We start from the raw sequence: 72,089 nt of genomic DNA, 5'->3' as shown, positions 1-72,089 counted from the left end.
GTTTTGTAGATTAGTTAAAGTATAATAACGATACAAAACACATATAGGCCTATTTAAATATGTTACCAAGTCTTTGTAATTTATCGAAATTCTCTAAAAACTTACCCATCTGATCGGATTATACACAAATAGACAGATTTATTAGGACGAAAATCATCACAAAACGCTTGAAAAGCTTGGTTTAATAAAAGTTAAGACCGGAAATTGAAACGGCGGGCGACAGAGAATAAAACGATTAAGTCGTGCGCATTTCGCGAAAAAATTAACGTGCACATTTTACCAGTCTATGGCATTGTCGACGGTTTCTGTCACTAACGTAGGAGTACTGAAATCGTTTCATCTTTGCCGATTTCAAAGTATCTGACTTTTTAGAAACATTCGAGTACTTTGGTATTTTAGCTGATGTCCAACGCAGGGTAAGTAAAGGTAATGACGATATTTTTTCTAACGATTCTTATGAGATTACGATATTTAATTATAAGTTTGGATATTATTCTTGATACTTCTTGATATTGTTTGCTATGACGTTTTGAAATGTAAACAAAATTGTGCATTGGTTTTCTATTATTACTGTATTACTATTACTAAGTTTGGATATTCTTTTTGATACTTCTTGATATTGTTAGCTATGACGTGTTGAAATGTAAACAAAATTGTGCATTGGTTTTATACTATTACTACGTATATTAATAATATTGGTTATTCTAATAATATCAGTGCATTTTACTTCTAATATTGGCCAATATTGCATTTCTCCTATTGCTGGGGGAGAGATATAAGCATATAATCTTTTCCTTTCATTATTGCTGTTTGTTGTATATAATAACACCCACACCCAGTACATTACAGCTACCATTGCAGTTATCCTATTGCACTGCAGTGCCATTTGACTTCTAATATTGCATTTCTCAACCATCAGTACCCTTTCTTTTTTCCAATATCACTTTGGTCGTGGGCTGTATGACAGTAGAATTTTTAGTGTAAAAAATATATTTTTTCTGTTAGCTACATTACAAATAAATGAATTTTTAACTTTATGGCTTGCATTAATTTATTTTTCAATATTTCACATTTTCTAAATTCATGCTGCACACTTCATGAAAAACTTGAAATGCATGGCTTCTTTGATTCAATTAGCTCTACATTTAAAATTCCTGGATGTTCCTGTTGAGAAAAAGCATATGCTTGCAATAAAAATGATGTTTCAGCTTGGTTGGCTTCATAGATTCGACTGATGGAATTTCATTGCAAGAAGTTTGGATTTTACAACAGCCATTTTGCATTTTCATATTCATTTTGTAGCAACCAAACCAAATGCCATAAAATGGTAACTATTTTTTTCTCAGGGTTATTTTGTTTAAGATTATTTTTCTAGGTTTTTTCATATTGATAATATTTCTTTTCAAAAACTTGAACTATAAAATGATAGCATATAAAAAATTACAATGTTTTAATTTCATCAAGGTGTGCATAAATCTCTAAACCCTTGGCAAATATACTCATTTGACTGCTAATGAGGTCTCAACTCACATGTTGAAAACAGCTGCAGCCAAAGAACCAGAAAAAAACAACCTTGCAATTTCAGTGCACAAAAAATGTTGGGCATTTTAAAATTTATTTCTAAAAAGTTAGATTCCAGTAAGAATATTTTAGCGGCAATAGTTTAAACGTTGAAGATATTACAAAAAACATGAAACGTCGGTCGTTGACTCATTGTATCTGTAGGATATCTCCGGCGTTGGTATTTGATCAAGATCGAAAGCTTCGCAGAAATACTTTACTGCAAATGATAAAATCATAGCACTCTGGAATGATTCAAATTTTTCAGTAAACCGGGAAGATTGCCGAATTTCAACTGACGATGCAGACATCCTAAAATTTGCCAGCATACAGTTGCTTGCTAAATCTATTAAGTTATAGATTCTTGTATTCGCTAGAAGTGTCTCATCGATACGCATGACTGCTTGGCCATTTTGATAGGTGATGCCATCCGCGTAATAGCCTTCCAGTGTTTCATCTGTCCCGTAGACTGCCAAAACGTTGTTGCCAGGAGCATTGACAGCATAGAAAATTGTTACGCCTTTTGGATTTTTTGCTTCTAGCCGGGCTAAGCCTTCAAAATCCTTAAATGGTATGCATTCAAGAGTTATAACTGTTGCTCCATGACGGGGTGTATGCACATTATAGTACACCGTGTTTCTACGGCTGGAATGGCCGACTGCTGAGACAAGAAGTTTCCGAGCTTTACTTACTTTTTTAAAAGGATCGCTCATAAGTTGAATCGCTTCGTCTTTCTCACACACCAAACAGCCACAGTCTAAAGAAGTCAAGCATACAAAAGATGTGTTATCATTCAGTTTGAGAACTACCCGATTCATTACTATAAGATATGACACTATTAATTTCTTTTGAATTGTTGTCACGGCGTCTTTCCAAACTAGTTCCACAGTTATTGGGCTAGAACTTTTAATGGTTGCCAGCTCCTCTCCTTTTGTATTCAGTATTACTGCCTGAAAGTCTAGTTTCGAGAAATTTATAATTTTTGCAGACATGTAGACTTTTTGAGATTTTTCATTCGCTTCCAGAGTTGAGTTTAATTTATCGTTTTTCTGATGCCTATATTTACCAAGTTCTTCATTCCCAAGCTTAACTACACCTCCGAAGTCATCTCTTTCCGTTGAAAACTGCAGAGCACCATTAGCATCTTTAGCTTTGTTCGTGTATGTTCCACATAGTAAAATAACTAGAATATTATGTCGTTTTGTGTCATCCATGAGAAGCAAGTAGTTATTGTGAAAATCACTTGACTTTGACCAGCCACCGCTACGCAAAATGAGTTTTTTTTCCTCCACTGAAGACTCAAACGCGCCTGCGCCTTTAGAAACCTTTTTGTTTTGCTCAGGTTTGCACCGAAATGTTCGTCCATTCAGTTGTAAATCTTTTAAAGTTTCATCTTGAACCTCTACTGATCTGCTCAAGTAATCTGATTCAAAGGTTAGAGCTCGTTGTATTACATAAGCTATGGTTAAAACTTTCATTTCTGCTGATTCATCATGAGCCCAATTCAAAGTATATTTTGCAGTATCACGAGTGATTGTAGTTAGACCAACAATAAACGTATCAAGATATCTACTGATATTGAAACTTGCTCCACTGTTGGCTGGGCTGATAGTATCATCAGTAATAGTGCCAATTAAATTACCTTCAGATAAATATACCGTCACAGTATGGTACTTTTTGTCAGCTCCTCCAATACAAAACCGTATATTGCCCTGAACATCGACAACAACTAAATGGGAAGATTCAGCTACTCTGCAGCAAAGTGTTCGTGATCCACCACATACCATTTCTAAGAGGAGGTTATGATGTTTCACAAAAGCTCGAAGTTCCAATTGTGTCTGGTCGGCGAGGTATGCGAATGCTTGACTGGCCGCCATCTTAATCAGATTTTCAAGTTTTTTCTTTTTTGATCTTCTCAGCTTTCAAAGCAATATTAGTTTAGCACTTCATTAATTTGAAATATTTCAGGAATTTATCTAAATCTTTTAATTACAAGCTTACGTATATTTTCAATCTTAGCAACTTTTATAGCATCGCTCTGATGCTATGTTTTGCTTTCCATCCTATAGTAAAAAGATACACTATTGATAAAAAATATAAAGTTTTGAAGGTGAATGGTGCAACGACTCTGAACTTATGAATGAGCCCACAACCAGATGATGACATCATGTCAAAATAACTGTGGCTAAAAAAAAAAAAATACTATTCTAGATGAATACCCAGCGCTGTTTGTGTAACAAAAAAGTTGTTGCACAGAAAATTAATTTTATTTCAAGCACATACAACTTAAACTATTTTAACTTTTATAGGAAGCTGTATATTTATAGATTTGAATATTTGTAGACACAGTATGTTATTACCACACCATCCAAGAGGTAAATGGTTGCAGGTTCTTTTCTTTGGAGGCATTAGACTATGTGTGACTTTTTAAAATAAATGTATTTAACAAATCATTTTAAAATAAAAACTATAACTGAATATGGGAGTGTTTTGTAATTGAAATTTTATTAGAGCAATGTCTGAAAAAATGGTTAGATGATAAATTGATATTACTAATAAAGGAAGAGTGGAAACTAACTAAGTAGGAATAACAGGGATATGAGAATTAACAGTGTTAATTTAAACATAAAAAACTATAATTAAATTATTTTTAAAGAACGCAACACTGAAGCAATATTAATCAAAAAAAGTTTACGAACTTATATTATAAACTGGAAACTTATATTAGAAACAAAAACTGTAAGGTACACGTAATTCAAAATATAACCAGAGGCAAGTTATACTGGCTAATACGTCTATATAGGTGTATAATATTTAAATGAAAGAATATTTGAAGTGCCAAGTGTATACATAAAATAAAATAGTAAGCATGAAAAAAATGGCAATGCAGCGAACATCAGTGGTATTACAGGCACTATTAAATAGGTCTGAAAGAAACTAACTCAACTTGTCTCTTGCTTGGCTACATGTACAGACAATCTTAACACACAAACACAGCTAACATCAGTGGTATTACACGCACTATTAAATAGGTCTGGAAGAAACTAACACAACTTGTCTCTGGCCTAGTTATAGGCAATGGTAATATACAGTTTTGATGTTGCCTGGACCCTGAATAAAGGATATTAGCAGACAAATATCATATTCATATTATGAATAAATAAATAAAACACATGTTTGAGAAAAGTTGACGATTGCGCACACACTCATTTGACACACTCATTTGACACACAAGTACACACACTTCTGTCTTCACCATATGTTTTTAACATGGAATGCCGAACACTGGTAAAGTACAGCGTCCATTACAAACACATTTTCGAGAAAAGTTGACGATTGCACACACGCTAATTTGACACACAAGTGCACACACTTACGTACACACACTTCTGTCTTCAGCATATGTTTTTAACATGGAATGTGAAACACTGGTAAATTACAGCGACCATTATACATTTCCTGCTGACACTTCTGGAACATATACAGTAATTTTTATACACTGTACAAAGAAATTCAAATTTACCAATAAAACTGTTGTATCGTATTGTCACCAGAAGTATTGTATTACAGAAAACACAGCTAACAGGTAAGAAGCACATAAAGGATCTGACTTAGTGAGTAAGCCCATAGCTATGGGTCATTAGACAATTACGCAATTAAAGCACTACTAAAAGAAAGCATGACTGCACAGCTAATATGTAACACACCTCTCTCACTATTCCGAGTTTATGGTTAGTCATGTCCTTGCTAGAACTTAGAACTGTCAAAGTAATCAGGTCGTCTTCTATTACGAGTAGGATATCTGGGACTTTGTACTGGCCTCTCATCAGGTACAAATTGGGCAGGTTGGATGTTAAGATCGTTTGAAGCTGTGATATTATCGTCATTGGTCGATGTATTATTAACTTGAAGTCTAGCTTGTAGCTGATTGCATGTCGTCTCCATACACCACGGTCTGTTCGCACAGCATACAGTATGCTACCCAGCTTGTTAATTATCGTTCCAGGTATTCACTTTGGTCCAGAACTATAGTTCCTTGCATAAACCGAAGAGTCTACTTCATACCGTAGTGATGTAGAAGATGTTTGACCTGGTGAAGGAGTTTTCTTGTTCTGAATTGGTTTTAGCAAGGTCAGAGTATTTCTCGGCTGTGGTCCATGTAGAACTTCAGCAGGTGATTTCCAGTTCAAAGAGGGATGAGGCAAAAATCTGTATGGGTTAAAAACAGTTGTAGGGCAGTCTTCACTTTCTCCCCTCCTGCATAATTTTTTTTCTACAGATTGCTTAAGAGTCTAGACAAATCTCTCTGTTTTTCCATTCGATGCAGAATGGAATGCTGGTGATGTTATATGTTTAATGCCATGCATGGTGCAGAACTGGTCAAATTCATTTGACATGAATTGTGGGCCGTTATTCATAACAATAGTTCGAGGAAGACCTTCATGTACAGAGATCTGTCGTAGCACGTCAATTGTGTCTTTAGAAGCAGTTTTCCATACATCTAGCATAGTGACATATGGATATCGAGAATGTGCATCCACACAAACCAACCACATCTGACTTTTAAAAGGTCCTGCATAATCCAAATAAATTTATTCCTATGGTAGTTGGGTGGACAGCCAACTTTGGTAAGTCTTGGCTGGGTCATTAGCACAGATTAGGCAGGATTCACAAGCTTTGATTAGCTGTTCTATATCTGCATTGATGCTAGGCCACCATGCGTATCGACAAGCAAGCTGTTTTACTTTTTTTACAACCCAGTGTGATGTATGCAACAAGTCTAACACTTTACTCCTCAGAGCCTGCGGAATAACAACTCTGGTAATGTCATTACTTTGCAAAAGCACAGCCTCCCCATTAACAAAAAGAGACTCCCTCATATTCCAATATGGCCGCAAATGTTCATAGCTTGCTTTAAGCTTATTGGGAAAAAGGCCATTCAGTATCCACTCTTTCACTATCTGTAGTAAGGTGTCTTTCATGGTTTCTTGTTTCACAGCGTCATCATCAGGGGGACCATGATCGAGCTCTTGTTGTATAGTGTGTGAGACCTCAATGCTCAACCTCAATAGCCTGGACAAGCCATCTGCATTGCCGTGCTGTGCTGTAGATTTGTACCTGATGTCATACTGATAAGCCATTAGTGTGAAGGCCCATCTCTGCAGTTGCTGAGCTGTTAAAACGGGGATATTCATTTTTGGTGAAAACATGGCAACCAGGGGTTTATGATCAGTAATGAGCGTTAAACGTCTCCCATATAAATACTGTCTAAGCTTAGTCACTCCATAGATGATAAAAAAGGGCTTCTTTCTCTATTTGTGCGTAGTTCTTTTGGTGCATGCTTGTTTTTGATGCATGTGCCAGTGGTCTTTCAGCTCCGTTTTTCTTCTGTAGGAGGAAACTGCCCCAATTCCATAGTTAGATGCGTCTGTTGCTAGAACCAGCGGTTCACTCTGGTAAAAATGGATAAGTTTGGTAGCCTTGATGGCACTTTCTTTAAGAACATGGAAGGCCTTGTCACACTCATCAGTCTAGCCACACTTGACATTTTCACGAAGAAACTTGTAGAGGGGGTGGGGGCTGCTTTGCTAGACAGGTCAGCAATGTATGAGCCATAGTAGTTGATTTTGCCAAAAAATGCCTGTAGCTGTTGTAAGTTCTGCGGTCATAGAAGCGGTTCAATAGCTTCTATTGCAGGGGTCAAGGGAGTCTTGTCATTCTTGTCTACTATGTGACCTAGGTATTCAACAGCGTTCTTAAAGAACTCGCATTTCTCTCTCTGTATGCGAAGCCCGTACTCCTGTAGTCTAGCTAATAGTTTGTCGAGATTAGAACAGTGCTCACTCTTACTACCACCAGTGACAATCAGATCATCTAAGTATGCTGCGACTCCAGGTAAGTCAGCAATCATTGAGTCCATGCATCGCTGTAACTGTGCAGGGCTTGATGCCAATTCAAAACACATCCTGTTGTAGCGAAACAAACCACATTGAGTGTTGATGACACACAACTTCTTTGCATTATCATCTAACTCTAGTTGTAAGTAGGCATGTGCCAGGTCTATCTTGGAAAAGTGTACCCCACCTCTCAACTTCTCTAGCAACTTTTCAAGGCTTAGTAATGGGTGTTGATCAATTGATATTTTTGATTCAACATTTTGAAATCACCACATATACGCACTCTTCCATTTGGTTTGGAAACTGCTACTATTGGAGCAGCATAATCACTAAAGTCCACGTTTTTCAGAACACCAGCTTCAACTAATTGATCTAGCTCTTCTTTTACAGCTTGGCGTTTAGAGAATGGTGCTACACGAGGTTTAGAAAAGCTTGGTGAGCTTCCTGGTTTTAAGCGTACTGGTACCTTTGGCTTTTTACATCGACCAAGACCTGTCTTAAAGACATCAGAGTACTTAGAAGAGAGTGCAGCAATTTTGTCACTTAATCCAATAGGGTTACTTTCTGTGATGGTACAGGTAACATCACAACTACCCTGTGTCAATTTAGCTAGTCCCTGCTGTGAGAGACCGAATTTGTCACTCCAATCTAGACCAAAAAGGTTTGAACCTTGGGTTGTGTTTACAACAAAAAGTTTGAGATTTTGTTTTTCCACATCGCCTACCTTCACACTAACTGAACATAGTCCTTTAATCTGTAATTCACTCTCCCCATACGCTTTAAGATAGGTCGTGACAGGTAGGAGTGGGGGTTATCCAAGACTTTGGTACCTTTGAAAATGAACTATAGAGAAAGTAGCCCCTGTGTCCCATTGAAACAATGCATCATGACCATTGACAACAGTTTTGATCCAAATCTGTCTATTTATTTGTTGAAAAGATTTTCTGAAACTGCATGTACTGAATGATAAGGTTCACTTGCATCAGTGAGCACATTTAACTCAGAGTTTTCAACTGTCCTTGCAGACTGTTCTGCTTGACTGTGTGTTGCTGTCTTAGCCATACAGACAGCCTCAATGTTACCTTTGACCTCACATTTCCTGCAGACAAATGCTCTGCAGGTACACATTTTTCTGTCATGTTTAATGTAACAGCTGGGGCAAAACTTCAGCATACCTGTGTTCTGTGCATTAGCTTGTTGCTTTCCATCGGTCGTTGACGTCGGCGTGATCTTTGCTTGTACTGACCTGACATTTTGTTTACTGTGTCTTCAATAGCAGGAGAAGTTGTCTCTCCCTTGAAAATTTTATCGTCTCTGTTGTCTTGATGAATGCTACAGCCTTTTTAAAAACATCATTAAGAGAGGGATCAGCATCAAGTAGACATTGGCGGCATACATCAGCATGTGGAGTCTCTTTAATGATTATGTCACGAATTTGTTCATCAACATAACTAGAGCCACAGCCAGCCTGTGCTTTTGCACGTGAAAGCACAGTGCCGTGCAAGTCCACAAAGTTTTGTAGCTTAATCAACATAGGACTGACCAGTTTTTATCTTACATTGAGAAAATTCAGATCTTGCTGCCTGAAGATGTATGGTATCTGCAAAGTGTTCATTAAGTTTCTCCAACAACTCAGTAAATGACTTGCTTGTAATATTCTCTGCGCCAAACAAATTTGTCAGCAAGTCATATATCTTAGCCCTTACCCAAGATAGTAAGCATGCTTGTTTCTGACTGTCATCTATCACCCGATACACATTAAAGCGTTGATTAAAACGTTGAAGATACTGGGTCCATTTTTCTTTACCCCTGTCGTATGCTTCAAACTTGGGTATGGCGACAGCTACTGGTACTGATGCAGTACTATCACTCTTGGTAGCTTCAAACAAGGAGATAAACTGCTTCTGTAGATCAGCGTTTTGCTGCGGGAAATGTTGTTGCTGTTTCTGCATAGCATCGATCAAAGCTTTTATGTTAGGGTTCATTGCAAGACAATAGAAAAATGCTGGCTATGAGTCCACAATGTTCGTTCCTGACACCAGTTGTTGTATTGTCACAGAAGTATTGTATTACAGAAAACACAGCTAACAGGTAAAAAGCACATAAAAGAACTGACTTAGTGAGTAAGCCCATAGCTATGGGTCATTAGACAACTATGCAATTATAGCACAACTAAAAGAAAGCGTGACTGAACAGCTAATATGTAACAAAACGAAGAACAATTTATCTACACACCTGAAGATATGTCAAGTTAGGTGTAATTTGGGTTACATAGAATGTTTCATTTTTACTCATTATATATTATGTGCAAATAGGATACATATACATGCACATGCATATGTGCCATTTGTTCCATTACTAGACAGAATGCTTTTGTTGTTTACTATCTACATGTATTTGCTCTGCAAACTTCCTATGCAACTGTAGCTGAGTTTGGTGTTGTTCCTGTTGAAAGCCTAATGTAGTTTGTGGCCTCTGGGAAATGCGTGATCTAGCAGTTTCAATCGTGTCCAAGGTTATTGGACATGATTTTGCATGTATTTTGTATCGGACACACATATAATATATGTATGTGTGTGTCCGATGTTATTGGACACACACATATTTATATATAAATATTAATATTAAACTATATTTAATATATATTATTGTATATATTAAATCTATAATTATTGTACTAGTTTTATTTCAAATTACGGGTTTTTTAAACTCAGCTCATGTAAACGTGCAAAAGTACTATTGTCATTGTAAGAGATATGCTTTTTTGCAAAAGACACTGTCTGTCTTGCTTGTTTGTGATTCACGTTTTGAAATTTGCTTTTTAACTTTTTACTTTTTACTTGGAAACTTTGCCAGTTTTGTAGCCAGTGCCTGTGTTGATCCAAAATATTACATGCATTGTATATAAAAATTCTTCTCAACTATGAACTGCAAAATATACTTTCAGGCTAAGCATGATGAGATATATACAAAAGCGATTGCAGAACCATCTGCAACTAGCTAAGCTTCTAACCATACAAGCACAAGCTACTTAGTGAAGATTGAAGCTCATGCCAAATTTTGGTAAATCCAACAGAAAGCAGAAAGAGATTGATGAGCGCATTATTGACTGAATCAAGTGTGATTTGCCTCCTCTTGAAACAATTCAATCCACTAAGTTAAAAAAACTTATTCAAGCTTGTGAACCTCAATATAAGATGTAAGCCTCAAAAGATAGGTTTAGAAAGCAAATATTTCAAAGAACACAAGCACTAAAAGTTTATCTGAAAACCTCGTTTGAGAGTGTGGAGTCTGTCTGTGCGACTGCAGACCTATAGAGCAATCACCAGATGCGTGCATATCTGGGTGTCACAGTGCACTGGATTACCGCAGATTGGAAACTGAACTCTGCTATGGTGGCTTGCAGACGCTTCAGAGGCGGGCATACTAGAGAAAACATATTTCGTGTGTTTAATGAGATAATTCGAGAGCATGGTCTGCAGGAAAAAGTGCAATCCTAAAGGACAGATAATGCCAGCAATATGGTTCAAGAGTTCAGTTTACCGTCCATGAGTGAAGTCACTGCTTCGGTCAATTTTTCAGGAGTTTGAATTCAGCCCGAAGTGATAAATGATCAGACAGACGACGATAAACTTTGAGATTTAAATATATAGAATGAAGATATATGCTAAAAATTTTTCATCAACAAAATGATCAAATTATTTAACATCATGGCTTTAAATACTGTAGTACTAATTTCATTTTAATATCAACTGATATGGTCTAATTTTAATATCAACTGATATGGTCTCATTTTAGTATTAACTGGTATGGTCTCAACCTGAAGCTAAAAGGTATAAAGCAAATTAATGGCAGAGCTATAACCTTTTCTGAAAAGCTAAGGTCTAGAAAGTATTCTTAAGGTAATCAGAGAGTGAAAATTACTTTTTCAAAAGCTAACAACTTGAAACCAAAATCAAAGACTAATGAATAAACTTAATAAATAGTAAAAAACAAATAGCTACTTATGGAAAAATTAAAGATTACCAGTTAACTTTGGAAAAGCTAAAAACTAAAATACATCCATTTCAAATAATAAAACAGAAATAATAATAGTAATACAAAGGTAGTTAGTGACTATATGAGCTTAACCAACTAGAAATCCATATTTTCAAAATTGGCTTACCTTTCTGGTTTCTAATCTTATGGATTCTGATTGGTCAATTTGGTGTTCAGCTATGTCATGGGCAAAATTTAAGTTTTTTCACTTTTTTATGGGAGCACCTATGTGAGAATTTTCTAGTGTTTACAGGTTGGTTGATTCTCTTAAACAAAACTACTTTTGCTTTAATCTGATTGACATTTGATTATTTCATTTCGAAACCATTCCAGTTTCTTAATGTTTTGCAATATTCCTAATCTGAAATCCATAGTAAAAGAATTAACTCCAAATAATTGGAAACAATGGACATGAGGAGGCACAAAAAAGATGGCTTTGATCTTGTAAAATTTTATTATTTATTTTAATGAATAGAACATGAAAAACAAAAGCACTAAAAACAAAACGTGCAAAATTAAGAAAAATGATTGATCATTAATAAATATCATCGATGAGCATAACCCTTGGTGAATTGTTGTGAAGGAAACAAATGATCAAACGAACAGTTTATTATGAAATATAGAAGACGGAAGAGGAGAAGTAAGGAGACTTGAAAAATGAGAAAGAGAAGGAATATCTGGTAAAACAGAAAGAAAAAAAAATTAGTGATAACTGTTAACTTCTGAGAAGTAGATGATGACGTGCAAAGGTGATTGACACACAGATCGGTTATTGCAAAAGAGACGCTGACCGTGATAGAATTGGATACAAAACTTATACTACGAACGTAAAAAAGTCTTTAGCTGATAACAAAGAAAAGCTGAAAAGGTAACTAAAAAAAGGAAAACAGATTTTGACAGAAAAAAATAAGACCAAAGGTGGAGAGCATTTGCAAAGTAGCATAGTTCATGATACACCTTTGATGAGGTTGAAGTGCATGAATAAATGAACAATTTTTTGTTCCACAACACTGTAATGATGCCAATGCAGTGGCTATTGGAGCAATGAATAGAGAAGCATTTATGTGGGAATTGTTAAAAATGCTAAAGGCGACTTGCAATCAAGAAGGGGATCGATGAAAGGTTTTTTGGAAAGAGGTAATCAAGATATTGAGTACAAACATTGACAAACTTTTAGTGTAGAAAGTACTTGAGTTGAACAGAGATGCACTTGATGAACCAAAGATGCACCAGATGCACCAGATGCACCAGATTCACCAGAGATGCACCAGATGCACAATCAGTAGTGCATCATAAAGATGGCGAACAGAAATCGGGAGGCCTAGAAAAAAACAAAAGCTGACTGCTAGACATTTTTACATGGTACAGACTTATGGATGAAGACGAGTACAATTTTCTGATCACACCTCTGCTAACGTGGAAAAAACGGCAAAGTTAAATCTGTCAGACCATAACACTCTTTTAAGAACAGCATTACAAATTTGCAACAACACAAACAATTTATTCCCCGACTCCGGTCAAAATACTTTGCCTCATACACCACTCTTGCAAGTCTATGTGGTGGACTCAAAGAGATTTTCCCAAACAAGCAGCGGTGCATCAAATCGGGTAGTGGTGGCAATGCCAACAATTATAACATTTGAGACTGTTTAACGGCTTCCAGAACCCATAATTGCTGTGCAAGCAGTTGACCCAAGAAGAACTTCAACACAGGCACTATGCCAAACTGAGGAAGCCTCAATTTTCCACCCAAAGCCGCATCCCTTTAAAGGTTAAGAGATGCTACCCAAAAGCAGATAACGCGCTGACCTTAAGATTGAGAATTGTGCGCTTATCATTGCTACAGGAAGTGAAAGAAAAAAAGTTTGGAACGATTGACATTGTGACCGAAAGTCTTTCTCAAAGCTGAGCTCTCACAAAAACTCCTTCAAACAATGTGATAAGCAAATGACGGTCACAGCTAAATTCCAGCCATGATATTTGTCACACAGGTATGACATCTGCTGCCGTCAGCTATGACGTATTTGATAAAAAAGATGAGGGCATTTAATGAGACCCGGTTAGATTGCGCTTTGCTATGAAGCATACAAAAACTAGCTCGATGAATTAACGACCGTGCTGGAAGGCGGGATGCGCAAATGCCTGTTGGGTCAGATTCCCTACACTCTCTGCAGACAGTCTTGCACACACGTTTTTCTGAGTCGACCTACCAAACTACACGATCTGAGAGTACAGCTGCAGACTGATTTTATGGGCATGTGTTATTATGGGAGTGTTTGAAGTGTCTCTAGATCCGGAAAAAAATACTCAGCTTCACTGTGCCCACAACAAAGGTTCGGAGAAGGTGAATAATTGCCGAAAGCCAAGAACCTGCCAGAATGAAGGGTTCTTCCATGATGAGTCTGTTTACCTATTTAAACAGTATAGAGAGCAGACAGATGGGCAATTTGTTTAAACTGCTTCTGAAGACCTTTCCTCCCACTGGCTCAATGGTTGGCATAACTCTTTTGGCTCACTACAACATCGATGTCGCATTTCGAAATGTCTAATACCATTCAACGACGAGCTTTTTATTTAGAGACTTTGCGGTAGATGTATGTAGCAAAAAACCAGATTTTGCTGTTCGCTAGCAGCAAAATTGTCCTGGATTTAAAGATTGTGAAGTAGAAATGAAAATGTATGTTTAGGTGATGGCAGCTACACTCTCGACCGCTGCGCCAATATGGTAGACTACATACTACCACAAATTATCCTTTCTCATCAGTTTACCGTCCAACTCCGGCAAAAAACAATTTTTGGCGTAACACCAACAGTAAAAATGTAGTTTTTAATACCTATGTGAAAATACTATTCAATTCTATATACAAATAAGAAAATTATACTTAAAAAAACAATACAGTATTTATAGTCATGTTTACATTGTTAGAAGTGAAAGTAATTAGTTTTTATACTGCTTGCTTGGCTTTACCTCTATTTACCAAAAAAATAAAATACCACACGAATATCGCAAAAAAACATTAACTTACTGATTGGTGTAAGGCAAGCGCGTGGTAAAAAGAACATTATATAAAAACTTTATTTTAAATAAAAATTTGCTCCCAGTCTTGGTATTTGTTCACACCACTCATTAAACTGTGGTTATTCCCTAAAGAGTGGTGGTTGTGACGATAGTCGCTGTTCATACATGCCCTAATTGGTGTCAATATTTTTACGAAAGGTAGTAATTTATGTTATTGAAACCAAAAAGGATCATCCCGTATACAGTACCAAACTGAAACAATACCATAACATCTATCATTTACAAAAAGAGCATAGATCATCATAAAAAAAATTCTACTGTTGTATAATGTGATTCGTAGACTTCAGCTACAACGACGTCTGAAGTCGAAGCAGTTTCGGGTAGCAATGGCAGTTATGGTAAGTGAATAAAACCAAGATATTAGATAATATTAGGTGGTGTGCTACCTAATTGTTCGTGTCAGAAGGATAGAGAAGAAAGTGCATACTGGTGATGATGCTTGTATTAAGGAACAGAGTATTTTTGGCAAGGTCACAGAGTCAGAAATGTCAGAAGCGCAGCGTACAGAGATGAGCTAAGCAGAGTCAGCTAATGAGCAGCAGAAGTAAACTGAGTTACTTTGTGTGCCCATTGGTAGTTATGATGTGGCCAAAAAAAGAAAGGAATTGTGGGATGCGATTGTTGGCTCAGGCTGCACTGACACCTGAGGTGAAAACAGAAATTAGATGGGTTGCAGTTGATGCTTCATTTTGTATTATGAGATTTGTGGGACTCAGGCTACAGTGGCGCGTGAGGTCAAAGCAGTTGTGGATGGTTGCGGCAGATACGGTGAGTGGATAAAACCTGAAGATTAAGTGGTATTAGGTGGTGTATAAGTAAGTGGATGCCCGTGAAAAGTGGAGACGATAAAAAGAAGGCGGAGCCCTTCTCTTTGCTAACACTAGTGTAAGTAGTACCTACCTTAATACAACCCCTACTAGAAGAATTTAATAAAAAATAGTATTTACATGTAAATAGAGCCACGTTAAGGTTTGTATTTTTATCATTTTGCTACTTTGTCTAAATAGATTTGCGATTCAATTTTTAGTCGCTGTGATTAGATATATTTTATTGGACCAAACCAAACAAGTTAAATGCTAGCCAGAATAAAGTTCTCGTTAGGTTTCAATGATACCAAGTTGATGTTATAATACTTATTACAATACCACTTGTATTCAACAGTTTCAAGCTAGGGACATCTATGTGTGATAAGAAATAGCCGATTTGGCATGTCAGTATGCTGCTAACAATATATAGCTGAATATAAACATTTAGTCTCAAATCTATAAATATTTTGCAGTTATAAATTAGCTGCAACAAATAATGCAAAAACATATAATTTTCTTTTGTGGAAGATTGTTGGAAAGTTTCTGTTTTTTTTTCTTTTTTGGTACAAGCTAACATATTTGGCCGCAACCTTAACATGTTTAGAGAGTATCTAATTAGTTCAGACGTGCTAAATAATTCAGAGGTATGGTGAAGTGCTGGTCATAGTATTATACAATAGTTAGCTGTCACGGTAATTGTTGACTTGATGACATGTGTGTTTACTGATGAATTGAATAGTCAGAGCTATCAAAGCTTTGTATGATCTCTATAGCTGTCTTCTATGTACGAAAAAATGCATATAGAGGGTATAAAAGACATTCTAGCCACGGTACACAAATGTAGACTTTCAAATATTTTCTAGAGTAATTAGCTACATCAGTGTTTGAGGTATAGAACTATGGAAACTGAACACTAATTTTCAGAGCCACTTTTCACAATAGTTTCAGAGAATTTTTTGTTGATTCTAAAATCACAAAAACCTGGCATATAAAAATGCTGATTTGGTGCTAATAAAGATTACAGAAAAAAGAAGATGCATTATATATTATTATGAAACGTTACTTGGATATTCAGAATTTTATCTGTAGAACAACGTAATAGTGAAAGATTTTAGCAAAAACTTACACCTGTCCTATTATTCTGCAGATCATTGGTCAATAGGTCAGATAGGTCAATAGGTCAATCTTGTAATGACGATGGTACACATTCATGTTCAAAATATTTTTTCTTCGAGTTTCATATCAAAATTTTGTATTTATTGGTAAAGAAAACAGATTCTGAGCTTCAGTTTAACACTAAACACATTTAGCACTTAACTCATTTTGATGCAGCAGATGAGTCAGAAAATTGAAATTTGTGAAGCTCTAAAAATTTATAAATAATCATTTCTGAAAAACCGTTGCATCAAATGCAACGAATCTTTGTGGCATGAAAGTATCAACTTTCTAACCAGTGTGCAAAGTTTCCTCTCTTTTTATCCTTTTTGAGCTGAAATCTATAGATATCATAGAACATCGATAGAAAATGGTAGTCACACAGAAAAACAAAACTATTACCACACGGAAAGTAAGTTGTACTTTTCTATATAATATAGAAAAGTACAAATTACTTTCCGTGTGGTAAGAATAGTTATTTTTGACATAAAAAAACCTTTTGATAGACCATTTTAAAATACTTTCATTTATTCAAACATTTTCTGTATAACAGCTGTGTACCTACCTGAATGGTTACGATAAAATTTATACTGCTATTTTCAAACTAACATTTGTGTTTAGCACAGACGTGTGAACTTTACACGCGAATCAAAGTTTTTCTTTCTTGTGTTAAAATTATGTATTAAAAATGACTGAGGAAAGGTTTTTCTATGCGAAAAAATTGTTCAGACATGCTTTTGCGCAGGCAAAAGCCTGCGCAAAAGCTCATACCATACAATAGTGTGAGAATGGCAAAAATCCAACTGGTTTCTTTACAAACAGTCAAAAAGACAAACAGAGGCCCCAATACAATTGTCTTTTTACTGAAATGCACAAAAGCATTTAGATTAGATTCCAAATACTAAACCAAAACTGCAGCAGTTGGATTCCGCTGTTCTAATATTCTGCTGGTATACTTTCGCTGCTACTACTACTACTACTGTTACTACTACTACAACTACTACTACTACTACTACTACTACTACTACTGTTACTACTACTACTACTACTACTACTACTACTACTACTACTACTACTATCACCACTACTACTACTACTACTACCACTACCACTACTACTACTACTACTACTACTACTACTACTATTGCTACTAATTCTATTACTAATACTACTGCTACTACTGCTACTACAACTACTGCTACTACTACCACTACTACTACTACTATTATTACTACTACTACTACTACTACTACTACTACTACTACTACTGCTACTACTACTACTGTTACTAATACTACTGCTGCTACAGGCGTACGTTGGCACTGAAAACTTAGTATTGTTTTATCACTTCCAGGTGTCGGTGTTGGCATGATAGCAATAACTTTCTTCATCTGCATCTACTACAATTTGATAATTATGTGGGTTCTCTAGTACATGTTCTATTCATTTCAAGCATCTCTTCCCTGAGTTGGCTGCAACAATATTTGGAACACAGACAGTACGTTTATCTCTGGTTATCTCGTTCTATTACATTTCATGATGGGGGGTTTTTGGTAATTGCATTTGCATTTGTTTCTTTTGTATTAGCATTCAATCATCAGATTCTTTGATAGATAAAATGTAAAACCTTTTGGCTTAAAACTTTTGCAGCTGGATGATCTTTAACCTCACGTTACACTGAGCTTATCGTTTTTAGCCATAGAACAAAAGGAATACAGTGACAATCTTTAATTTTGGAACCTGTTAGCTCGTATCTATATTTTAGCAGAACTAAAGCAGTGTTTAATCAACTGATACACTTATTGTCACCTTCAGTATTTCCCAAATTTATAGCCCTGCTATGATAAAATACAGTAAATTCACAGAGAGCCGTTCTCACTGGTTTCTGCACAAAAGAAATTGCTGAAATACATTTAACTATATAGTTACATGTAAAAGCCATCATCTAATGGTGTGTTACAGAATGTTTCGCTAATTCTGAGAAAACAGCGTGCCAACAATTTGATAATGGAACTGCTACAGGAGCCATGTACCTCTATCGAAAGTGCTACAATGCTACCATGGTCACTGCTGGAGAAACCATAACGGAATTTAATATCACCATCATAGGAGAGAAGACAAACATGAGTGAAGAGAACAGGATTCCGGCAGCTGAAGAGTTTTTTAAGCAAGTTCAAACTAGGATTTCTTATATATGACTTTACGCATTTTTGGGAAAGCAAGATTTATTAAGTTGCAGATAATCAAAAGTTTAGTTTAATCAATATATTAGTATAATCAATTTTAGTATAACCATATAGGCCTACTCACCTACTAACATACCTATATACCAACCTACCAACATACCCACATACCAATCTACCCATATACCTACTTACCAACATACCCACATGCCCACCTACCAACCTACCAACCTACCCATATACCTACTTACCAACATACCCACATGCCCACCTACCAACATGCCCACATACCCACATACCCACCTGCCAACCAACATACCCACCAACCCACCTATCGATCTAACCACCTATCAAATTACCTCATTTCTTTCCTAGCCCCTTTTAATGTCAACTCTGGCCTGCACCTACACCACACTAACTCACTCACTGCCCAACATATTTTCTGACCTACTCATTCACTTAACACCCCCTACTACTCCACTATCTACCTATAGTTTGTCTAACCTTTTACTTGACTGCCTAATTAGTTCCTGCGCTACTTACTCTTTGATCTGTCAACAGTCTAGCCTAAATACTCACCACCTTAACAACCTGTTGCCCTTCTAACTGATAGCCACTTGTCTGGAAAGCCTCTTACTTACAAACCCATCTACCTACTGACCTAGTTGGAAACCTAATTACTCACTTCTCTATCCATCTACTTACTGGCTAACCTACTAACTATGTGCTTGGTTACCCGCAGTCCTCCCTAATCACCAATATTTTAAAGGGTTGTTTGGTTTCCTGATTAAGTTCCATCTCAAATTCATCAATAGGACTAAAGAATTGTAGCACATCGGTTAATCAGCCATTAATCAGTTATTCCTAACTATAGCCGATGAAGATCAAGTGTTATTTTATTGAGGAACCTTTTTTAGGCTGGGTGAGATCCCAAAGTGTGGTATTTCCCAATTACAGCAATGTGATTCATTGCAGCCAATCACGAAAAGCATAGCAAAAAGAGGAAGCAAGAATGCAGTGTGATATTTCAATTTATTAGCATTATGAAAGTAATTTAAGCAGACTATGCATAAAGTTATCTATCTCTTTTTGGATCTTGTTACAAAATATTGTTTGTATCTTTTAAAATAATTCCAGTGGCTGATCGGTATTTAGCTTGTCCTTCATATTTTGTGACACGGGAGTTCTTCTTCAGTACGACTGGCTACAACAATAGTGGTAGATGAAAGAGACTTCTCACTGAGAGAAATTTATCACTAACAGTAATTAAAAGAGACATTGATTTGCTATAAACGTGTACAGGCACAGCAGTTTGTTCAGCCACACAAAAGAAACTCAATTATTGCAGAGGGAGAGAGCTGTAACACTAACAATAGTTACTATTATTAATTATAAGTCACAAGAAAGATGGACTGTTTTGTTACTACATGCACGGTATGTCAGTATGCGAATATGTATATATATATATATATATATATTTCTTTGATTGTTTGTTGGTATTTGATTGGCCTTTCTTTGATTGTTGTTGGTATTTGGGCAAGCCACATTTTTGTGCAAAACTCATCACTTTTGTGATTTGAGCACTCTGGTGCCAGCACATTGACTTTCTTAAAGTTTGTGAGACAACCTAGTTGTTTCATGGCAAGAAGTCAACTCTCATTGGTAATGGGATTTGTGTCCCTTACCTAAGCTCTGAGCTGCACTGATGAGGCTTCAATAGCCGAAACAGTACTGTCTGTAGCATGGGTATATATATATATATATATATATATATATATATATATATATATATATATATATATACATATATATATATATATATATATATATATATATATATATATATATATATATATATATATAGGTCTCAAAGTTTGTGTGTGATGTGGTTTGTCTAGCTATTGCTATTAAAGTATTGGAATGAGGAATCTGTATTGCAGAAGATTTTATTTCGGAATCTTCCATTTTTCAAATGCCATGCTAAACCATTGAGCTTTATTGGGCAATGTATGTCACTATGTGGGTAAAAATAGGCTAGTCAATAAAGTAATGTATACATTTTTTATATTTTTATATATTTTATGCTTGCTATCACAGCTCTTATTATTAAGTTTAGCTTACTCAAATCAGCCATTGGCAATGATGTAAGGCTAATTCTAAATGGCTGTTAACTACATTAAATGTCACCGTTTATAAGCTGATTTTAGTACCAATGCAATTTCATAAATGTCACTAATAAAAGTCAATAATGTTGCTTTTACCTCATCTTGCTTCTGCTAGTTGCCCTTAAAATCAGTTCGAGGAAATTTTAGTTGTTTGCCTCATTAAGGAAAATAGCGTCAAATAAACAGTAAATTTGGCCTTGAACCTTGAATAGTTGGCATAAACCCAGACTGACTGTTTTAGTTTTAAATGAAGTTACCTAAAACTAGCTGTGTTATTTTTGCATGTAAAAAAAATGCTCAAATTTAAAAGCACTTCCTTAGAGAAGGAGCATAGAAATAGGTTGAATACTTTTAAAAAGTTCTTTTTATTGCATTTGACTAATTTTTGCAAAAATTTTTTAGCTGTTTTCATTTAAATTCAGGTGCATCCTTTTAAGCGTATTTGACAGACGTTCTTCTTATAAAAGACCTATGATTTGTTTTGCACTGAAGGTTTGGGTCATATTTTAACGCAATTTATTGCCCATGACAGTTTCCACCTGGTGGGCAATTGACATGACACGACCTGTCAATCAAACTAAACTATTGACCAATCAGCGTTTAGATACGACGAGGCTTAGCAACCGATGTCGCTATCCGCCATGACCTCCGACAAGCAACAATAGTGAATGTTGTTTTGAACGTTAATTTTGTTTCTATTTTTACCGTTTATTTGACGATTTAAAATGGTGAAACGATGTCAATGGGGTTTTTGTGACTCCGTTGACATCGTTTTCGACTTTGTGACTTTATTTGATGGGGAGTGGAAGAGAGAGCCTAGGACACATAGCAAAAAAAGGTAAAATAACTTCTGCAAAACGAGCGACATATGTTACATATGACACTAAGACTGATACTAATTGAAGTGTGTCACTAGATTCAGATCTCAAAATGTATTAGATGTGGAGCATTTAAAAGTCTATTGTCACGATCACGTGACTTGATCTAGTAAAAGTTCTTATGCTTTTGATAGGCTGGTTGGTTATGTAATACCCCAATTGATAACAAAACGATAAGAATCATAGGTTACTATTCCCTCGTGTTTTCACGTTTGCAGTTTCATTTCATTTCTCTGATAAAAAAATGGAGCGATTCAAAAATCATCTATCAAAGCTGGGCATAGGCACAATGAGACCAGAACAGTCTCAAGCTTTACAGAAAATTATCGCAGGTTTGATTAATTTATAGTTTTTCCTACTGGCTTCAGAAAGTATTTGCTATCAGATAGCACCGTTTTGCAGCGGTAAGCCTGAGTTGTTCAATCAATCATCATCATGCCAAGACTATGTTTTCTTCGAGCTCGGTACTGGGTTTAGCACAGCCTTAAATCTAAATTGATTATTTTCTGGTTCAGGGATCGACAGCTTAAATTCATGGCAGATGGTATCGTTCAGGAAAAGTTATTAAAATTATATTTTATAAAATGATAAAATCTCCAACCAATAATTTTAGAATTTAATCTAAATAATAAATCACCAACCTTTTATTAGGTTTTATTATTTACCAATACTAAATAAATGACTACAAAAAGCCTATAAGAAAATCGTGAGCTAGAATAATAAATCTTTATCTTGAGATTTTTGGTTGCAATAAGTTTAAATTTACCAATTTAATTAATCACCCAATTGATTTAATAAAACTTTAATCCATTCACTTTGAATTATTAGAAATAGAATATGATGGTACAGAACCAATTTGCAGTCTGAGTATTATGGTAGACAAAACAACATGATATTAATTCTTCCTTGCTTTAGTATTCATGTATAGAACTGTGTTGTTCTAGTAGGGCTATATCACCCCTTACAAATTTACAAACACACCTTACCCGAAGCCCAATCGAATATTTTATAGTTACTAAAATTTAATGTTTGTCCTTATATGGAATGCGTGGCCGGGCCAAGGCTAGCTACTGATACATCCTTCCCATCCATGGTGACATTGATGTTCTTATATGGAATGCGTGGCCGGGCCAAGGCTAGCTACTGATACATCCCTCCCATCCATGGTGATATTGATGTCCTTATATGGAATGCGTGGCCGGGCCAAGGCTAGCTACTGATACATCCTTCCCATCCATGGTGACATTGATGTCCTTATATGGAATGCGTGGCCGGGCCAAGGCTAGCTACTGATACATCCCTCCCATTCATGGTGACATTGATGTCCTTATATGGAATGCGTGGCCGGGCCAAGGCTAGCTACTGATACATCCCTCCCATCCATGGTGACATCGATGTTCTTATATGGAATGCGTGGCCGGGCCAAGGCTAGCTACTGATACATCCCTCCCATCCATGGTGACATCGATGTTCTTAAATTTTAGATCTACACAATGTTTCGTCCACACATGCATGCTGGTAGGCCCCATGCCTCCTAAGAAAGCCATGCGCATGCTGGTAGCTTCATCATCAAGTATTTGCTATCGATGATATGATGAAGCAGTCATTGAGCTGAACTTTGTTTGTATAGTATTCTTATTGTGTTTGTAGACCCACCTTTAAAGGTGATTATAATTATGTCATTGGAGGTGCTCATGAAACAACAGCACCACAGACTGCTTTCATCTGCATTTAATGCTGTGATAGTCAAGTATACAGAATATGCGCACTCCGTATTACAAAAGGGTGCTATGGTCACCCACATCTTCATGTCACCAGAAGTGTTTTGTGATTTCTTTGTTCCAGCTGCCATAGAATCTGCAGATACAACCCTTTTCAGCCATGTGTTAGTTGATGAGAGTCACTGTATTGTCAATTGGTGAGTAAATCAACAACGTAGTTATATGCATGTGCAGACAGATAGGCAAATTTAGATATTACTGCTAGTCTGTTATCAGTTTGGGCATTAACTCTGTATTTGTAGCAGTTTTTGCAGCAGCCTTTAGTTTATCTGATCTATTATTATTGTTTTATTAACCATAATCTGGCAAGCCTCAGCAATGTTTGACTTGTGTCGTAAACAGTGGCCTTTCTCGTGATTTATTCTATTCAACTGTATACATATACATGTATATGAATGTAAATATTATGTTGTTTATTACAGGGGCTTATCGAACAAACGTACCATTGCATTCCGGGGTAATGCAATGGTAATGGTAGAATTCGGAGTGTAATGCCTGAGGCTGTCATGGCAGCCATGACAGCTACAGTTGTAGTGGAGAGACACATTTGTGATCTACAGCAAATGGCTGACTATAAGGCTTTGAGGAGATCCCTTGACAAATCAAACCTACGGTTGGTTTTTAAATGTTAAACCACTATGTTATTTAGATAGGAAGTTTGACCTCTTAGCCTGGCCATGGCACTCTTTGAGGGGGGTTGATGGTAGAGGGCCATACCCAGACTACTGACCACCCATTTTCCTTCAACCGTATAACTACTACATTATTATGCAATAATTTGGAGTAAAAACTGTTTAGTCTAAAAAGTTTAATAGAGCAAGCAAACTGTTGGTATTCCATGTTAGTTATCAAATGATTAACTTTGCGCTGCATAATTCTTCTCTAGATATTCTGTGGTGAAGATAGAGGGTGGTGTTGACAAGTGTTTTGAATGGCTTTCAAAGGAACTTAGCTCTGACACATGTCCAAAAACTCTGGTGTTTGTTAGAATGTCAGTAGTTTGTAATTTGTAAAATCTGAAGACTAAATTGAATTAGGAACTTAGATGATTAATGAGCAATCAAACCACTGTCTCTTAGCCTGCTCCTCCCCCCCTCCAAGAGAGCTATGCCTATTTTGGCATCAAGTCTACCATCTTGGCATACGCTGACAGATGAAGGCAGCTCATATGGGTTATTTTACTAATCACAGATATTATTGATGTAGCTTTCTCTTAACTCAGCTTGCCTTTTTTTGTTAATGCTGTTGTCAGAATGAAATGGTGTGCTGGTGTTCTGAAGTGAAAATCAAAATAGCAATGACATTCGTATTTCAATTTATGTATGTCTTGCATCAGCAATACGTATATCAGGCCTTGCATTTTGTTGGTTGTAGGAAGCGATGGTTGACGCTGATTGACCTCTCTTTATGCTCACTTATACTTTTATACCTTTACAGCAAGCGACACATGACTCCCAAGCAACGAATGGACTGATATTGCATATAAAGTCTTACCTTAACTTATACTCATCTTCCATATCTGCTATACCTATAGTGTCTAGTTTGGTGTTTAGGGTACCAAGTATAGAGGGGTTCTTTGTACTGGTAAGCAACTGTAACTTTTCTTTGATTTGTCTATTACATTCAAACCTTCAACATAAATTCACATAGATACATATAAAAATGAATGTGATTTTCCTTTGGTTGACCTCAAAGTTTGCTTTAACACCATAATTACAGCAGCAGAATAAAGCCAAATCTTTTGAAGTACAATTGCAATAGCTTATATCAAAATGTAGGCCCACCTCAAATCATATTCCACAAATTATCAGAGCAGGTCTCTCAAATGTCCTTCTGTAATAAAAAGGCATCAGATAAGGAGACTTTGATTTGTGCAACAGAAACTTACTTAGCTGTGTTGGTCAGACAATCACAGCAACTGGTCTCATCTTTATTCTGCTTCTGATCAAGCACTAACTCTGGTTTTATCAACACAATCCCATCATCATCCTCAGAAGTTGTGACTAGGCAACAGAGCGATTCATTATCAGGATATTCAAGTCTTATTTTAGTAGTAAGCTCGGATTGTTTTAGCTGTATGCCCATAAAATATCTATAAAACAACCATATCAATAAACATTAAATGTGTAAATGAAGACCTTAATCAATAAAAATGAATTGAATGAATACAGTTGAACCAAAGATGTTCAACTAACTAGTGGACATTCTTGGTTGAACAAAAGAGTTAACTCCATGGTTAAACTATCAAACAATGGTTAATCGTTACATTGAAAAACTTAAGCAAAGACACTGGTTTGAATCATCAAAGCATTTATTTTATAAACATAACAATAGTATGGTCGTGTTCTTTCTCCAACATTGTATGTACAAAGTCACGCCTGAAACTGTACTTGCAGATAAATATTGGTTTGAATTATTCTGAATGGTTGGTGTGGCTTAAATTAACAAACTCTCTGTTGTATATAGTGTCTGGAAAAGCAGCCTTAGTGCCATAGATCAAATTGCAATCAGTAAAGTGGTTCATACGCGCCTCTTTAATTACGTGCAACCACAGCTTGTACTTCTGTTCTTAGCAACTTCGACATTCTCCAAAACCCATGCCTGCAATGAGGGTGACATATTAAAAAATAATTTCTGAGTAAAAACAACAAACTCTTCAGAGGAGTTTTTTCTACACTATACAAAACGCGAAGCTATCTGTCAGAATGTTATTGCACCGGATTAATCTGTGTCATAAAAGAGACACCACCATTTTAAAAACCTACAATTAAAAATGCTCAATTACACACCAACTATGAAAAGTCCCGGATTGCTGTGTTGTGTCATCAACTGAATAAGAAAGTAACGAGATAGGCAGAGTGGAACAAAATACAAAGCATGCAAGGATAGGAACATATGTAAACTGTTGATAAGTTATATAAACATGTACATAGTTTATGAGGAAGCGCGCATAGTCAATCGTAGGTAGATAGCAAGATGGGATAACAACTAGTCTGAGCATGGTGATGCCATTCCCAGGCTAACAAAACTACACATATGGCTAGGTAGCATCATCTTGATAGAAAAAAGGAGAATTGTTAATTGGAGATAGAAAACATGAAAAGAAATCCATATATGTCTTTACCTGTATATCATTCTGGACAACCTTGCTATGCACACCATTTGGTTTAACATATCTTACTGTTTTTTTACTGGGAGTGTAACCTGTGGGTGACTGACAGATATCTAGAAATCGCTTACTTATTTCATATACAGAGAAAGACAAGACCTAGAAAAAACTAAGAGGACAATTTTGTTGTATTACTACTTGATACAGTAACCGATCACATACAGGTGATTGCCGTTATACTGATTTTATTTGCCAAGAAATAAATAATGGAAACTACTGAAAAGTATTCATTGCTTCTCAAATTTGTGATAACATTTTTTTGTTTACACATCCGATTGTTCTGTTGATTAAAAAACTCATAATTATAATGTGACTTCCATTTCATTATTATTATTATAATTAGTTATTATAACTATATCAAATGTGTGTTTGATGCTTATATATTTGTCACTGAAACCTTCCATTAGATACTTTGATGGTATATTAATTAATACTGTAATCATATAAACATTAATATTTAATTATATTATGTAAAAACTCATGTTCATAATTTGAATGATTGATTATCATCATATTTAATTTAATTAACATCTTGATCAAGTGAAAACATGAAAAATTATATCAATAATTAATTTAATTCATGTGTTTGTATTGTTATTGTAAAAAGATTTTATTTAATTGATTTAACTTTTGATTATAATTTAATCAAAACATAATTATTTAAAATACTATCGCTCCCGAGATTGATATATTATTCAACCAACATTTTATAATTACCTACCAGCGTTGGTTTGCGGCCAATCCAAATTAAAAATAATAGAGTAGTAATAATTTTTTCACAATAAATATCAATCATAATACTCATGTGTATCATGAGTGAAATACAATTGAAATTAGTTTTTACTAGATAAACTTTTTTTTACTAGCAGCATGCGACCTATTTTTCTTGTTCTATTGCTATTCGTTTGCTATGTATTGTTATTGTGAAAAGATTTTATTAAATTGGTTTAATTTTTTATTATAATTAAATCAAAACATAATTATTTAAACATGAGGTAAAACAACTCCCGTAATTGATTTATTATGCAACCAACATTTCATACTTACTAAGAAATAATACTCTCGTAGATCATAAACAAAACAAAACTTTGTTTATTAGATAAACTTTTATTTACTAGCGTACTACATGTGCACTCCATATTGTTCTATTGCCACTTTCCGCCATTTCCCAGAATTCTTTTTCGAGATAGACCGTCACATGATACTCCTTCGGAAATAACGATTGTGATTTTAGCGACTGCAGAAATCGACATTTATAGTTGTCTTCCCTGGGTGTTGCTAGGTGTCTCAGGCACTCTCTCCCCTTCCCCCTCTACAGCTGCCAAGAGAGCCATTTCCAGGCAAAATTCAAGAGATTTCCTAATAGATTAATCAACCAATAATGAGCTAGCCAATTTCAGAAGCTCTGGATCATCGGTTAAAATTTATCAATCATGTGACTCCAGTGTAAGTTTTGATTTTCTCCAAACCGCTATGATCCTATTCTTCCCTGTAAAGTATTTCTGCTACCGATTCAATATAGATGAAATACCGACACCTGAGATATCCTACAGATATAATGAGGTAACGAATGACATTTCATGTTTTTTTAATATTTCAACTATTGAAGCATAAATAATTACCAATTCTCAAAAACCTTTAAGGCTAATTATTAGCCTTAGCGATGTAGCCTGGGTGTCAGGGTGGCTTATTTATAGCAATGTAGCCAGTTCCTATAATTTTTGGCTAAAAGAACTTAGCTTGTGTGTAGAATTTACCACTTTGCATATACAGTAGGTAAGGCTATAGCCTTACGTCATAAAGGTGATCAGGATAATTTACCGGTTGCATTAAACTGTTTGTATTGTTGAATGCTTTTGAACTTTACCTTCATTTCTAAAATTTTCAATCTGTATATCATTAGACACTAATATTCTGTTGGCAGTCATTTTTTGCTTTTTGGTCGATTTGAGATGCTTTGATATTTTTGCAATATTTCAAGAACTAACCGTTATATCAAGTTGAAACTTTGAGAAAAATTAAAAACATGAAGTCGAACTCTCCCATTAACCACTATTTTGTAGATTGATCACTAGCTGTCTGACTCTGATTTGTACTTACTTATCATATATAAGTGTGATGTGAAGATCTGTTGTGGTTACTCTAGGTGTTACTCCTGTGTTTCTGCTCTTGTATACTGCGACTACTTTATGGTTTATAAGCGAGTACCATTGCTGTTGGATGGGCAAAAGCTGTAAAAATGCAAATGCAAATAGCAGCTATGTAAGCAATTAATTAGTCAATTAATTAATCAATGCAGTTATTCGTACGGCGCAATCAAGTCTGTATTTTAAAATACCTGTCAAATGCTGTACTATTCAAGCTACCGTTTTTGGCAAATTTGTACAAGCTTTAACTAGCAATCCATACTATTACTACATACAGCTAAGGAAACAAAATAAAAAACATCAAAATTTGATCAATACAAATCATGATTATCAAGGGTCTGTCTATTAAGCAAAAATAACGTTGAGTGAAGCTGTATTGTCCTTGCTGCAAAGTGGTACGTTTATAACAAATATATAAGCTAAAGATTACAAGAGGAATCAACATGCTAAAAGGATAACAAGCCCACCTGGATAAAAGAAACCACAAGCATTCAACCTCCTGCCCAGTTAAGCCACACAGGTGGTCAATGCACAAAGCCATTACAAACATATACCACACAAGGTGACACAAAGCCATTACAAACATATACCACACAAGGTGACACAAAGCCATTACAAACATACACCACACAAGGTGACACAAAGCCATTACAAACATATACCACACAAGGTGACATCAATTTTGTAATCTTATGTACAAAAAGTACAGAAGTATGAACAGAGCTCATTTTCTAGTGGCAGCTATTTTTTCAATTCTTGGTTCATAAAAGTGGCTTGGGTTTTAGGCAATAATTCAAGAGCAACAGTCCAATCTGTTAAATAGCGTGCAGCTACCTACCTGGTTACAACACTGTAGAATACGAACATCTGTGAGGTCCTGTATAGCTTATATACCAATAGTTCCAAGAAGCCAATAAAGCCTCTAATCCTATAATGTCGTGATCTGATAGCTTTAACATCATTGCGATATCATCATTGACCTTGACTCCTAGTAGCATCTCACCAATGCCATAGACATCTTTACGCTACATAAGATCTTGAAACATAATTACACACCACAATCAACTTAAAACTTTGGTATTACGCTAAAAACATATATCACACAAAGCATATAAAAAGTTCGTAATTTTTATATAAACAAAAAAGTATGGAAATACATAAATAACTAATGTTCTGTCGGCAACTACCCTAGGTATTTGAATAATATCTCAAAAACCACTAGTTCAAATGACTTGAAACTTGAAGTTTATGTTGAAAATATGTACTGACCTTATCAGCAAAACTTTCATAATTTTAAGTATACTACAAGTAGAAAAGACCAAGCAAAATGTGAAGCCTGGATCACTACAGCTTAGTGAAGTGGATTTTGATTAGCAGGCTGTGGAAAGTTATCTGATCCCTTACCCTTTGTTCAAAGAGATCGCAACTACTAACACGCTGCTAGCTTGTGAAAAGTACCAATTTTTTAGTTCTGAAAAGTAGAAATTCTCAAAAAGACACAACTGTGCTGTTGATGCTAGGTGGCAACCCAGTTTACTTAGCGAACAAGCAAAATTTACATAATCTAAAAGCTTTCGAGCCTAGTCACTTATTGAAGATGAGGATTGTGATTATAATAATTTTAGGCATAGGTCGGAAAATCTTTATTTTTGTATTTTACATTCAAATGTTAAAAGTGTTCAGAAAACCTTTGGTCATTTAGCATTTAATATAGATTTTGCCAGCACCTCTTCATGTAATTTGTTGATCTGAAACTTTACTACCTATATGTAAACAGACACTCTTGCTTTTTGCCTCGTAACTATATTTGTTGCAGAAGTTAGTATTATAACGAAAGAAAAACCTTTGAAGATCTATGTGCACCGTTTTTGAAAAGTGATTGGTGCAGAAACTGTTTTGCTTCAACTGTTTAACCTATTTTTATAGGCTTGAGCCTTCGGGGCTTGGCTCCTTTCTCTCCTCATTGAAAGCCTTTGTTTGTGAATGCCAAAACTAATCTCAAAGTATCATTGTAAAAACCAATCTCAAGTTACCGCTGGAATTACCGCTGTAACATCGATATATTCAACTCCGAGTTCAACCATGATGCTGATATTATGAATCAGTAAAACCTTTGATCACAAACGCGGAGAAGTTTGGTAACAAAACTTTTCCAAAGGTGAAGTTTGCGTAAGAGGTCTGAAGAGGTAAAAGGTCGTAAGAGGTCTGCGTAAGAGAATCTGCCCATTATCAGAATCTGCCCAGGTATCAGAAATTTTAGGAAATTGTAGAGCAGCAACAAAGTCACCGAGTAAAGAATTAGTCATAATTTCAAAACTACTCCAAATGCGCTGCGAATCAAAGAATTAGGTCTAATTGTAGCAGTTAAATTTGAAAGAGCTCAAATGCTAAACAAGTATTTGGCCTCAATTAGGCCAAATACTCGTTTAGCATCTGAGCTTTTAACTTCTCTCATTAAAGTTAAATAGGCTTTCAATTCAGGTTCATCAAACAAAACCATCATAAAACATTTGCAACGTGAATTGATTAAACTTTGTTATGTTGTTTCAAATTTTAACTTGAACTTGGAGCCTCAGATAAACAATTTGAAAAATTATTTAAATGAATGTTCGAGTTTACTTTTATGCATCAAAGTTTATCAGGTCAAATCTGATTTAGATGTACAATGCTTTATAGTTTTTGCTCATTCTAAATAGCTATATTGACAACTATTTAGAATTGAGCTTTACACCTCAATCAGCCAAACTATTGGATACATGAAGCCTTAGTCAATAATATCTTATAGTGCATTATTTCACAAAATTGCCTCATTTGATGAAAAATTAAATCTAACTCAACTCAATATCAATCATTTTTCTCATAGATATATAAACCTAGATTGGCCAATAATAGCTATTCTCATCGGTTGCCTTGTCAGAATTAAATAACATGACGTAACGTCATTGTATTGTACCTCATGCTTGACTGCACTGTTAACAATGGAGCTAATGAAGAGAAGCTGAAAAAAATCACATTTATTTTTACATAAAAACCTTATTGGATACATAATCCAGTAAACTAAAGCAATTCTGTGATAATATCTAATAACCAGCATAGATTAAAACTATAAAAGCTATGAATTGTTGCACACAAATCATGAGCCATCAGGGCCATATTTGCCACCCTCTCCTATCCCCATTCTCTCTTTTCCTTGAGGTTTACAACCACAGTGAGAAAAAGACGAGAGTGTTGCTTAGTAGTGCTGGATTGGTAAAAAACTTCCCCAGGCTAGTACTAATTACCACCATGGAGAGGTTGCTGAGATTCCACATCATGCTATTGTTTAAGTGTAATCATCAAGCTAGTAGCCTAGCTCGTGAGATAGCAAAGAGATATATTTATTTATTATAAAGCTAAGAATAAAGCTGGCATGAGTAGTTCATCTGGTCTTGACCCACTGGGTCAGAGGTGCCCGGGTTGGGCCACCCGACCCTCAGGTTTTCCAAAGACAATGGAACACAAAGACATGGGTAGGTTTATGGCTAAACAACAGCGGTTGTGTATCGCTTTTTAAGTGCGATTGAAATGGAGTCGCATGTAGTCCTAGCACGGAAGGACCAGGCAAAATAAAACAAGGTGAGTCAAGACTATATTTTTACGTCTGCAACAATAGTCTTTGGACTATAGGTTTCACCACGTTTTTCATCAAGAAATAATCAACATGTCAGTGGTCTGGGAGTTCATGAAGAAGCCAGTCACGAAAGGAAAATACCAAGTTATTTGTACAATATGCCAAAGCAAGTTAAAGGTTGACTTGCAACAAAATTCACATTACAGTTATTTGGTATCATAAGATTCACCCGTCTTACTCTGTTGTGTTGTAGGTGTGAAATATATGGGAATGTGATTACAAGCTCTTAAAAGCTAAAAAACGAAAAGTTAATCGCAGCTACTGCCGTAGTTTGGAGACTGCCGTAGTTTGGATTCCCTTTCCAAAACGGCTCAAATGGGACGTATTTGTTACAGGATAGTTTTTATTTACACTTTCATGCAACCTCAATCATCAAAATATTTTCACAAATATACTTCCCGCATTCAATTAAACCATGTCTATTGTTCTTACGCGTCTGTTTTATCGTCATTGTAATGCTTTCACTTTTGGCGCTGATATCTTATAACTTACCAGAAAAAATTGTTAAACTTTTTAACCTTAGCTCAAAGGAGTACATTTCATTGTCTGATAATCATTACGAGCCTGTTGGTCACCTGTGATAATCGAAAAGTGCTGCAAAAACTATTTTCGAAGTATTGGGTCATGTGATCAGATTACGTCTTGATGATTGAATAATACCGAAACAAAACTGCAAAGTAGCGAGCATCTATATTTGATATGGGGTATTTGGTAAAACCAAAAGTGTTTGTCATAAACTAGTGCTACGATAAGTTATATATTGAGCTTTTTATTGGCTTTTCAATTCACTTGAGAACATCACGTGACAAGACGATAACCAAACTGTAATGATTACGCCAGAGAAATAAACAGATTCCAATCTATGGCGGCTTTTCGTTTTTGGGCTTTTAAGAGCTTGTAATCACATTTCCATGTATTTTGCACCTACAACACAACAGAGTAAGACATGGTGAATCTTTTGATGCCAAATAACTGTAATGTGAATTTTGTTGCAAATCAACCTTAATTTAAGCTACAAAGAAGGGTCCACCCCAATACTATTGAGGCATTTAAAATGACGGCATCCTGAGGAACTTAAAAGTGCGTCTAAGAACCTTCAATCCAGCAAATTTATTTTATTTTTAGTTTCTTTCACTAATACCAGAAGTTTTAGGGAAGTAATGGATTTTTGCTTTCCACTATGCTGAGTTATCTATTTCTATATTTGTAAAGTATTTCTTAACTAATATCTTGTTGATTATAATAACAGCTGAAAATAAAATCTGTAATAAAAACACTAGCCAAATCATGTCATTAATCTATCACCCATTGAATAGCATTGATCCACCAATTTATAGCCATAAATTGTAAATTGCATCTATAGACCAAGCCACAAAATATAATCATTGCTGTGATAATGGTTTCTTTTATCTTAGTTTATTGATGTTACAACATTTGGTTGTAATAGAACTATCTCTTAACCTTAAATGAATAATAAATCATGTGTGCTGACCTGGTCCGACCCGAACTTGGCCCTCATTGCTGAGCCTGAGTCTGATCCGACTCTGCATTCCTTGGTCTCATTCCAGCTGTCGCTAAGAAAGCCATTGATTCCATTTCCCTGATCAGATCAAAAAATCACAGGCTCATCATAGTTAGTCATGTTTAGCTCAACATGGTATTAGTCTTTTACTTAGCCAGGGTTTGGTTCTTTGGGTGGGTGGGCTATTTGACCCCCTCTCCTTTCCCCCTTCTTTCTTTTTCCTTTCTCACTTCTTCTTTGGAGAAGGAGAAAAGAGAGAATGGGTATAGGAAAGGGTGGCAAATATAGCCCTGCTGGCTCATGATTTGTGTGCAACACTTCATAGCTTTTATACTTTAAATCTATGGTGGTTATCAGATATTATCACAGAATTGCTTTAGTTTACCGGATTATGTATACAAGAAGGTTTTTATGTGAAAATAAATGAGATTTTGTCAGCTTTTCCTCATTAGCTCCATTGTTATCAACAGTGCAGTCAAGCATGAGGTACAATACAATGACGTTACGTCATGCTATTTAAGTCTGACAGGCTTTTCCCTATTGGCCAATCTAGGTTTATATATCTATGATTTTTCCTTTCTTAAGTTAATGATCATGTACAGCGTTTCACTTCTATTTCTTATTTAGTCATATTATAGTTTTCTTTTTGATCTCCACCCCACTTTTATCTTGCAGATTCTTGGTGCGCACATATAAAGTCAGTGAAACTTGTTTATAAAAAGAAATATTTAAATAGAAAAATCTGCAAAAGAGACAAAAAACATCAAAAAATGATTTCCGAAACGAAAATAACAAAATTTACAAAAGCATAAAAATAATCCAGAATTGTATCATGATCTATTAATTTCCCATAACTGCTTTATACTCTTTTATTTTTTGACAGTGCGTATTTTTATTTTAAGGTACTTCACTAAAACATAGACTTAAAACAACGGCTGCTTTATAATCTTACAGAGGATTAATACTAAAAACAAATATGACCTTGTAATTGAACATTTTTAATAGATTCCTGAAATAAGTCAAAGTAATGAAGCACTTAGCAAATATCACTTAAAGATTTCAAAATATAATAAAGGAAGAATTTGAGAAGCTTGTTAAGATAGCTGCCAATAAAGCTTTAGCATTCCTTGATGGAAAAAATAAATTGGAGCTTCGAGCCTTTGAGCAGCATCGCAGCTTCCTTTTCGAAATGGTATGTTGTGGATTACGAACAGTTTGCTGTAGAGTAGCTGAATCTTCACATTTAGTTGTTGTCGATGTTCAAGGCAATATACGGTTTTGTATTGGAGGAGCTGAGAAAAAGCACCACACTGTAACAGCATATTTTTCTGAACATTATGTCATTGGCTCCATTGAAGTTCATACCATCAAGCATCCTAGAAGTGGCACAGGGGTCTATATTGGTAGAAGTTTTGATACATTTACCATTGGCCCAACTACTATCATCTGTGAGACATCAAAGTATACTTTAAATTGGGCTGATGATGAAGCACCAGAAATGAAAGTTTTAACTATAGCATTTGCAATAAAAGAAGCTCTAACCTTTAAATCATTTCCGTTACACAGATCCGTAAAAATTCAAAATGAAGCTTTTGAAGATTTACGAATGAATGGACAAACATTTCGGTGCAAACCTGAGCAAACAAAAAAAGGTTTTTAAAGGTACAGGTGCATTTGAGGCATCTGTGAAAAAAGAAAAACTTATTTTGCGGAGTGGTGGCTGGTCAAATGGAGCTAACACTACCAAGAACTATTTGCTTCTCATGGATGACACAAAACGACATAATATTCTCACTATTTTAGCAACTGAACTTGGGACAGTTGATGACACAAAACGACATAATATTCTCACTATTTTAGCAACTGAACTTGGGACAGTTGAAGCTAGAGACATTAGCGGTGCTCTCCAGATTTTTATGGAAAGAAGTTCCAGAAATATACTTAAGCTTGGAAATGAAAAGCTAGGTAATTGTAGGCGTGATAAAAAGGATAATAAAAAGTTTAATCTCGAGGCAAACGAGACATCAGAGACATATTACATGGTGGCAAAAATTATAAATTTTTCGAAACTAGATTTTTACGCGGTCATATTTAATAAAGAAGAAGTAGAGCTGGCAACAATTAACAGTTCTAGTCCGATAACTTTGGATCTAGTTTGGAAAGTTGCTGTGACAACAATTCAAAAGAAAGTAATAGTATCATTCATTGTTGTAATAAATCAAATAGTTCTTAAACTAAACAAAAAAATTTCTTTTGCATATCTGACTTCTTTAGACTGCAGCTGTATAAAATGCGAGAAAGGCTCCGCAGTTGTCCTTTCGACTGATCGTTTTAACAAAGTGAGGAAAACTCAAAATCTACTTGCCTCAGCTGTTGGACACTCTAGCCGTAACAACTTAGTGTACTATAATGTGCGCCCACCCAACTTTTTAAAGTCGTTAATGACTTTAGAATGCACCCCATCTAAAGACTTTCAAGGCATAGCTCGGCTCGAAGGAAAAGATCCAAAAGGCGAAACAATTTTCTAAGCTATCAATGCTCCTGACAACAATGCTTTGGCAGTCTATGGATCAAATGAGACACTAAAAGGCTATCTCGAAGATGGTATCATTTATGAAAATGCCTCTACCTACCTAAATGGCCAAGCAATCATGCGTCTGGAAGAGAGAGATTCAGGAGGTTTCTTAATTGATTTATCAACCAATAATGATCTGGTTAGTTTCAGAAGCTCTAGATCATCGGTTGAAATTCAGCAATCTTCTGAAATCAGTATGGATTTTGATTTTCTTCAAACCGCTATGATCCTATTCTTTGCTGTCAAGTATTTCTGCTACCGATTTAATCTAGATGAAATACCCACACCTGAGATATCTTACAGATATAATGAAGCAACAAATGACCTTCTATCTTCTTTTTAGTATTTCAACTATTAAAGCTTAAAATCACTGTGATGTAACCTTGTAAAAATAAATTAGAAAAGGCTCTGCATGTTTGGTGCCTTATAGTTGTAAAGCATGTTTTTTTCTGTTTTCCTCAAGGCTTGTTTCACAATTGAAATGTTTTAAAATTTATGCTTGCTAGTACATATGTTTACTTCTATGGGTATGCAGAAAAGTGCACTCCAAATTTATTGGTCAGTAATAATATTAAAAAACCATTATCGTGTTTTCTTATAACAATCATTAAATTATGCTTTCCCACATAAATCACCCGTTTATAAAATGTACTGCGCTTTTAGTATTTAAACAAAGGCTAGGTGTTCAATTCACATCAATGACTTCCTGCTATGCTAAATTATGTCTCTATAGACATGCCTGAGCACAGGTTGTACATGTAGTTATCCACCATTTCTGCTTGATGACCGACTGTTAGAGATATTTTCTCAGTTAGGTATTTGTGTACTACTCTACTCTGTGTTTCCAAATGTATAATAGTTTATTAAAACAAATTTTTTTGTACTTGGCTAAAATTCAAAGTGACTACATGCAATAATGCTGTCACAGCTTTAGTAAACTTGGTAACATTGGTTTTAATATAAAGTCACAGTCTGTAAATGTTGTGACTGCCGAAGTAGTGTTTTCTGAGATCAATCAAAAAAACCACATAGATTGCGCTTTCTAGTAACTAGCTCTCTTGGCGAGCAATCAGAACTGAGAATCTTAAACAGTTACCTAACTCCCAGCTTCTTAAAGAGAATTCTCAGTTTTTCAGACTCTTGAAGTAATTTCTAGAGTCTGCCTTTTGTTCTTTAGCTCGCTTGAAGATATCATAATGTTTCTAGATTTTTTAATCTGTTTTTTTTCATAATAGCAATGCACAATTAGCTAAAAGCTTAATAATCACATAATGGTTATGACTTACATGTATGTTGTTCTAGAAATGTTTTCGTTTGGATACTACGCAATGGGAGGCAGTCGCCATTTAGTTTAATTCAGTTTGGAATTTGTTGAAATAACACACCACAGCCAATAAACGTGATAATAATCAAACTAAATAATTAAAGTTTGGTAGAAAATGTGTAGTAGAGCATAAGTCAAAAGGCTACTGGGTGTTACAACACTGGTTTCTGGATAATTTTGAGAGCTTGACTAGGAATTTTCACCTAATTTTTTCAGAAGGTTTCTGAGAACTAGGAGAGTCTGTAGGGTAGTTTCAAAGACTAATTTTTCCGTGGGAAATTGATAGATATTGTAAAAGGATGGCACTCCGGAAGGTTATCTAGTTTTGCCCCAGCTAATCTAAGGACTAAGAAAGTCAGGTAGATAACTGTAAAAAAAGAACAGCGGTGACTTGTCAGCGCTCCTAGAGCAATGAAATTTACCTTTTCAACTGAAACAATAGGTGACTTCTCAAACTACTTATGTTCACTAATAGAAAGGCTATGATTGGTAGTAGCCTGATATGGTTTGAAATATTTGCAACGAATCAGTTGTTGGAAAAAGGATTGAGCGATATATTTCATTGCTTCGCTTACTAAGCGCCATCAGAATCATATTTCGCATTAAATGAGGAAGACACTCAAGGTTAAGAGGTGCTAAAGAAATCTTTAATAAAGATACATGATTTCACAAAAAATAAATATAGGACAGGGTTTCAAACCATTTGACCAGAAAAAAACTCTCAGGTGACTGTTGTCATATATTATCATAAATGGTCTGAATTTGCTGAATCTGATTAAAATTGGTACAATGTTAAAGTCTTTGCAATTAAAAAACAGTTTATCAAAGCATGCCTACAAGAGCTAGTATTCTATCTTAGTGAACGAAGCAAGGAAATGTCATATAATTTCATTAAACTGGCCAAAGATGATTCACCCATGCACACAATATCTACTTTGATCATATTAAACTAAGAGCCAACTTATATGGAAGTCTTATTTTGTTGCAGCCTATTATGCACTTGGATGCAAATTGTAGTACTCAAAAAACAAACAAACAAATGTTGTGCAACTCCTGTAAGTGGGCAGCCATTTGTTAGTTGAGAATAGAAAGAAGATGCTATATTGCAAAACCAAGCAACATGCAGCAGTTGCCATCTGAAGATAAAATGAAAAATGTATTAAAGCAAATGAGAAAAAGTATGTTTTTATCTTAAGCTGTTTAGACTAGAGTGTCAATCATAAAGGTGAAAGTCATGTAGCAGAGCCCTGGCCCGGCTACCTTCGTGAGTACAGCACAGCTCTCTGACAACTAGTTGAAGAGCTCTGACCAGTTTGTTCCTCTGGCCAATCTGTTATTTACAGTGAGGCTTAAAATGAGACACGCCTGGTTGACACTTTATAGCTATGATACAACAAAAGGTTTCGCTGTACATTGAGCTATCTAAAAAGATGCCGGGGAGTTCAACTACCGAGTGTCATTGGAAGTCCACTAACGATTTGACTGGGTAGAAGAAGTAGAGAGGACCAAGTTTGTCACTAAGCCGGTTCGGGCCATGTGCGAGCCCGTTCAGTTGCCAACCCTTACACAGCTACTCGATTGAATAATGCCGAAACAAAACTGTAAAGTAGCGAGCATCTATATTTGATACGGGGTCTTCGGTGAAACCGGAAGTGTTTGTCATAATTTAGTGCTACGATAAGTTTTATATTGAGCTTTTTATTGGCCTTTCAATTCACGTGAGAACATCACGTGACAAGACGATAACCAAACTGTAGTGACTACGCCAGAAAAATAAAGAGATCTCAATCTACGGCGGCTTTTTGTTTTTTAGCTTTCCAGAGCTTGTAATCACATTCCCACATATTTTGCACCTACAACACAACAGAGTAAGACATAATGAGTCTTTTGGTATCAAATAGCTGTAATGTGAATTTTGTTGTAAGCCAACCTTCAATAGCTATTATAACAGCCGGACAGATGGATAGTTTTTTAAGGTTATGGATGGTTTTTAAGGTTTTTTATCACAAGCTATTAATATATTCATCTATATATAGCTATCTATATACATGAATATATTTATGTATATACATGAGTCTATATGTATATACATTTACATATACATATATATATAAAATTTTTGAAAAATTGTTTCCTCACCCCGGATACCCCGTATGGGTGGTAGTTTCTGCTCTAACTCGAATCTCCTATCAGAGACTTGGGAGTTTGAGCACTCACCTCAAGATCTTAGCTGTTCCCAATAGCGCACTTTTCTGCAACTCATCTGAGTTGATTGTTGTTGGTATTTGGGCAAGCCACATTTTATGCGCCGGTGTTATTGCGCCCAGTGCCTCAATGACTACTGAAATTCCAGTTGTTCTTACATTCCAGCATTTTTCAATCTCTTCTCCAAGAGGGAGATATTTCTCTACCTTCTCTTTTTCTTTGCTGGCTATATTGTAATGATTGGGTACTGCTATATCTATTATAGTAGCTCTCTTGTTCCCCTTGTCCACCACCACTTTATCCAGTTGGTTTGCTAGGACATGCTTGTCAGTCTGGATGTAGAAATCCCAGAGGATCTTAGCACGATCATTTTCATTGACCTTACCAGGAGCTTCCCACCAGTGGTGTGGTTTATTAAGGCCGTGCTCTTCACATAGACTTCTATGCACAACACCTGCGACATGATTATGCCACTCAGTGTATGCGTTTCCTGCTAGCTGCTTGCATCCACTGATGATGTGTTGGATGGTTTCAGATGCATATTTGCAGTCTGCATCTAGGATCGTCTCTAGTGTGATAGATTTTTGTTTGGAGTTGCCTTGTTGGGAGCACTTGCTCCTTGACTGCCATGATTAGCGACTCATATAAATATATATATATATATATATATATATATATATAAATATATATATTTATTTGTATCAAATATGTATAAGTGGAACTTCACTCTATAAGTTAAACATTTTATTACTAATAGTTTCATGTGGTACAATAAGTATCACAATCTTCAGATAAAATGTCTAAAATGAATTTTCTACACCAGTAATAAATACGCTGTTATGCAGAGTTAGATAAGGTGATAATTGGATGAGTGTACAGAAGCGAAAAGCCAAATAATTAAGTGATACAATTACGTAGCAAGAACTTAGATGAATGTCTGCATGATGATAATAGCTCGTTACGTTTATTAAGAGTGCCTCGTGATGGTCTGTAAATAATAAAGAATTTCTCCCATAAGCATAAGTTACACTTGTTGGAGATAGTGTTGTATGCTTTAGCACGTCTTAGAGTCTTCCATGATATTGTGTAGTTGGTATTATTGTCCTTTAGTGACCATATATATTTACTTAATTCAGTAGAGTTTCTCTTAGATGGGTGGTTGAAAGAAGCTTTATGGTTAGTGAATCGCTTCTTGAAAGTGTTCTCTGTTAGTCCAATGTATGTTTGGTCTGGTGAATTGGTGTCGGTTTTTACAGTAGCCTGGTAAATGATGTTTTCAGGCATTCTACATTCATCGGGCACTCTTCTCTTTTTCTACAGTTGCATGTTCGGTCTTGATTTGCGGTATTGGCAGTCAGTATAATTTTGTTGTGAGCATTGATGAACTCTCTTATATTGTTCATACAACTGTAGCTAATTTTGATATTGTTGCTGGTAAATATTTTATGTAGCATCCACTTTGTCTATGCTAGCATATATATATATTTATATATATATATATATATATATATACATGTATATATATATATATATATAAGTTTATTAGTATATATATATATGTATATACTAATAAATTATTTAAAAGCAATACTTATCTTTTTTTTCAACTACTGTCAGTTTCATGACTTCTCATTCATCAGGCTGTGTTGAAATAAACAAGATGGTGACTAATCTCTTCTTGGTTATTTTTACCTCCCTTAGTTCTTATTGTTTAATTTCCTCTTCTTTTGATTGGCTGTTGGTTAGTAGCTACAAAATGAGAGAGAAGATAACTTCTGAAATGATGGCAGGTTGAAACTAATTCAGATTTTTTATTAAGTGTTGCTAAGTCAGGTCTATCAATGGTGTAGTATTTTTCTGTCAAACATAGGTTGCACCTTTTGCTGGAGTTGTTGTAGGATTTTGTTTGTTTTAGTACAGTTCAGTCTAGTTTGTAGTTAATGTCTTGGTCTTTCAGTTTCCAAATGTGTTTGCTTAGTTCAGTTGCGTTTCGCTTGGTGCTGTTTTTGATGCTAGTTTTGTGGTTACTATATCGTGTTTTAAAGTCAGTTTCACAAAGTCCTATGTATGATTCAGTAGTGTTGTTGTCTAGTCATGTCACTTTGGTTTGGTATATCACACTTTTTTGCAGGCAGTTTTTATTAAGTGGGCATTCACTTTTGACTCGGCAGTTTTTCCAAGAATTTTTTTGTTGTGTGCATCAATTTTACTCTTCATGTTGGGCATTGTGATATAGCTGATTTTTACTGTGTTCTTGTTGAGTATTTTGCCTAGTGGGTTCTTTTTGTCAAAGCATTTGTTTACAATTTTCAAGAATTATTTGCCAATGTTAGTCTGTACATTGCTGTTATATGGTGGGTTGTACCATATTACTTTTCGTTGCCTGTTACGTTTTTAGTTGTGATTTCTGGTTTGTATTTTAGCCTGTACTTGTAGTTACTGTCATTTAGTGCTTGTTGGTATGGTGTTTTTGATTGCTCAAATATGTTTGTTAGCAGAGAGTCGAGAGAGTCTTTTGTTGACGTCTTCTGGTAAGTTTTTAATGATGTTAGGGGGTTGGTTACTTTGGTCATGAACATATTGTATGTTGTTGTTGGGTTTAGTCTATGGGCTGTGTGTACCACTGTTTAGGTCTAGGGTTACATCTAAGAAATTGATGATTTTTTGGTTAGCCTCATTAGTGATTTTTAGTTTGTTCTGTTTGAATGTTTTGCATATTTGTTTCTTCATGTTTTCAATGCTGCGAGGTGTGCCATCGCAGATTGCAAGTCCGTCATCACGATAGAGTCCAGTGTTGTGTTTGAGTTTGTCTGGAAGTAAAGAAAGTAAGTAAGTCTCTACAAGTTCACAAGTCTCAGCTCCGTCATAGCTTCCCATAGTCACGTCGAACATGCTAGCATTGTCTTTTTTTTTCCAAGGTTCTTGTCCATATGTCAAGTATGCGTTTTTTGTGTGAATGATTATGTGTTCTTCATTGTCAGTAATGGTAGTATATTGTCGAGCAAAACGTATTGCATTAGTTAGTAGTTCCTGTGTTATTGAAGGGTAAAATTCACAGACGTCAAAGGAGATGAATGAGTAATTTTGCTTGTTAGTAATGTTGTTGAACCATTTTATCACTTCTGTAGTGTTTCTCCATAAAGTCGCATGGGTTCTAGTTCGCAGTGTTTTGTTTATTTTCTCAAGTATGTGCTTACTAACTTTTCCAGTTTCTGGTTTAGTAAAGTTGATTAGTCTGTGAGTAGGGTTATTGGGAAAATTGGGTTTGTGGTCTTTTATAGTGATGAAGGCATCTCTTCGAGCGGTTTGTTCAATGCAGTCGTCAAGTTCTAGTTGTTGGGCAATTCGTTTGTCATTAGCAGTTATTTTATTTATGATGTCAATGTCAGTCTTTTTGTAATTTTTTGTACTGTTGTTATGCAGTGCCTTGTTATAATTGTCCGGGTTATTTTGTTTCTTTCTTACCTTACTTACTTACTGACATTCTTTACTTCAACATTCTTTACTTTATATATATATAGATATATATATATATATATATCTATATATATATAGATATATATATATATATATATATATATATATATATATATATATATATATATATATATATATATATATATATATATATATATTGATAAAAGATTGACAGCTCTTACAAATTGCAAAGCAGGCTATGAAACTATTGGAGGTTAAATGCATGCTATCTGGTAATTATATATCAACTTGTAAAGATATTTCTCTGCTTCTCATAACATTTTGATTTAAAAATCTACAAAAGTTGGAGATAAATCATAAAATAATTTTTGCAGCCCAAAAGTTAATTGCGCTCAGCATGTAGGAAGTTGGAAAATATAGGCATTGCTTACTTCCTCTTTAAAGGGTTTAAATATATCTTCTCAAAAGTTCTGACAAGCTATTCTGACAAAATAAACTGTATTTACTTTCTAATGAGTTCACTTTATGACTTAACTTTTAAACACCTTTACATGTTTATTTTTCTGTTCAACTTATTTCAACAAAACACTTCTTTCAAAGAAATGTTTCGTAGAAATTGCAGGTATAAAATTTTTAACTTACATTTGTTTGAACACCCTTACAGTTGTCTTATTTATTTTTAATTTAGTTGTCCTGCACAAAACCTTTTCCTTATGATGTAAAGTTTAAAAGTTGCATTTGTTTGACAAAGTTTGAAAACCTTCACAGTTGTTTTTATTTTTTCTTTTAATTTATTTCAACTACCCAAAACATTTTTCTTGTGATATGTAGTTTGAAAGTTAGAATGGCAAATGTTATATGTTAAATACAAATCAATTCTCTGATCAAAGACTTTTTTATTACCCGGGCAACGCCTGGTAGCACAGCTAGTAGTATAAGAAGGGTGGTTGCTACTACCCTGTTCAGTTTGGTTTGTCTTGGTTTGAATAATGCACATCAAGCAATGAAGGTGATATAAGTTAATGTAAACAATTGCAGTTTTCTGGAGCCTATACAGGAGGCCAAAATATCAAGGAACTTGAAGTGTTACAATGTTAGTTTGTGACATATTTGGATGTTGGTTCAAGAGTTCTATGTTTGCCAGAGTTGTTGTAAGGACTAAAAAAGTCCTGTGGATGGTATAAGATCTCAAGAAAAAATTAGAAGACGTTACAAAAAGAGAAAACTTCAGAAGATTATCTGCTGAAGATCAAAGCTAATTTGAGGACTACGAGAATCAGGTAAATAACTTTAGAAACAGCAACTCCAAAAGATGTCGATGCTCTACAATTTAATGAAGTTAGGGCGGAAGATGAGGTAAAGAAATTCTGCACTTTCGTTAAGGAACTGTAACAACAACAATGAAAAATATGAGAAGAGAAAGAGTAAGAAGTGGAAGAAAAATGGAGAGATAAAAATAGAGAGAAGCTGAAGAGAGAAAAAACCAAAAATTTCCACTGAAAAAAAATATCGGTGACTTGCAAGATTGAGATAAAAAGACTGGAAATCAAAAAATAACAGTGGACCAGCACTTCGGAAGCATTGAATTTACCCCTGTCAGTTGACAACAGTAACTGACTTCTAAACTATCAATATTCAATAATTAAAAAGACCTGATCAATAGTTATCTTAAACGATTTGAAAAATTCACGACTAATTAGTCAAGGAAAAAAGATTGGCCACGAATTTCCGTGCTTGCTTACGGCTGCTGCAGCACTAGAGAAGTCAAGTATACTCTTGACTAAATGAGAAAACACTCAATATTATGAGGCATTGAAGAGGCAGGTAATGAAGAAATTTAATCTTATGCAGGAGAGATATGGGATTAAATTTCCCATTGGTTGACCTAACAAGGAGGAAGTTCTCAACCAGCCGTTGGCAAGGCTTTCCAACTAATACAGTAAATTGTTTGAAATATCCGAATTCGGCAAAGACTAAGATAATACAAGGCTTTGCAATCAAAGAACAACTAAACAAAGTTTGTCCGAATAAGCTAAAATACCATCTCAACAAACAAGAAAAGGAAACAGTATATACAGTAAAACCTTTATTTGAACGCCATGCCGTAATATTTTTCAACCCTTATTTCATGATGGCGTTTAATTAGAGGTTGTGCTCAGTAAAAGGGTGACTTTCAATTTTTCAACTAGCCGCTAACGATTTTGGGAAACTAAATTTTATTTAATGAGTAATAAATGATAACATAATATCAAACATAAAGTTATAATATAAGATAACTTAACGAACAACGAACGATGACATCCAATATGAAATTCGAACACAAAATGATTTAATAGGTAATGAGCAATAAAATAAGACCAGTATAAAATTATAATACAAAAAGATGTAACAAATTATGAACAATAAAATAGCAACCAACATAAACAGGTGACGTTCAATAAAAGGGTGACGTTCAATAAAAGGGTGGAGCTTAATTGTTCAACTAGCTGCTCAGGATTTTGGAAAGTTACATTTTATTTAACGATTAATGAGCGATAAAATAACAACCAACATAGAATTATAATACAAGAAATATGATACAAGACATATAATACAGAATAACAGGGTGATTAGTAGTAAGTAATAAAATGTTTAATGATGAAAATTAAATGATACATCGCTATTGCAACAGTTCTCATCATTCTCTAGAGGTTGCTCATCAGCAATGAATAGTTGAATGTCATTTTTATTAATGAGCACGGGTAATGCCAGCATTAGCCCGTGCTTGTTGGAGACATTCTGGTCCAGTTTTAATCGGCCTGGCTGACCTAAGACAATGAATCTTGTTATTCTCAGAGTCATCTAGAGCAGGTATGGGCAACGTGTGGCCTTCAGGCCTTTGCGGCTTTTCTGCTGCTTAAATGCAGCCTTTTTGTTCCTGGCTGAAGAGAAAAAAAATTGAATGTAGTTTTTAATCTGAATACTGCTCCAATCGATTTTCAGTCTGGCACCATAAATAATTGCTTCCCTTATTGATGGAATAATGCAACAATAATTGGTTATCACTGTGCTTGTCTTGCAGAAAAATAAAATATTTTTTTTGCTAGGTGAATTCCCTTCAACAGTTTTTCCATAAAAAAATATTCAGCAACTTAGTGGCAGTGAGTTTTCAGGTGCAGCAATGGCAAGTGCAGCAAAGAAATCAAAGGGTTCAGTAGGTGAAGAGAATCGTAAATTCAACAAAGAGTGGACTGATGAAGTTCTTATGGTAAAGCTGTCAAACAGGAATGGAATGTCATCTTTGAAATGTTAGGACATCATAAAACCCATGAAAAAAGCAATGCCAAGACACATTTCAACGCTAAGCATGAAACAGCATATGAACAGATGTCTAATGATGCTAAAAAGGCAAGAATTGCTACACTGCTCAGCAACAAAAAAAAACACAGCAGAATATGATGAGGACTCTTGCTGAGAACAGCCAAAAGGCCACTTTAGCAAGCTTTAAGATAGTTTACTGAATCAGCAGTTGTGGAAAGCCATTTATGAATGGGGAGTTAATCAAAGAGTGTATTGTAGATGCAGCTGATTTAATATGCCCTGATGAAAAAACCAAAATAATTTTAAAGGCATACCCCTCTCCTGTCATACAGTAGCTCGTCGAACTGAAGTTTTGAGTCGGGATGTGCAGCTACAGCTACATAATAAATTGCAAGGTTTTACAGCATATTCCATTGCACTCGATGAAACGACAGATGCAACAGATATCCCCCAGTTAGCTGTGTTTATTTATGGAGTAGACAAAGAGCTCATTATTACTGAAGATTTGCTTGCTCTGTGCAACATGCATGGTCAAACAAGAGGAAAAGATGTGTTGGCCAAAATGTTCACATATATATTGACTATAGTTGACTAATATATTCACATCATAGCACAACATATCATACTTTATCATAGAAGAGCATATGATATCATAGCATATCGTACTATAAAAATATCATATCATATTATATTGTATTGTATTACATTGTATCATATCACATCATATCGTATCATGTCATATCATATCATATCATATCATTTTATATCGTATCATAGCATATCATCTCTTATCATTTCATATCATATGGTATCATACTGCATCATATCATATAGGAATATTTTGTATTGTATCATAGCGTATCATATTGTATCATATCGTATATATCATATTGTATCGTATCATATTGTATAGATATATGTCATATTGTATCAAATTACATCATATCGTATAATATTGTAATATATCACATCAAATTATATCAATTGTATCATACCATATTGTATTGTATTATATCACATTGTACCATATCATATCATATCGAATCATATCATATACCAGAATATATCATAATAAACCATATCATATCATGTAATATCATGCCATGTCAGATCATATCATACCACATCTTATCACATTCCATCATATCATATCGCATTGCATTTCATCATACCTCATTGTATCATACCATATCATGTCGTATCATATCATATCACATCGTATCTTATCACGATACATAATATAGCATTATATCATATTGTGGCAGATGATCCCCGAGGCCAAAGTTGGATGTCAGAGCGAAGCTGATTCTGAGATGACAACCGCCCCAACCAGGTCAAACCCTGACTTGGCAGACAACATGCTTTGCGATATTTGCGATAAAAGGACGGTATTCCGGTCGGCTGAAAGTCAGCTGCCGAGTCGACCATGCTACTGAGAGGCGGAGCCAAGCGAAAACAAAGGATCTAATGCTCTGCTCATTACCGCAAAAGCGACAAGGAGCAGAGCATCTTGAAGTCTCAACCTATGCAGTTACCTACATGTATATGTTTGTTGCATATTTAATTGTATCAATATACGTATATTTAACTGTATCAATATACGTATATTTGCTGAGAAATATGTACATTCATTGTCTAGCATTTGAGTGATTTGTTTCTTTGTGGAGCAAGTAGAGGAACTTGGTTGTTCCTTGACAATGTCATATAATATTATGTCATATCATACCATATTCTCTCATATCATATCACAACATATCATATAATACTATAACCTATATCATATCTTAACATAATATTATTATATCATATCAGTTTGCAATCAGAAGAAATCATTGAAATTAGTTATACTAATGTTGGCCTTGAGATTACTCTGTACCGGTAGACCCCCTTTCTCACCTGATTGAACTACCTCTGGAACTGCTTTATTAAGTTCCTTCGCCATAAAACCAAGGATGCAGAAGATTGGAAAGCCAGCAATCACCCTTGTAACACAGTTTCCTACTGAAATGATGAGAGAGTCGCTAAAAAAATAAAATTCTATGTTTAGTGGCAAACATCAGTTGACTGTTGTTTCAAATCAAGCACTTATGAGATGCTTAGTTGCGCAACTTGAAAAGATTGTTAGAGTGTGTTTGATTTAAAGTGCCAGTTTAAGCGCAAGTACAATATCAATAATAAGTCAATGCTGGTTGGCACAGAGGTAATATTAGGGACTAAAGCTACACTTGTAAGTGCAAAAGAACAGTGCAGCCTCAAGATACGATTACCCAGATATACAACTTTTTCACCTTACGAAGTGAAACAGGATGATTTTTTCACCTCACCATACGAATCTTATTTCATCATACGAATTTAACAAAATTGTCACTTGGGTTCAAATTTGGCTGTCGGTGTGCTTATTATGTACTTATAATTAACAAAGACACCAAAATGCTGTTTGCCAAAAATATTTTTTTAGTGCCTGAAAAAGACATGATGACCGATTTCTCTCAGTTGAGCAATTCACTTGTGTAAAACGGTAATATTTTCCCTTTAAAATCAGTAGCAAAATTGGAGTTATGATTTCTTCAAACAGAAGATTAGTAGTCAGACAACTTCTCTTTAATCTGCTAACAAAAATCCATTTCATTAAAAAACAGCATCATTCGGGCTTTCTTGCCGAATTAGGTTGAAAAAAGATTTGAAACAGATACGCTAAAAGTTATAGTGAAAGAGAAAACAAAAACCGAGAAGTAATAAAATTTTAGTGATAAAAAGTTTAAATTTAATAAAATAGTTAAAAATGCATACTAACACTTAGCTTTAAGTGTATGTTCGGTAAGCTGAACTTATTTGAGGTAAATTCAAAGTTAAAAATGCATACTAACACTTAGCTTTAAGTGTATGTTCGGTAAGCTGAACTTATTTGAGGTGAATTCAAAGTTAAAAATGCATACTAACACTTAGCTTTAAGTGTATGTTCGGTAAGCTAAACTTATTTGAGGTGAATTCAAAGTTTGTGTTATATGTATGTCTGTATTGAAAGTAAGAACTCCCTGCGGTAGGTACTTCATTACATTTTATTGCAGATCATAACCACTAAATACACTAAACACAATAAAGTTACTATAGGTAACTATAGTTACTAAGGTTATCATACTATTTTGTTACTAATTTTTATTCTGTACAGCACTTAAATGAAACTTTGATGATTTTTACCAGGAGATGTTTGCATTATATAATTACAATGGTTTTTATACTCCAACATACAATTTTTTCACCACACAATGCCATCCCTAGAAAGGATCAAAACTGTATCTTGAGGGAGCACTGTACACAAATTTTAACAATAAGTACGGAAACGTTCATAAATTCTGCATTTGAGTAGAAATGAGGCTGATTTCCAAAAGAACTATACTATAAAAAAAGTTTTTTGTGTAGGATTGGACTGTGTAAAGACTCTTTGACTGTGTAAAGAGCCTTCAGACACAAAGATAGCTGTAAAGTAATGGTAATAAAAGGGTTCAATCCATATTATAAAGCTGCCATGACAGTTCTGATTATGATTCAAGAAAAGTTCACCATTCTTTATTAAGATAAACTTTCATTAATAAGTGACTTATTCCAACTATTTGGTAGTGAGTGGAAAACTCCACTACAATGCACCCAGGCCATAAGACATTAATTCGTTCCGGTGTTGACATTGTGAAACAAAAATGTTTCATAGAAGGTTATAGAACCCTGTGGTAATTATTTAATGCAAACACCTCGTGGTAAAAACCATCCAAGTTTTATATACATAGTGTACTTATTAAAAGTTAGTAACAAAATAGTATATTAACCTTAGTAACTATAGTTAATTTATAGTTATCTTATAGTTAACACTAGTAACTCTAGCTTCATTGCAATGACAATCATTTTCTCACCTCTTTCTTTAAAGTCATTGTCAAACTTAGTACCCATGGCTAACGAAATAAAGCTACACATCCAGTTATTAAATAAAGTTACACATGTAGTTATATAATCATAAACATAGTATAATAAATTAAAGTTTATAGTGAATATATTATATTACACGCTAAGATGCACAATAAACTTTCCCTTTCGTTTATTTTCCACTAATTTTCGTTTTACACGCAATATCGAGCATTTACTAAACACGGAGAAGGCTGAGTTGAGAGAGCGAGTAAGCATGGTATCTCTTTTATGTGTTGTGGGAAATATTTTAGCCAATAGCATATCTTAATTATTTTGACGTATTCAGCGCATCGACTGTCAAACTCGAGATCCGTTGTTGTTGATATTGCATGGCGAAAAATATGTTGCAAAAAACATTGTGTTCCACATCGTAAAGTAAAAAAGATTGTACAAGAGGAACATCATAACCCGAGGGTGCACTGTATTAATATTTGAATTAAAACCCTAACTTTAATGTTTGAGTTATGATATGAATAGAAGTGACATAATCTTTAAATGATAACTGAATTACCTGAGAATGTTGTTGTGAACTCATTGTAGCTTGCATAGGTCATCAATCCTCCTAACCCAACTGACAGCAAAATGAATATTTGGCCGGCAGCATCCATCCAGATCTAAAATGCATATGCTATTGTGGTTGAGTGTTGAAAAAAAGAACGATGCTGGTTTGACACGTTAAACACAGCAAGAAGAGGTTTACTTGTTTCCGTTTGATAGGCACTTCGTTGGGGATATTTAGTAGAGGAGAGTTTGAAAAAGAAGTCAGTCATGAAGGCTGGGCCTTCAACCACTAAGCTACTTGTAGAAGTATTTTTTGCATTTTATGCTTTCAGTGTGCAGAAGAGAAAATTAACACTTCTCAGTCTCCAAGGCTATTGCAATTCAAGTAAAGTTCATTTGAAAAAGGAGTAAATTTGATAGTCCTATAAATAGGTTTGTAAACAGTTGTCGTGTCTGGAATTAGTGTGATCCATCAACCAGGCTGTTTTTGTGGAAGACTTGTTGCTTTCTCAAAAATATCAGCAATATTTAGGTTACTCAGCATGTTAGCAGTTTTATCTTATCACTCTTTTCTGATTGGCTGGTATGGCCTACCGTTTGGTGCCAATTACATGCAGGAATCTGACCTTACGTGACCTCGCAAAGAACTTAGATGAAATACAAAGAAGTTAGAGCTGGAATTTGCTTTGCAAGTGTTAATGATCAGCTCAGAGTTCAAATGGAATGAGTCTTGCAGGCACCTGCATGACCTACATGTAGATGCAGCCAAATTATATAGGTCAAACTCCTAATTACAGTATCTCGGTCAATCACCCAAGAAGCATTGCCCTAAGAGGTATTGCACCCTTGTATTCTTCATTAATGGAGAAGACATGTTACACAACATTTACCAAAACTCCTAGCAATAAAAATATTTGTATATATTATTAACTACATTGTTAAATTTTAAAACATGAAAATATATAAGAATGTAGGTGAGATATGAGCTCTAACATATACAGAAATGTCTGCAGTTAACAGACATATCATGGATATTGATCATTTTACAGGGAGAGAAAACAGTGGCTATTTGTGGCAAATGGAGTGTAGAAATTAAGTAAAAAGCTTAGATTTTTAGGTCTGCTCTATCATAGACCAAAATATGTGTTTGATAGTTTGGTGGGAGTTTTCACCAAGGAAGTTATATTTGTCTTGTTTCCTAATTGTGTCACTGGAGAGCCTCTATTAAAATCAACTATATTTGAGAATGCCACTCTAAACTGTTTTAACGTGAGTGTACCAGATTTGAGGCTAAAACCTTTCAAACGGTTTGTCTTACTTTTTCTAAGATATCAAACATTTTGAGCAAGCTAAGGGAAAGCTATCATTATTAATGAGGGCCTTTCGTAACACTTTTTAATTTCATATTCAAAGCAACAGCAATAATTTTTATATAAATAAAACATTTATCTTCTTGGAATGTTCAGCTGAACAGGATAACCTAAAAAGTAGTAATCTAGTATATTTCACATAAAAGTACATAAATACTTCACTGTTGGAAACTGCAAAAGTTCCTTCAAAGTTTTTCAATATCAGCAAAATTTACCGTCTCAAGGATTTTCATCATTATTCATATTACTAGTTTAAGAATATCAACAGTCACGCTGTGTCTGTTTTACGTCTTATGAAGTATACAAACTAATATTTCTGTGCGGTTTAGGCTACTTCATAGATCAATAATAATTCAACTGCATAGTGGGGCATTTGATTAAAGCCCTTCAATGGGTCAGTATTATTACATATCGGTAAATCAGCTGACCAGATATCTTGTTTAAAAGGATTTAGCCATCATAAATGATTATTGTACATTATTTGTATATGAGTTTTGATAAATACTTCACATTTTTTAATACATTTGTTAGCTAAATTTTTTTGAGAATTTAAATATCGAAACAAAGCCACTACCACACTAAAAGGTGTGATCAATTCGCAGAAAGCTTGCAGTGTGCCAGCAAAATAAAAGCGAATTGACCGAAATAGCAACACCATTTAGACAGGCGCTGTACCCTTACAGTTTTTTCCTCATTCTCCAAAATTTTCATGTTTCAAAGCAATATTGATAGTAAGAAGTATACCAGGAGTTCAGAGGCCGCCTAAATACTTTGGCAGCAGTAGGCACTCATTCCACCCTCAAAAGGTCAATATACAATTGTAGCAATCATAGTTGAGCCTAAATTCTACTTACTGTCAGCGCTGTCAAAGCTTTACGCACAGAGACAGCCAAAGTATTTAGACAAGGCTGTATTCCTAATGTCTGCACATACAACTGGAAGTTTTTGTATTTCCATTAGGAACTATTTTTTACAAACGCTAGACCGTCAGTCAACATACAAGTTGAATAATACTAAAAGAACGAATACTGAACATGTAAACATTGAATTAGATTATTAAATATATGAAATATTGACAATACATGCACATAAATGTAGATTGTCATACAGTATTTAGTTACTAACAAGTTAAGCAATGTTTGCAACAAGCTTCATTAATTGTAATGCAGATCAAATATTACAGGCCCATAGATTAGGTTTTTCAGCATGTTTTTAGAAACAACCTTTAGTGTATGTAACTGAATCTGTTGTGAGTTATACCAATACTCAATAACTTTGACTCAGTTTCTTGAAATTTGCAGAAATTCATAACCTATTCGGCTGATGTCGGCATACTTGTAGCTCTGGTATGGCCTCTTCAGCTATAACTATCAATTTATCAATGTTTGTCAGTATATTTATTAATACTGGCAATAAGTATTTATGAGTTTGATTAAAGGCGGTCTGGCAGAATTTTAAAATTAAATTTACTAATATTAATATGACCATGATATTTTGTTTTTTTAGCAACGATTTTTCTGTTAAAACAAAATCAATTTTTAAAACAAAACAATCGAGAAGCAAGCTTCAAGCTGTGATATGAGTAGCAAAACGCAGACTTATGACTCACGATGTCAATGTCGGCAACTAGCAAATGCTTAAAACCTAAACAAAAGCGCTTTTGCTGGCTGAAATTCATTAAAAATGTTATTTGCTATTTTAAGTGCAGTGAGGTTTGTGCTGTCGGTTAATTTTTCATACAGTTGATCTAGTAACATGGCATAAAATCCTGGTAACTCAGTAATTGTAATGCAGATCAAATGTTACAGGCCCATAGATTAGGTTTTTCAGCATTTTTTAAGAACAGTTTTAAGTGTATGTAACTGAATTTGCTGTGAGTTATACAAACACTCAAATAGTTTGGCTCTGTTACTTACAATTTCAATTCATTATGAATCATTTATGACAAATGTATTATTATGAGCTACTTATAGCTTTACAAAGGCACTGACCCGCCATATCAGGCGCCTTTATTGAACAAATTAAATTTATAGATTATTAGCAAAACTCAAAGATTTAAAAAAAGACTTTAAACTCTAATTAAATGCTAATATAACTTAACAATTCTGACCTAAGCAGCTCATAGTTTACTAAAATCAGGTCAGATGTAGTAGAGAACTCCGTCTTTGGCTCCATCTAGAGTTGCTCCAAACACCAGCAGGATCAAAATAACAGCATACAGAAAGGCGACAGTAAAGTAGACAACTTTTCCTGATGTCTTCATTCCTAGAAACATATTGTGACCAATTTATTTAGAATTCATTTCGTAAATTTCATCACTAATATTGATTGATTGTCTAGTTTTTAGCATTTCTACCGCATGTCTACATTCTTGGTTCTGAAATTTTGGAATTCATTGACAATTGATGATCACAGAAGTAATGTTAATATACAAAATATAGTGAAGGCAGTTTTAAGGTTCAACTCATAAACCTGAGTAAATAAATAACAATTCTATTTCACATTTTACGCAATTTTGAAGTAGTTACTATTTATAAGTTAAAATTTGTGAACAAAGATTTTCTAATCTGTATGAGTTTGTCGACTTTTTCCATGTGGCAGAGTAGTATTGTGGCTAAAGAGAAGTATTTTAGAGCCAGTATATTCATTGCAGATTTTTAACATACGGCAAAGCATAATGCATCATTAAAAATACTTATTGTCTTTGAGATATAAAATAGCTTTTGGTATCGATAAGTTGGGTCAAAGAGGGACTGACGTTATAAATGTAAATACGGAGCCAGCCTGAATTTCGCAAGACAAGATTTATCAGACTTACAATAGAGTAAACTATGAGAATACAAAATATTTCTATAACAAGGGTTAAACTGTTCTATAGCAGTAAAAAACACTTATTTGTACCAACAAACATCAGCCGGAGAAACAAATAACACTGAAACTGTTTTCATGAACTAGTTATATTTAGTGAAAATGCAAAGCAATCTATACCTTTCAGAATGCAAAAGTAGGCAATAACCCAAGCCAACATCTGAGTGAGGGTGATATTCCACTTGGGTGGTCCAACATTTTTCATCGGCCTCATGATGCCAGTGTTTGTTCCATTCTAATCCTTGAAGTTGACAGCATACATCTTCTGACTAAACAGAAAAGTGGAATAAATTATACATCAAAGAAAATTTAATTATATCCAATAACAAGCTAGTCATTTTGAAGAAGCCACAGCAGCCTATTTATTTTATTAGTTTGAAAGGCAAACAATTATTTTTGGAGTTTCCAACAGTTTATTTTTACAACACAAGAGTATAGTAATCTACAGGTAATTAAAAGATTCATGAACTCGTAGAAGTAGGGAGAGCACCCAAAACTAACGCTTACCAGCAATAGAAGCTTGTAATATTATACAAAACAAAACAACAAAGTAAAAGTTTAGTGTTGATAGCAGAGACAATTATTTACTAAAAAAATAGTATCCAATTCTAGGCTTGCATGCTTGAAGAAAGAATTCAAATACATTCCAAAAAGCTGAACTGATTCAATTTAAAGTAGTTATTTTACAGTTTCTGAGAAATAGGCCATAAATTAACATTTACATTCAAATGCTTTAAGGTTAGAAGGCACCTTCAAAGAGACCCCCCCTCTATATAAAGTGTTACAAACTTGAAAATGTCATATTCTGGTGTAGTTCTTTGAGACATATCCAATGGTATACTTGGTTTGTTTACCAGACCAATGGTTCTCATTTTATTAATCAGATTGTAGTTTCAAAGTCATGTTTCTCATGCAAATTATCTGGATGAAAGTCTAAGTGTCCCTAATTTAAATGTGGTTATTACAGTGCCAAACAGTGTATATCATGACAATATGGGAGCAGAATTTTCAATTGCAATTTTTGTTCAGGTAAAAAGAGACAAAAAGTCATATATGCGAAATAATGTTGGAGTTTGGATCGTGGGTTGGACCCCCTACACAAAGAAGAAAGATTCTGAGACCATAAACACATTAGTTAGGTTTCAAGGATTAGCCATACAAAATCTTAAGTCGATATCTGTAAAATTGACAAAATTACAGCGTTTTAAAGATTGAAAACACTGACAAAAAGCAAATAATGACAAAACGTTGCCTAAAGTTTGGGAATAGAAAACGGATGATTTGTTTACAGTTATGGGCAGATGGATTGTCTCATACACTTTTAAAACCCTCCACTTGAATATGTATTATTAAAACCCTCCACTTGAATATGTATTATTAAAACCCTCCACTTGAATATGTATTATTAAAACCCTCCACTTGAATATGTATTATTAAAACCCTCCACTTGAATATGTATTATTAAAACCCTCCACTTGAATATGTATTATTAAAACCCTCCACTTGAATATGTATTATCATCTGGTGCAGCTGACCTTCTGTTTGCCTTCCTAGCAGAAATTACCACAGGTTCAGCTGCCTTGTTTCTACGTACCGCCCGGCAGCCATCAATATCTCGGGCATATTGTCTCTGGAAGTGGCCAACATTCAGTCCAAGTTATGAGTGTTTTAAAGGGGTTTGGCATACTTTTAAGTAACAGCAATGAAAAGAGCACACTTGAACTATATAGGAAACATGTTTTTCTTGAAAATAATTTTTTTGAAAAAAAATACTATGTTGAGGGTGCCTTCTAACCTTAATAAGCTTTCAAATTCGGGTAATGGTAGAACCCATTTAACTCTTTGGTGTTTTTGAGTATAGATAAAATTATAATTATTGCTAATTTTGAGCAGCAACTGCGGGGACTAACTGCCCGCGTGCCTTTAGGACCTATGGGTAAGAAAGTATGGTCTATAGGCTATGGTCTAAAGAGTTGTACAGTATTTGCTTTCACACCGATCATGAACTTCATGGCAATTCAGCTACCGCATACCTTGAGTTGCCTTTTTCATAGGAAAAGGCATGCAGACTGACCTATGTGTTGATAAACTGTAACATCATTGCATCTATTTAGTTGATTTAGACAAATCTATAATTGATTACAAGACTACGAAGTTCTGGGCAGCTTCAGCAAACTATAACATGAACAAGTGAGTTGTAACTTATTTGCATGGATTTGCTTTTAATCTATATGTATATATTTCTCAAAGTTGGTCGTGTGTAGGTGTGCTCAGCTATAGCTAATAAAATCTTGCAATTAAAATTCCGCGAATCTGATGGATTTGAACTCGTGATGAATGCAACCACAAGTTTTTTATCCAGGCGTTCTACCACTGAGCTATATTAGGCATATTGATAAAATAAAATAAAATTTCCGCCCTATTTCAGTACTCCCTATTTTATCTAAAGTTTTTGAAAAGCACTTAAATATTCACATCTACTCTCATTTGTCCAAAAATAATATTTTACATCCTTATCAGTGTGGTTTCAGAAAAAGTCATTCATGCACTGATGCTGTTTATAAACTAATCTCAGATTGTTTGGATTTGAAAACCAGAGGTGAAAAGATTTGCTTGATGTTTTTGGATTTCAGCAAAGCTTTTGACTGTGTCAATCACCAAATATTATATCATAAACTAGAATTTGCTGGTTTTAAAAATAAATCGTTGCAAATACTTCAATCCTATTTTCACAAAAGGCGCCAAAAGGTCGTCATGAATGACCAGGAATCATTGACACTAGATATAAATGTTGGCGTTCCACAGAGGTCACTTACTGCACCAGTATTATTTTTAATAAATATAAATGATCTTCTTAGACTTATTCCAAAAGGCTTTGCCTACGCTGATGATACTGTTTTTGTTAGTTATCACAAAAATGTGCAACTTCTTGAGACGAACTGCAATCTCATCATGAAAATTATCAGCAACTGCTGTACAGCAAACCATATGACAATCAATTTACAAAAATCACACTTTCTTCTTTATAATACTGATGAATACCTTCGAAACAGCTTTACTCTTAAGTTTAACAGTCAATCCATCACTTGTGGACATGAAACAAAATTGTTAGGATTTGTTTTGACAGATCGACTCGCTTGGAATAATCATGTCGACACTGTTTGTAGTAAGGTCATGAAGTCATTGACTCTGCTCCAGTTTTGCAGGCCATACATGAACTCAAAGTCTGCTATTGCATTTTATTATCAGTTTATATTTTGCCATATTATTTATGGTATCCACATTTATTATAATCTAGCTCCAAGATATGTCACTAAGAATTTATTTTTGTTGCAAAAAAGAGCATTTCGACTCATTGCAAATTTACATCATATGCCTGCATATATTATTCCAACAAATGATCTTTCCAAATCTCTGCGTCTGCTTACTCTGCCTATGCTAAATATTTATTTTACTTCAACTCAATGTTTCAAGATTTTTCATGGTTTGTGTCCTCGTTTTTTACATGACAATTACAGGTTCTTAACTCATTTCAACTTACGTGATATGAACAAATTGCATACAATCACTAACAATCATTTTGAAAATGTCATTGCCAGCTGCTTTAACAATCTTCCACCAAATATCCGTTCTCTTAGCAGAGAAAGGCATTTTAAACACTATTTGTCAGACTATTTATTCAATTTCAATGGCTAACTGTTGCTATTTTCCCTTTTTTTTGTTTTTTTTGTTTTACTATTGTTGTATGGCCTAATTTAAAAAACATTTCTATTTGTGAAATGAAATTATTGCCAATAAAGTACTATATATGTTATCATACACTGTATACCCTACCCTATGCACACGCTAAGTGACGTACTATTTGAAACTATGAATTATATTAACAGTATGAAACTAGTTCTTGACATAAACATAAAGCTTCTAATTTCGGTTTTTGTAAAGCTTTGTATTATCTTCGTAGGAAGAGCCTCGACATTCTCTTTTCGTTCGGTCAAACAAAAACAGTCTGATATCACATTTCTACATTTGTACCAGTATCAAGAGGTACCAGTATCATCGTATTCTAAGTTTTGTTGGATAGCTTCTGGTGGAACAGTAACCTTAGTAATTGACTAAGTAATTGCTGTTATTAATTCAACATATTCAGGATTTTGATTTTGTTTTCTCAGTTCGTAATAATTGTATCATAACCAAATCATCTTTCACTGTAATCATAGCAAAACAGACTTAATTTAGCTATTATTTGATATAATTATTTCACATTTATATTTAAACCCTTTTATAGTTGTTTGAATTTTTTAATTTATTTGACTTGCACAAAACATTTCTCTCATGATATGTAATTTGAAAGCTACAACTGTTGGACAAAGTTTGTAAACCTATACAGTTATTTTTATTTTTCCTCTTAATTTATTTCAACTACACAAAAGGATTTTCCCATGATATGTAGTTTGAAAGTTAGAATGGCAAATACTGTTATATGTTAAATACAAATAAATGTTGTGATCTATTAAATTAAATAAAAAGATTTTCTAAAGACTCTCATTACCTGGGCAATGCCGGGTAGAACAGTTAGTACTCTGATAAAGTTCTGTAGATTACACATGAGGTGCTAGCATTAAAGCTGTCCAACTTTACTTTTTGCATTTAAAGTCAAACTTTTATGTAGTGAAGCTTTTAGATGTTACTGGCCATATTAGGCATTATAAGATGAAAAAGTCATAAAACAGATGACAGACTCTAGGATGAATTCAACTGTTTCATGAATAAAATAACACTTGATCTTCATTCGCTATAGCTAGGAATAACTGATTAATGGCTGATTAACCGATGTGCTACAATTCTTTAGTCCTATTGATGAATTTGAGATGGAACTTAATCAGGAAACCAAACAACCCTTTAAAATATTGGCGATTAGGGAGGACTGCGGGTAACCAAGCACGTAGTTAGTAGGTTAGCCAGTAAGTAGATGGATAGAGAAGTGAGTAATTAGGTTTCCAACTAGGTCAGTAGGTAGATGGGTTTGTAAGTAAGAGGCTTTCCAGACAAGTGGCTATCAGTTAGAAGGGCAACAGGTTGTTAAGGCGGTGAGTATTTAGGCTAGACTGTTGACAGATCAAAGAGTAAGTAGCGCAGGAACTAATTAGGCAGTCAAGTAAAAGGTTAGACAAACTATAGGTAGATAGTGGAGTAGTAGGGGGTGTTAAGTGAATGAGTAGGTCAGAAAATATGTTGGGCAGTGAGTGAGTTAGTGTGGTGTAGGTGCAGGCCAGAGTTGACATTAAAAGGGGCTAGGAAAGAAATGAGGTAATTTGATAGGTGGTTAGATCGATAGGTGGGTTGGTGGGTATGTTGGTTGGCAGGTGGGTATGTGGGTATGTGGGCATGTTGGTAGGTGGGCATGTGGGTATGTTGGTAAGTAGGTATATGGGTAGGTTGGTAGGTTGGTAGGTGGGCATGTGGGTATGTTGGTAAGTAGGTATATGGGTAGATTGGTATGTGGGTATGTTGGTAGGTTGGTATATAGGTATGTTAGTAGGTGAGTACGCCTATATGGTTATACTAAAATTGATTATACTAATATATTGATTAAACTAAACTTTTGATTATCTGCAACTTAATAAATCTTGCTTTCCCAAAGATGCGTAAAGTCATATATAAGAAATCCTAGTTTGAACTTGCTTAAAAAACTCTTCAGCTGCCGGAATCCTGTTCTCTTCACTCATGTTTGTCTCTCTCCTATGATGGTGTTATTAAATTCCGTTATGGTTTCTCCAGCAGTGACCATGGTAGCAATGTAGCACTTTCGATAGAGGTACATGGCTCCTGTAGCAGTTCCATTATCAAATTGTTGGCACGCTGTTTTCTCAGAATTATCGAAACATTCTGTAACACACCATTAGACGATGGCTTTTACATGTAACTATATAGTTAAATGTATTTCAGCAATTTCTTTTGTGCAGAAACCAGTGAGAACGGCTCTCTGTGAATTTACTGTATTTTATCAGAGCAGGACTATAAATTTGGGAAATACTGAAGGTGACAATAAGTGTATCAGTTGATTAAACACTGCTTTAGTTCTGCTAAAATATAGATACGAGCTAACAGGTTCCAAAATTAAAGATTTTCACTTTATTCCTTTTGTTCTATGCCTAAAAACGATAAGCTCAGTGTAACATGAGGTTAAAGATCATCCAGCTGCAAAAGTTTTAAGCCAAAATGTTTTACATTTTATCTATCAAAGAATCTGATGATTGAATGCTAATACAAAAGAAACAAATGCAAATGCAATTACCAAAAACCCCCCATCATTAAATGTAATAGAACGAGATAACCAGAGATAAACGTACTGTCTGTGTTCCAAATATTGTTGCAGCCAACCCATGGAAGAGATGCTTGAAATGAATAGAACATGTAGTAGAGAACCCACTTAATTATCAAATTGTAGTAGATGCAGATGAAGAAAGTTATTGCTATCATGTCAACACCGACACCTGGAAGTGATAAAACAGTACTAAGTTTTCAGTGCCAATGTACGCCTTTAGCAGCAGTAGTAGTAGTAACAGTAGTAGTAGTAGCAGTAGTAGTAGTAGTAGTAGCAGCGAAAGTATACCAGCAGAATATTAGAACAGCGGAATCTAACTGCTGCAGTTTTGGTTTAGTATTTAGAATCTAATCTAAATGCTTTTGTGCATTTCAGTAAAAAGACTTGTGTATTGGGGTCTCTGTTTGTCTTGTTGGCTGTTTGTAAAGAAACCAGTTGGATCTTTGCCATTCTCACACTATTGTATGGTATGAGCTTTTGCACAGGCTTTTGCCTGCGCAAAAGCATGTCTGAACAATTTTTTCGCATAGAAAAACCGTTCCTCAGTCATTTTTAATACATAATTTTAACAAAAGAAAGAAAAACTTTGATTCGCGTGTAAAGTTTACACGTCTGTGCTAAACACAAATGTTAGTTTGAAAATAGTAGTATAAATTTTATCGTAACCATTCAGGTAGGTACACAGCTGTTATACAGAAAATGTTTGAATAAATGAAAGTATTTTAAAATGGTCTATCAAAAGGTTTTTTTATGTCAAAAATAACTATTCTTACCACACGGAAAGTAAGTTGTACTTATCTATATTATATAGAAAAGTACAACTTACTTTCCGTGTGATAATAGTTTTGTTTTTCTGTGTGACTACCATTTTCTATAGAAAGGTTAGAAAGTTGATACTTTCATGCCACAAAGATTCGCTGCATTTGATGCAACGGTTTTTCAGAAATGATTATTTATAAATTTTTAGAGCTTCACAAATTTCAATTTTCTGACTCATCTGCTGCATCAAAATGAGTTAAGTGCTAAATGTGTTTAGTGTTAAACTGAAGCTCAGAATCTGTTTTCTTTACCAATAAATACAAAATTTTGATATGAAACTCGAAGAAAAAATATTTTGAACATGGATGTGTACCAATCGTCATTACAAGATTGACCTATCTGACCTATTGACCTATTGACCTATCTGACCTATTGACCTATGATCTGCAGAATAATAGGACAGGTGTAAGTTTTTGCTAAAATCTTTCACTATTACGTTGTTCTACAGATAAAATTCTGAATATCCAAGTAACGTTTCATAATAATATATAATGCATCTTCTTTTTTCTGTAATCTTTATTAGCACCAAATCAGCATTTTTATATGCCAGGTTTTTGTGATTTTAGAATCAACAAAAAATTCTCTGAAACTATTGTGAAAAGTGGCTCTGAAAATTAGTGTTCAGTTTCCATAGTTCTATACCTCAAACAATGATGTTGCTAATTACTCTAGAGAATATTTGAAAGTCTACATTTGTGTACCGTGGCTAGAATGTCTTTTATACCCTCTATATGCATTTTTTCGTACATAGAAGACAGCTATAGAGATCATACAAAGCTCTGACAGCTCCGACTATTCAATTCATCGGTAAACACACATGTCATCAATTCAACAATTACCGTGACAGCTAACTAATGTATAATACTCTGACCAGCACTTCACCATACCTCTGAATTATTTAGCACGTCTGAACTAATTAGATACTCTCTAAACATGTTAAGGTTGCAGCCAAATATGTTAGCTTGTACCAAAAAAGAAAAAAAACAGAAACTTTCCAACAATCTTCCACAAAAGAAAATTATATGTTTTTGCATTATTTGTTGCAGCTAATTTATAACTGCAAAATATTTACAGATTTGAGACTAAATGTTTATATTCAGCTATATATTGTTAGCAGCATACTGACATGCCAAATCGGCTATTTCTTATCACACATAGATGTTCCTAGCTTGAAACTGTTGAATACAAGTGGTATTGTAATAAGTATTATAACATCAACTTGGTATCATTGAAACCTAACGAGGACTTTATTCTGGCTAGCATTTAACTTGTTTGGTTTGGTCCAATAAAATATATCTAATCACAGCGACTAAAAATTGAATCGCAAATCTATTTAGACAAAGTAGCAAAATGATAAAAATACAAACCTTAACGTGGCTCTATTTACATGTAAATACTATTTTTTATTAAATTCTTCTATTAAATACTTACACTAGTGTTAGCAAAGAGAAGGGCTCCGCCTTCTTTTTATCGTCTCCACTTTTCACGGGCATCCACTTACTTATACACCACCTAATACCACTTAATCTTCAGGTTTTATCCACTCACCGTATCTGCCGCAATCATCCACAACTGCTTTGACCTCACGCGCCACTGTAGCCTGAGTCCCACAAATCTCATAATACAAAATGAAGCATCACCTGCAACCCATCTAATTTCTGTTTTCACCTCAGGTGTCAGTGCAGCCTGAGCCAACAATTGCATCCCACAATTCCTTTCTTTTTTGGCCACATCATAACTACCAATGGGCACACAAAGTAACTCAGTTTACTTATGCTGCTCATTAGCTGACTCTGCTAAGCTCATCTCTGTACGCTGCGCTTCTGACATTTCTGACTCTGTGACCTTGCCAAAAATACTCTGTTCCTTAATACAAGCATCATCACCAGTATGCACTTTCTTCTCTATCCTTCTGACACGAACAATTAGGTAGCACACCACCTAATATTATCTAATATCTTGGTTTTATTCACTTAACATAACTGCCATTGCTACCCGCAACTGCTTCGACTTCGGACGTCGTTGTAGCTAAAGTCCACGAATCACATTATACAACAGTAGACATTTTTTATGATGATCTATGCTCTTTTTGTAAATGATAGATGTTATGGTATTGTTTCAGTTTGGTACTGCATACGGGATGATCCCTTTTGGTTTCAATAATATAAATGACTACCTTTTGTAAAAATATCAACACCAATTAGGGCATGTATGAACAGCGACTAGCGTCACAATCACCATTCTTTAGGGAATAACCACATTTTAGTGAGTGATCTGTCATGTGAACAAATACCAAGACTGGGAGCAAATTTTTATTTAAAATAAAGTTTTTATATAATATTCTTTTTACCCCGTGCTTGCCTTATACTAATCAGTAAGTTAATGTTTTTTTGAGATATTCGTGTGGTATTTTATTTTTTGGTAAATAGAGGTAAAGCCAAGCAAGCAGTATAAAAACTAATTACTTTCACTTCTAACCATGTAAACATGACTATAAATACTGTATTGTTTTTTAAGTATAATTTTCTTATTTGTATATAGAATTGAATAGTATTTTCACATAGGTATTAAAAACTACATTTTTACTGTTGGTGTTACGCCAAAAATTGTTTTTTGCTGGAGTTGGACGGTAAACTGATAAGAAAGGATAATTCGTGGTAGTATGTAGTCTACCATATTGGCGCGGCGGTCGAGAGTGTAGCTGCCATCACCTAAACATACATTTTCATTTCTACTTCACAATCTTTAAATCCAGGACAATTTTGCTGCTAGAAAACAGCAAAATCTGGTTTTTTGCTACATACATCTACCGCAATGTCTCTGAATAAAAAGCTCGTCGTTGAATGGTATTAGACATTTCGAAATGCGACATCGATGTTGTAGTGAGCCAAAAGAGTTATGCCAACCATTGAGCCAGTGGAAGGAAAGCTCTTCAGAAGCAGTTTAAACAAATTGCCCATCTGTCTGCTCTCTATACTGTTTTAATAGGTAAACAGACTCATCATGGAAGAACCCTTCATTCTGGCAGGTTCATGGCTTTCGGCAATTATTCACCTTCTCCGAACCTTTGTTGTGGGCACCGTGAAGCTGAGTATTTTCTTTTCGGATCTAGAGACACTTCAAACACTCCCATAATAACACATGCCCATAAAATCAGTCTGCAGCTGTACTCTCAGATCGTGTAGTTTGGTAGGTCGACTCAGAAAAACGTGTGTGCAAGACTGTCTGCAGAGAGTGTAGGGAATCTGACCCAACAGGCATTTGCGCATCCCGCCTTCCAGCACGGTCGTTAATTCATCGAGCTAGTTTTTGTATGCTTCATAGCAAAGCACAATCTAACCGGGTCTCATTAAATGCCCTCACATTTTTTATCAAATACGTCATAGCTGACGGCAGCAGATGTCATACCTGTGTGACAAATATCATGGCTGGAATTTAGCTGTGACCGTCATTTGCTTATCACATTGTTTGAAGGAGTTTTTGTGAGAGCTCAGCTTTGAGAAAGACTTTCGGTCACAATGTCAATCGTTCCAAACTTTTTTTCTTTCACTTCCTGTAGCAATGATAAGCGCACAATTCTCAATCTCAAGGTCAGCGCGTTATCTGCTTTTGGGTAGCATCTCTTAACCTTTAAAGGGATGCGGCTTTGGGTGGAAAATTGAGGCTTCCTCAGTTGGGCATAGTGCCTGTTTTGAAGTTCTTCTTGGGTCAACTGCTTGCACAGCAATTATGGGTTCTGGAAGCCGTTAAACAGTCTCAAATGTTATAATTGTTGGCATTGCCACCACTACCCGATTTGATGCACCGCTGCTTGTTTGGGAAAATCTCTTTGAGTCCACCACATAGACTTGCAAGAGTGGTGTATGAGGCAAAGTTTTTTGACCGGAGTCAGGGAATAAATTGTTTGTGTTGTTGCAAATTTGTCATGCTGTTCTTAAAAGAGTGTTATGGTCTGACAGATTTAACTTTGCCATTTTTTCCACGTTAGCAGAGGTGTGATCAGAAAATTGTACTCGTCTTCATCCATAAGTCTGTACCATGTAAAAATGTCTATCAGTCAGCTTTTGTTTTTTTTCTAGGCCTCCCGACTTCTGTTCGCCATCTTTATGATGCACTACTGATTGTGCATCTGGTGCATATCTGGTGAATCTGGTGCATCTGGTGCATCTGGTGCATCTTTGGTTCATCAGGTGCATCTCTGTTCAACTCAAGTACTTTCTACACTAAAAGCTTGTCAATGTTTGTACTCAAGAGCTTGATTACCTCTTTCCAAAAAACCTTTCATCGATCCCCTTCTTGATTGCAAGTCGCCTTTAGCATTTTCAACAATTCCTACATAAATGCTTCTCTATTCATTGCTCCAATAGCCACTGCATTGGCATCATTACAATGGTGTGAAACAAAAAATTGTTCATTTATTCATGCACTTCAACCTCATCAAAGGTGTATCATGAACTATGCTACTTTGCAAATGCTCTTCGTCGAAATTGACCATGTGATATGTTTGTCCACCTTTGGTCTTATTTTTTTCTGTCAAAATCTGTTTTCCTTTTTTTAGTTACCTTTTCAGCTTTTCTTTGTTATCAGCTAAAGACTTTTTTACGTTCGTAGTATAAGTTTTGTATCCAATTCTATCACGGTCAGCGTCTCTTTTGCAATAACCGATCTGTGTGTCAATCACCTTTGCACGTCATCATCTACTTCTCAGAAGTTAACAGTTATCACTAATTTTTTTTCTTTCTGTTTTACCAGATATTCCTTCTCTTTCTCATTTTTCAAGTCTCCTTACTTCTCCTCTTCCGTCTTCTATATTTCATAATAAACTGTTCGTTTGATCATTTGTTTCCTTCACAAAAATTCACCAAGGGTTATGCTCATCAATGATGTTTATCAATGATCAATCATTTTTCTTAATTTTGCACGTTTTGTTTTTAGTGCTTTTGTTTTTCATGTTCTATTCATTAAAATAAATAATAAAATTTTACAAGAACAAAGCCATCTTTTTTGTGCCTCCTCATGTCCATTGTTTCCAATTATTTGGAGTTAATTCTTTTACTATGGATTTCAGATTAGGAATATTGCAAAACATTAAGAAACTGGAATGGTTTCGAAATGAAATAATCAAATGTCAATCAGATTAAAGCAAAAGTAGTTTTGTTTTAGAGAATCAACCAACCTGTAAACACTAGAAAATTCTCACATAGGTGCTCCCATAAAAAAGTGAAAAATCTTAGTTTTTGCCAATGACATAGCTCAACACCAAATTGACCAATCAGAATCCACAAGATTAAAAACCAGAAAGGTAAGCCAATTTTTGAAATTCGGATTTCTAATTGGTTATGCTCATTGTAGTTGTAGAAATGTAGTTGGTTAGTCACCAACTACATTTCTATCAATATTATTATTTTTGTTTTATCATTTTAAACAGATGTATTTTAGTTTTCAGCTTTTCTAAAGTTAACTGGTAATCTTTAAATTTTTAATAAGTAGCTATTTGTTTATTACTATTTAATAAGTTTATTCATTAGTCCTTGATTGTGGTTTCAAGTTGTTAGCTTTTGAAAAAATAGTTTTCACTCTCTGATTACCTTAAGAATATTTTCTAGACCTTAGCTTTTCAGGAAAAGTTATAGCTCTGCCATTAATTTGCTTTATACCTTTTAGCTTCAGGTTGAGACCATATCAGTTGATACTAAAATGAGACCATATCAGTTAATACTAAAATTAGACCATATCAGTTAATACTAAAATGAGACCATATCAGTTGATACTAAAATGAGACCATATCAGTTGATATTAAAATGAGACCATATCAGTTGATACTAAAATGAGACCATATCAGTTGATACTAACATGAGACCATATCAGTTAATACTAAAATGAGACCATATCAGTTAATACTAAAATGAGACCATATCAGTTGATACTAAAATGAGACCATATCAGTTAATACTAAAATGAGACCATATCAGTTAATACTAAAATGAGATCATATCAGTTGATACTAAAATGAGACCATATCAGTTGATACTAAAATGAGACCATATCAGTTGATACTAAAATTAGACCATATCAGTTGATATTAAAATGAGATCATATCAGTTAATACTAAAATTAAACCATATCAGTTGATATTAAAATGAAATTAGTACTACAGTCTTTAAAGCCATGATGTTAAAGAATTTGATCATTTTGTTTATGAAAACTTTTTAGCATATATCTTCATTCTATATATTTAAATCTCAAAGTTTATCATCGTCTGTCTGATCAGTTATCGCTTTGGGCTGAATTCAAACTCTCGAAAAATTGACCGAAGCAGTGGCTTCACTCGCGGACGGTAAACTGAACTCTTGAACCATATTGCTGGCATTATCTGTCACCACGGATTGCACTTTGTCCTGCAGACCATGCTCTCGAATTATCTCATTAAACAGACGACAAATGTTTTCTCCGATATGCCTGCCTCAATAGCGCCCCCGCCTCCAAGCGTCTGCAAGCCACCATAGCAGAGTTCAGTTTCCAATCTGCGGTAATCCAGTGCACTGTGACACCCAGATATGCACGCATCTGGTGATTGCTCTACAGGTCTGCAGTCGCACAGACAGACTCCACATTCTCAAACGAGGTTTTCAGAGAAACTTTTAGTGTTATAGTTCTTTGAGATATTTGCTTTCTAAACCTATCTCTTGAGGCAATCCTATATTGAGGTTTACAGGCGTGAATAAGTTTTTTGAACTTGGTGGATTGAATATTTTCAAGAGGATGCAAATCGCATGCGACCCAGTCAATCTCATTCTGCTTTTTGTGGGATTTACCAAGGATTGGCATGAGCTTCACTCTTTACTAGGTAGCTTGTGATTGTATGGTTAGAAGCTTTGCTAGTTGAAGCAGATTGTTCTGCAATCGCTTTTGTATATATCTCCTTATGCATAGCCTGAAAGTTTATTTTGCAGTTCATAGTTTAGAAGAATTTTTATATACAATGCATATAATATTTTATATCAACACAAGCACTGGCTACAAACCTGGCGGAGTTTCCAAGTAAAAAGTAACAAGCCAAAAATCAAATTTCAAAACGAGAATCACAAACAAGCAAGACAGACAGTGTCTTTTGCAAAAAAGCATATCTCTCATTGACAGTGGCGGCCCTGACAATAGCACTTTTGCATTTCACATGAGCCGAGTTAAAAAACCCCATAATTTGAAATAAAATTAGTATAATAATTATAGATTTAATATATTCAATAATATATATTAAATATAGTTTAATATTAACATTTATATATAAATAATATAGGTGTGTGTGTGTGTGTGTCCAATAACATCGGACACACACATACCTATATTGTATGTGTGTGTCCGATACAAAATACATGCAAAATCGTGTCTGATAACATTGGACACGATTGAAACTGCTAGATCACGCATTTCCCAGAAGCCACAAACTACATTAGCCTTTCAACGATAACAACACCAAAGTCAGCTACAGTTGCATAGGAAGTTTGCAGAAGCAAATAGATTGAGACAACAAAAGCATTCTGTCTAGTAATGGAACAAATGGCATATATGCATGTGCATGTATATGTATCCTATCTGCACATAATACATAATGAGTAAAAATGAAACATTCAATGTAATCCAAATTAAACCTAATTTGACATACTTTCAGGTGTGTAGATAAATGTTTCTTCGTTTTTGCTACATATTTGCTGTGCAGTCACGCTTTTTTTAATAGTGCTTTAATTGCATAGTTGTCTAATGACCCATAGCTACGGGCTTACTCACTAAGTCAGTTCCTTTATATTCTTCTTACCTATTAGCTGTGTTTTCTGTAATACAATACTTCTGGTGACAATACAATACAACAACTGGTGTCAGGAACGAACAATGTGAACTCATAGCCAGCATTTTTCTATTGTCTTGCTATGGATCCTAACGTAAAAGCTTTGATCGATGCTATGCAGAAACAGCAACAACAGTTCCAGCAGCAAAACGCTGATCTACAAAAGCAGTTTATCTCCTTGTTTGAAGCTACCAAGAGTGATAGTACTGCATCAGTACCAGTAGCTGTTGCCATACCCAAGTTTAAAGCGTATGACAGGGGTAAAGAAAAATGGACCCAGTACCATCAACGTTTTAAGCAGCGCTTTAATGTGTATCGGGTGATAGATGACAGTCAGAAACAAGCATGCTTACTATCTTGGATAGGGGCTGAGATATATGACTTGCTATCAAACTTAGTTGGCGCAGAGAATATTACAAGCAAGTCATTTACTGAGTTGTCGGAAAAACTTAATGAACACTTTGCAGATACCATACATGTTCAGGCAGGATAGTTTGAATTTTCTCAGTGTAAGATGAAGACTGGTCAGTCCTATGTTGATTGGGCTGCAAAATTTCATGGACTTGCATGGCACTGTGCTCTCACGTGCAAAAGCACAGGCTGTGGCACTAGTTATGTTGATGAACAAATTCGTGACATAATCATTACAAAGACGCGACATGCTGATGTACGCCGCCACTGTCTACTTGATGCTGATCCCTCTTTTAATGATGTTTTTAAAAAGGCTGTAGCATTCATCAAGACAACAGAGACCCATAAAATTTTCAAGGGAGAGACAACTTCTCCTGCTATTGAAGACACAGTAAACAAAATGTCAGGTCAGTACAAGCAAAGATCATGCCGACGTCAACGAACCGATGGAAAGCAACAAGCTAATGCACAGAACACAGGTATGTTGAAGTCTTGCCCCAGCTGTTACATTAAACATGACAGAGAAATTTGTACCTGCAGAGCATTTGTCTGCAAGAAATGTGAGGTCAAAGGTCACATTGAGGCTATCTGTATGGCTAAGACAGCAACACACAGTCAAGCAGAACAGTCTGCTAGGACAGTTGAAAACTCTGTGTTAAATGTGCTCACCGATACAAGTGAACCTTATAGTTCAGTACATGCAGTTTCAGAAAATCTTTTCCAACAAATCAATAGACAGGTTTTGATCAAAACTGTTGTCAATGGTCACGATGCAATGTTTCAATGGGACAAAGGGGCTACTTGCTCTATAGTTCATTTGCAAAGGTACCAAAGTCTTGGATCACCCCCACTCCTACCTGTCATGACCCATCTTAAAGCGTATGGGGAAAGTGAATTACTGATTAAAGGACTATGTTCAGTTGGTGTGAAGGTAGGCGATGTGGAAAAACAAAATCTCAAACTTTTTGTTGTAAACACAACCCAAGGTTCAAACCTTTTTGGTCTAGATTGGGGTGACAAATTCAGTCTCTCGCAGCAGGGACTAGCTAAATTGACACAGGGTAGTTGTGATGTTACCTGTACCGTCACAGAAAATAACCCTA

This window comes from Watersipora subatra, chromosome 8, assembly GCF_963576615.1.
Source record: "Watersipora subatra chromosome 8, tzWatSuba1.1, whole genome shotgun sequence".
Taxonomy (NCBI): Eukaryota; Metazoa; Bryozoa; class Gymnolaemata; order Cheilostomatida; family Watersiporidae; genus Watersipora; species Watersipora subatra.
This window is presented reverse-complemented; position numbering follows the sequence as displayed.